At 33.2% G+C, this 72,089-nt stretch overlaps 2 protein-coding genes across 3 annotated transcripts; both read left to right on the forward strand.

The window, feature by feature from the left end:
- Positions 1-7,552: 7,552 nt before the first annotated feature.
- LOC140882112 (phosphatidylinositol 4-kinase gamma 5-like) lies at positions 7,553-10,685 on the forward strand. Its single transcript, XM_073287877.1, has 2 exons — positions 7,553-7,648; positions 8,358-10,685. The coding sequence occupies exon 2, from the start codon at positions 8,561-8,563 to the stop codon at positions 10,484-10,486; it is 1,926 nt and encodes a 641-aa protein (XP_073143978.1). The 5' UTR covers positions 7,553-7,648; positions 8,358-8,560; the 3' UTR covers positions 10,487-10,685.
- A 12,255-nt stretch (positions 10,686-22,940) lies between these two features.
- LOC140881839 (WPP domain-interacting tail-anchored protein 2) lies at positions 22,941-26,864 on the forward strand. Of its 2 annotated transcripts, XM_073287453.1 has the most exons (6): positions 22,941-23,225; positions 23,371-23,406; positions 24,090-24,646; positions 24,725-25,857; positions 25,979-26,167; positions 26,446-26,864. In XM_073287453.1, the coding sequence occupies exons 3-6, from the start codon at positions 24,106-24,108 to the stop codon at positions 26,689-26,691; spliced, it is 2,109 nt and encodes a 702-aa protein (XP_073143554.1). In that variant the 5' UTR covers positions 22,941-23,225; positions 23,371-23,406; positions 24,090-24,105; the 3' UTR covers positions 26,692-26,864. The 2 variants fall into 2 exon arrangements, with proteins under 2 accessions (XP_073143554.1, XP_073143553.1); XM_073287452.1 differs by lacking the exon at positions 23,371-23,406.
- The last annotated feature ends 45,225 nt before the right edge of the window (positions 26,865-72,089 follow it).

The following is a 72,089-nucleotide window of genomic DNA, read 5'->3' on the forward strand; positions in this document are numbered from 1 at the left end:
ATGAACTCGTCACCTCGAAGAAACAAACCACTGTGCGCGGCCACTCACTCCTAACCAGACGTGGACCAGGTTGTCCTCTTAGACGTTAGTGCTGGCTAAACCCATCAGTATGCGGGGCCCTCGACATCAAACGCCCAAATATGGTTGAGCAACCCTACTCGCTGGCTCATCTCAAATGATGTACAAGCTCAATATGATATGAAAATGCCGCATAATATATCCATGCAATAACATTCAAATCATGACACATAAATTCAAAATATAAGCATGCATACCCGCTTGCAATCTCAGTCAGTACTTATGTATCTTACTAAAGCAGTCCTAGAAGCATCCATCTAGGTTTCCAAGCCTATCATCCAATTCTACAAGCCTACAATGCAAATATCCATGCATTACTAAACATTCTCTAAAATCATTGACTAAGCTATTAAATACTCCCTAATATTTTTATGGAACCAAAGTTTTACATGCGTCGTCGTTAGCCCGCTGATGGCGATTGCCTCGCAACTTGAGAACTACTCCGTTGCGACACCGCTATTGCTCCGGACACTGTCCGCCAACTCTTAATATTATGTAAAGAGCCCTTAAAGCCCCTAAAATGATCTAGAATTGTAGAGTAAGAAGTTGGAAAGTGTGCAAGAAATGAGGATTCGGACCTCATATTTATAGGCACCGATCGGAGCGTCTGATCTCCACGCGTCCAGCCCCGCATAAACTCAAACGCATGTAGTGCACCACCTGTCCAAGCAATAGTTTGGAGCGTCCGATCTTACCTTCGGAGCATCCATAGTCTCCTAACTGATGTCAGCAATAACGTCATCTTGCTGACCGATTAATGACTTATGCCCTAGCCCAGATCGGAACGTCCGATCATCAGTTCGGAGCGTCCGATCATCAGTTCGGAGCGTCCGAACTGTCTATATCATCCGAACTGTAAACACCTCCTTCCGAACTCATTTGAAAATTTCTTATTCATATTTTACTTAATCTAAAGATTATCACATGATTAATTATATCTTAATCATTAATTCTAGATACGGGTCACTACAGATTCAAGGACGTGAATGCACATAGAAGGTGGAATTATAAGTTAAAGTAGAGAAAAGAGAATATTGGGAATAGAGAGGATGAATAAATATTATATATTATTTATATGATGAATTGTCCTTGTTTAAAATATATATATATATATATATATATATATATATATATAGAAGGGCAATTTGATATTTTGGTGTTCAATAAGGAATTCAAATACTTGAAAAAAATGAAGTAGGGACTGAACAAGGACAAGTTCTGACGCAGAGATTGAAGATGTATTTTTTTTTGGTATTAAGGATTTATTGTTATTTCCCCTTAGTTTAATTTGGGATTCCAACAACAGAACTAAAATATTACAAGAAATGAAGGCATATGATGTCAAAATGGGCTGGCTGGCTGGCCCATAACCCGTCGCGCAACCCACCATATGACGGGGCGGGGCGGTCGACCCACTTTTTAGATGGGTTGGAAAAACATCAGCCCAACCCAACCCAACCCACATATTGTAGGGCAAGTGCAGAGAAAGGTTGGCTAAGTCCATGGTGACGTGATGAGAGCCTGGAATCCAAAAGCCATTTTGGTGGACTGGGAGTAGGGTATGGGTGGGACGCTGTATGGGTTTATGGAATGGTGTAGGCCGGATGTGCCTGGTGGGTCTGAGGTCGAGGCTGCGGTTTCCAAGGTGGATATTGGTAGGGGGTGTAGCGCTTGGCAGAGTGGTTGGGGGCGCCACATAGTTGGCATCGACCAAGGTATAATTTTGGTGTGTGATTGGGGTTGGAGTGGCGGGGTTGTCAGGGGCCATTATGGTGATTGTATTGACCCCTTGGACCACCAGGCAACCAAGTATTTTTGTTTGGTATTAGGGATTTATTGCTATTTTCCCTTATTTTAATTTGGGATGCCAACAATATCACTACAATATTACAAGAAATGAAATATGTAATTTAAATGAAATAGTTGAAAATTTACTTGGAATTTCCAAAGAGAATTTTGTCATATTACGATAAAAAAGATATTAAAATTATGCTTTAATTTGATGTTGGAGATAGATATCTTTTTCAACACTATTATAAATTAAGAAACTGATGGGCCAGGTACTTCAATTCAAATAAACAATATAATATTATTATTTTTATAATGAAAGAAGTGAATCTGATGTTAATGATATTGTTCGTGTTGCTGCTGGATCATCATCATATTCATATCAAAGCATCGTCATCAATAATATTATTTGGTGGTCATTGCTTTACAAAAAGGTATTACGTCTCCGTGGCTAACAATCTTCCTCCGGGTTCTAAATTGAGGTTGCACTGCGCATCTAAGGACGATGATTTAGGATATCATACTCTTCAAGTGAATGAAGATTTACAATGGAATTTTTGCGACTCATTTCTCTTGAAAACTCTCTTTTTTTGTCATCTGTGGTGGGGATCCAGCGACATTGCATTCGAGTCTTTCTACTCACAACAGGGCAATGACTGTGGCCCGGACGCCTTTTGCTATTGGCAAGCTCGGAGTGATGGCATTTATTTACGTGGTTTTAAACAATATGATTGGAATCAAACTACTATGTAATATAATATATATCTTTGATTAATTATATTAATTATCTTTCATCTAATATTAATTATGATTCATCCAAAGCATATATTAATTAATAAATCAAAAATTTACTATTAAAATATATTTTTCGTATAACTAATACTATGTTAAAATGACTAATGTTTTTCATACTTATTTAATTAAAATTGTATTATTTTATTTAATGAAATATTGAATTAATAGTAAATTTTATAATTATATAACCACTTTTTTAGAAACAAATTAATTAAGAATAATAAATTTAAAATAAAAATAAAAATTAATAAAATAAAAAGTGTTTGATAAATATTTTATAATTGGATCTTACTAAAATTGTGATTATGAGTTGAATAGATTTAAAAATTATACTCTCAAGGTGTCAAATATGTATTTTTAATATTTCACATGGATATTTGATGCAAAATAATCAAAATATTTGCGCAGTCGCATGAATGCGTGCTCAACAATCACTTATATGATGGGGCACATGTGCTAATTTTATAAAATATTAGGATTGAATATGCCTATTAAAAACAGTCACCGACATAGTACATACATGATGATAAACCGACAAATGAGAAGCTAAGAGTTTGATAAAACACTATATTATTCAGTACTATACAACAGCAATTTCATTTAAAGAAGAAGAAAAAGAATAAGTTACAAAAGACAATAACATTAACAAAATAATGAAACTACGCCATATTGAATTTGCATTTGACTCTTATCATTTGATGTTTTAAATACGAAGTAATATAAATTAAAGACATTATATAATTACTTTAATTTGTCACTAATAATTACTTATGGAATAATCTTTGTGTGATAGCTAGCTACCATGATATAAAAGATAGGAAAAATTATTTTTTTAGTCCTGTATGTTTGTCATTTTGCGATTTTGGTTATTTATATTTTTAGATTTCAGTTTTAGTCCGCTATCTTTATTTTTTTGGCAATTTTAGTCCTTTTTTCTGATGTGGAGCTGATATGGCACAAATACAGTGCTGATGTGGAGCTGACATGTATAATGTCACGTAAGCATTTTCGAATAAAAATGACTGAAATTGCCAAAAAATCAAAACATGTAGGACTAAAACTGAAATATAAAAACATAAAGGACCGAAATCGCAAAGTGACAAACATAAAAAACAAAAATTGCAGTTTTTCCTAAAAGATATTTAAGAAGTTAAAAATTAGTTTCCAAGAGAAAATCATTAGTCTATCATGAACTCCATATGTATGACAAAAACACAGGAAAAAGTCCATTTGAAACATCATTAATCCTATGAAAATACCATCAAAAATCGAAAAAAAATGAAAAATGGGATCCTTCTGCGCAAAAGCAAAAAATTAAAATTTTTTACTGCATTCACCACTTGAAAAATCAGATTATAAAAAGAGGCAAGAAAAACAAAGATTCATTCTCGTTAAAATCTAAAGATCCTCGTTCCATACCAACAAATCACAAACATCAAAAACCAAATCTAAATCTCAATAAAGAAAAGGACAAATCAAAAGATGTAAATGGTTTAAAACCAGTTTTGCATTTTGTAAACCAGATGACAATATTACATGATGGATTTTCCCACTTTTTTTTAACTAAATGGTGTGAATCCGATGAACAAGGTTCAAACAGAGTCATATACATTAAATATATTCAAATCTAACCAATATATTGACATGATTATTGACCAACTTTGGAAAATAATCATTCATTAACAAATAGATCTGAAGCCATCCAAATTCACCAAAACACCCATCTAAAACTAGCAAATCTGAAGCTTCGGAGACTAATTTAACAAATAATTATTGAAAGTGACCACGAAGGCTCCATTGTTTTTAACAGAAAATTGAAATTTGAACATAAAATTGTATAATAAAAAAAAGGTTTTAGAGTCAAACCCCAAACCTAAGTCCGGGCAATCGACAGTCGATGGGGATCGATGATTGACATAGCTGAAAGCAGTTGATTTTCGGTCACAAGATCACAAATATAACAAGCTAAAATTTGAAAAATTAAAGAATTTAGAACATATCTTACCTGAGAAACCTTCTGACGCCAAAAAACGAGTGCGAAAGGAAGATCGAAAAGAGAAAACAACTGCGCCAAGTATTTGGGAGTCCGCAGAGTTAATTAAAATATGCACAAGGGTTAATTATTAAAAATGTACAACGACAAAGTCTCATTATCTGTCGTTACGTTGTGACAACTCTAAAAACAAAAAGGGGGGTCATTTTCTTCCAAATTATTAATACGAAAATCAGAATTATATGCAAACTTTGATATAAAGATGAAAAAAAATACACACCTATGAAAAATATGACCACAAAGATGAGAATTAGCCGCGCAACCTTAGAGTTTACCATTTCCATATGCTCTCTTGAGAATTTTTAGATTTTAAAGATGGATTGCATGACTTTGAATTGTCTAGTGGTATAAACTGACAAGTACAATTTTATTTTATTTAAAAATGGATAGTCATGAAATTATATTTTAAAGTTAATGAAAGATTTCATGATTTTACAACTTAATTGGAAATGGATTCTTACCAACTTTCCTTTGCATATTATAATAAATTATATAATGACCAGATTAGATATAAATTATATAAAATAGTGATCGATAATTAAAGTTAATTTAAAATAAGAGGGAGATTGAACATTTAAGAAATCTGGCAGACCACTCTTAAGAATCACAAATCAGCTAGCCTAGGGCTTTATGTAATGTACATCCTTCGAAACGACACTTCGTATTCATTCCTTAACAATCGAAGACATATTGAGTTAGGCTCAGTTTCAGAGTGAATTTTCTCTCACAAAGGAATAAAATTTGAATATTATTGTAGGACCGTGTGACAATATTGTTAGGATCGGGTGATTGATTAGAATGGGGTTGAATAAAAAATAATACTAATTTATTTCATGGATTTAAAATACTATTCCAATTCTAATTTTAAATTCAAATCCAAATCTAATTTAAAATTTTATATTTTAGATATTCAAACACACTATTATGCTCGCACCTTCTCTCCCTTATGCAACATCTATTCATCAATATTCTAGACTTGTTTTGATCTTGAAAAGATTTCTTAAATAGATGCCTACAAGACAAGAAAAATAATTCATTAGGAAACAAACTCTTTTAAACATAAGAGATTAAATCTAGAGTTTAAGAAAATCAATATTCTAGAAAAGAAAAAACTCTTTAATATTGTATAATATTGTATAAAAATAAAAATAATTAAAAGAAATTATGTCATGTAATTTTCGTGCAAGTCACGTTTTCTTTCACATGTTACTCCATGCAAACCACATTAGCAGATAAACCACACCGAGTAAACCAAGTTTGACAAGCTTGCAAGAGAAAATGTAAGAAAGAGGAATCTAAAATTAAACCATTAATTATTAATCAAACACACATCTACTCCATCAACTCAAATACCATATGCATACCTTAACATGCTATCGTTTTAAGACTCTTAACTTAAGCACATCCCACCTAGTCGTTTAATGAAAAAAATGTGGCTTTCGGCTGAATTTTTGTGTACTTTCAACTTTAACAAAAAGCATCGTATGTGTTAAATAAATGAAGATGCATGAAGTAATGTTCCCTAAAGAAGCCTACAAATTATGAACTTTCAACTATAAATGGAATTAATTATGGACCCCATGTGATATTTCTATTAATTAATTAATTAATTTATTTATATTTAGAATTAAGCAGCTAGCGTAAAGTTTTAGTACTAATAGTCGATAATATTTATAAAATGCAAACATTTTTTTTTTGAGTTTGGGGATTAGATTTTTTTCACAATTGAGTCTCAAACTCGAAACTTCATCCCACACTTGAGATCTTAGTGCAGATGAACTATACGTCATCAACAAATGAAAACATTTTCGAGTTTTTTATTTGAGCAGGATTTTGATAGTTCTTAATTTTAAACTTTTTTCTGATTTCTTTTATCAACTGAAATCACACAAAAATATCCTGAAACTGGGTTAATTTTGTTTGACAGATTTCTAATCTGACTCGACCCATGAAAAAATAGTATTTTTTACTATATATGTGGTCTGTGGATCAGATTGAACAATATCATGAATATAGATCGTGAGACTATCTCACAAGAAATCTACTCATCAAATAATTTCCAAATTAAAATTTTAAAAGAGTTCATAGTAATGAATGATATTTCATACTTAGGTTGATGGTAGAGTTATGAATGAGTGGTCCGCCGAATTCATCCCTAAATTTCAATTTGAAAAACGACCTCTTTTCTTTTGTTAACATCATTGCATCTTCGGGACGATGTATTTTTCATATCACAATTTTTATATTTAAACATTGTTATATCTTAATTTGGGATTAAAATCAGAGTGCTTCGATCCTAAAACACATAGACATACACAATTCAATTAATAGTTTCGAAAGTGAGAGAAGAAATTTTCTCCTAGAAAATAACATCGTATATTAGTAGTTGTAGTGATTGTTACCGAAACGAAACATTGCAATTGACTATCAGAAGTAGCAAGTTAGTGTAATTATCATTAAACAACAAGGATCTCAGCTAGGAGATCGATCAAATAAATAGTTTCGATTTGAGTTGCATAATTATTTCTGAACAAAATTTTTTTGTTGAATAATTTAATATATATATGGAAAATTTCAATCTACCTTACGAGTATTACCCATGTGATATGTGTATGTATTTTATTTGTTCAAATCATGTGGACCTCATATTATTTAATGAGATTCATATAATTTAAACCAACCAATGAATGTCATCTACTCATGTGATAGGATCTAACCTATCAAAAAATCTAGAACATATTAAAAACATTTCCCAACGTACACATGGATTTGTCCATATAAAACTACCTGATGTATATATAGAATTATAGATAGAGAGAGAAGAACTAAAGAGTACTGAGTAAGCTGAGCAAGAGAAGGGTTCATCTGGCTTGGGGAGGAAACCACTCGGATTTCATCCATATTCCTACTGGCGATTTCAGATCCGACAGTTCGGTGAGTTGATATTCCTAATTTACATCGATTTGTGATTTTTTTTTCCCTCTTTTTTAATGTTATGAACACATTTATGCGTGTTGAGATTTTTTTTTCTTTGTTTTTTCACCGAAATGGATGGATTTAGTTCGTGTGAGTGTTTTTTTTAACTACATTTTGATAGGAGTTTGCATTTTACAAAGTCGTTTCAACATTTGATAGCGAGTGTAATGAATGATATGATGTGATGGATGAAGTGAAGAATTGATTGATTTTGTCTAGAATCAGTGGGTTTATGTGTGTATTGTGTGTCTTTACATTTATTTTTTAATGAGGTCGGTTGGCATTTATCATGAAATGATGTGGAAGATCAATTCAAGTGTATCTTGCTTACTTTCCTGGAACTTCATGTGATGTTATGTTTATTTTCTCTGTTTTCGGTGGTTTTTCTTCAGTCGTAATCGTAGAAATTTTTTTAATTTCAAGCAAATCAGATGTTTGCACTTGCTTCCCTAACTCTTTATTTGGTAAAGAATTCTTGAATACTTGCTTGATGGTACTGCGGCGGACTGTTTTCAGGGCACTTTTTTCCCCTCAAATCTTTTGAGTTAATTGACATGTTTTGAGTTTTGTAACTAGGCTTGACCTTTTACGTCTAACAGAATCACTAGATTGATAACTCGGTGTGGTTATTCATTGATCTCATTTGTTTTGTCTTCTGATATTTCAGTTACGCTGTTTAACGGCGTGTTCGGAAAGTGAAAGTTGTGGTTTGCTGATTAATGATTGCCGCTGGTCTGGATATATTTGTGGTTGAATCTCACTGAGATTTGGAGCTTGGCGTACAGTTGAGAGTGAAGGGAGAGCTCTCGTACTTCGCCATCTTGGTTCCTGGCTGTGAGAAGAACCATATTTGACTTTGGTCTGACTTTCATGTCTCCTATGTTGGATAGTGCTGTTCAAACTCAAATGGCTGTGGGAGTTTTCAGTAGCCCACTTGGAAGTGAGGAGTACCAAGGAACCAATAGAATGGAAGGGAAACCAACTGGAAGGAGAGGTGTTTTTGTTCAGACAGAGAAGGGTTGCATGTTGGGGATGGAGTTGGACAGGAATGACAATGCTCATACTGTGAAAAGGAGGCTGCAGCTTGCTTTGAATTTTCCTCTTGATGGAAGTTCTTTGACATTTGGTGATATGGTGTTAAAGAAGGACCCTTGCTCCATTCGTAATGATTCCCCGCTGTTGCTGACAAGGAATTTGCTCTATAGAAGCTCATCAACTCCTTGCCTGTCACCCACTTGTAACAACATCCAACAGAGAGATCAAAGCAGTCCAATAGAGATATTGGGACAATCGACTTCCTTTGCAAAGACAAAACAGCTTGTAAAGGAAGTTGTGAGGGCAATGAAAAATGGGGTTGATCCAATCCCTGGTCATGGTGGGCTTGGAGGATCATATTATTTCAGAAACAACAGAGGTGAGAACGTTGCCATCGTGAAGCCTACTGACGAAGAACCATTTGCTCCTAACAATCCCAAAGGCTTTGTTGGCAAAGCTCTTGGGCAATCAGGCTTAAAACGTTCTGTGAGAGTTGGAGAAACAGGGTTTAGAGAAGTGGCTGCATATCTTCTAGACCTCAATAATTTTGCGAATGTGCCACCCACTGCACTTGTTAAGATCACTCACTCGATCTTCAATGTCAATGAAGGAGTGAATGGAAACAAGCACCAGAACCAGAAGCTTGTTAGCAAAATTGCTTCTTTTCAACAGTTCATACCCCATCATTTTGATGCCAGTGACCATGGAACTTCCAGTTTCCCAGTTTCTAATGTGCACCGAATTGGGATTTTAGACATTAGGATCCTCAACACAGATAGGCATGCAGGTAATCTTTTAGTTAGGAAGCTCAATGGCACCGAGAGGTTTGGTAAAATGGAACTGATTCCAATAGATCATGGCCTATGCTTGCCTGAGAGTTTAGAAGATCCTTATTTTGAATGGATTCATTGGCCTCAGGCCTCAATCCCATTCTCAGATGACGAGCTTGAGTACATAGAAAATCTCGATCCTCTTCGTGACTCAGAGATGCTGCGCACTGAGCTTCCCATGATTAGAGAAGCTTGTCTGCGAGTCTTGCGTCTTTGCACTATATTCCTCAAGGAAGCTGCCAGATATGGTCTGTGCCTTGCTGAGATTGGGGAGATGATGACTAGGGAGTTCCACAGTGATGAGGAACAACCTAGCAAGCTTGAGGCAATATGTATTGATGCAAGAATGCTTGTTGCTGAGGAGATGCTAGCTTTCGAATCTGAATCAGATTTCGAAGATTTTCAATTTGACATGGACTATGATGATGGCCGTGTGCAAGATTTCACCTCAAAATTGGTCTCCAAGGACTTTATGATGGTGGGAACTCCCTTCTTCCATATTGGATTCAGTAATGGTAATGGTCTTACTCCCCTTTATAAACTGGAGGAGAGCACCGAGGAAGAAGAAAGTGAAGGAGAAGAGGAGAAAGAGTTAATTGGTGTTCAAGCCCGATCTGAAAACCAAACTCTTGCTAATCTGTCAATGTCGTTGAAGTATACCATCGTGCGCAAGAAGAACCCGAAATTCCAGTTCTTAGGATCAATCTCTGGCCATGGCTATCTTGCGAGCTCGTCATCTGGACACAGGAGTGCAGATGAGCACAACGCTGCTAGTGGCACCTTTGTGAAACTAGCGGACATGAACGAGGAAGAATGGGGTCTGTTTCTGGAGAAGTTCCATGAGCTGCTGCACCCCGCATTTGACGAGCGAAAGTCAGCCACCCTTGGCCAGAAGCAGACACAGAGGCTTGGAACCTCTTGCAAGTTTTGAGAGTATGACCGTCATTGATTTACCGTTACGATGGTGGATGAAAATAAGATGCAAGTTTGTTGAGTTGGAGTCATCAGGGTAGATGTGGTTGATGCTTTCTCACGAGTTTTTGGAGGAGAAAATGATGTAAATATTCTTCAAAGGCATTTGAATGAAAGGGTTAATTTGGTTTTGTTTTCTGGACTATTTTGAAACCCTTTGATACCCGCATATATGTGTTGATTCGCAGTGCTCCCATTGATTAATTGTTACAAAGCATTATTATTTGTCCAAAATTTAATTAAGTCTTCTTTTTTAAACAAAAAAGATAAAAAAGAAGAAGAAGAAGAAGAAAAGGTCGTCGGATTCGAAATTAGTTTATTTCCAACTCTTAACTGAGTCCATAATTTAATACTGGGTGTGACTTATTATTAATTTCCTTTTATATTTTAAATTATAATAATATAACTTCTAATTTTGTTAGAATAATGGGCATAAGTAGAAAAAGCGTTTTTGAGTCCTCTATTTGATTGCTGGCAATTTTCGTCTACTATGAATAAGTTTTTGTACTGTTTATTTATTTAATTTTCAGGCAATTATGGTATTTTATTTATTAATTTATTTTGCAATTTTAGTATTTCTCACATGAAAGTGTTTGTGTGACATTTGATAAATCAACGCTATACTAGTAGCACGTCATCTCAACATCAATGCGATGTATAAACCAGATTAAAATTGTAAAAAAATAAAATAAATAAAAATAACTTACCGAAATTAAAATCCGATACCACAAATAACCAAAATTGCAAGGGACATGGAATACAAATTAGTTAGGTGTTCAAACAACTTTAAAAATGACCACCACAAAAAAGATGGGCCGAACTATCCCATTATTAAAGGGACATGGAATACAACTTAGTTAGATATTCAATCATTATTCATTATTCATTATTCATTATGATGGCGGTAAATAAACATAACTTGTCCACAAATCATGACAGCATTGGAACTGTGGATTAAAATCCGAAAATTCGACTTCAATCGATTTAATTTGATCCGAAAGTTTCTACCCGGTAGAATTCAATTTACATTCAAGTCCGGTAGTAACTTTTAAAAATAAATAAATAATTTTTTTTTTTTTTGCATATTTTTATACTCTTCATAAAACTTTCCTATTTCTAATCAATTTTTTTGTGATTTAGGAAATAATAAAAATAACTATAAAACAATAAAACAACTCCGAGCCTAAGCTTATTTGAACCGATTAAATCAGAACGACCAATTTACACCCCTAAAATAGAAATCTGTGTTCTCTATTTCAAAAATCTTTTCTAAACCATGTTCTCCAAATTTTATCAAATTCTCTATTTTTTTCATTATCAACCATAATATATATGTGATGGGAGGTGATATTTTTCTTATAGTTAATCTAATTATATTAAAATTAATCACAAGAATTATGTATAATATAGTGGGAGAAGGGGTGAGCCCATAAATAATTTAGTGACATTGAGTCCATGACAGAAGTCCATGAGAGAAGTCCATGAACTCTCAAGACCATGATCCATCTTGAAATTCTATAAATAAGAGAACATTTTTCATTTGAAGGTATTCTCTCATTATCTCAATTTATGTTATAAAAGTTTTCTAGTTTTTATTAGTGCATATTTTGAAAGGATCGCTGATTTGGCGTCGGAGGGTTTTCGTCAGGCATCCTTCGATGTCTCTAACATCATTTCGTGATGTAGGTGATAACCCTAATTTTACTGGAGTGGATACGCGAGGAGCGGTTGGTTTCCTAAAGCTGTGGTTTACTTCAATTGACTGAGCAAGCGGAAGACCCTCTTTAGGGTAGCAAGGTTTCGTGCAGCATCAATATGAAATAAACAAATAATTACGTACTCTATTGTAAAATCGAACTCAATTAAATGTGTAACTATTCTATTTTTTTAAAAAAAATCAATTAAAATTGGACCAAAAATACCCGCTAAAAATATAATATAGGGATTGAAAATAACAAACAAAAATTTGAGAAAAAAGATCAAAAATTTTAAAAGTCCGAATAGCTGTTTTAGAGGATGACATTTTCGTAATTAATGTCATCCTTTAAAACCATTCTCTATTGCTCCGATGGTTCTTCATATTTGGATAACCACTGTAGCATCCTCCAAAATAGAGGATGACGATAGAGAATGGTTGGAGTTATTGTCCTCTTTTATTTCTTCATTTTGGAGAATGGTTGGAGATAGTCTAATGATAACAACATTTGAAGGATAACGTGAGTGTCACAAGTTCAAATCTCAGCGAAAGATCCATAAAAATAAACTAGAGTCCACTCCAAATGTGTGTATAAGTCACGACTACATCTGAATTTACACCAAGGAAAACCGTACTCCCAAGATTAATCGGACCAAAAATCAAATGTCCGGTGAATTAATCCCTCTGGAAAAAAGAAGAGAAAGATGATGTGGGGATAAGGAGGACTCGAAATGGAAGCACGATTTTGGAAAGGATCCTAAGTTTAGTTTATGAACATAAGAATAGGCGTGGGGTAAACCTAAAACATGGGGGAGCGGGTTGTGCGCCTTGCTCTTTGCTATTGTTTATTTATCGCTTATTATTATTTATATGCCCCCTCTGATTTTGTACTTGGAATTTGATTGATATATCTATTGACATTTGGCTATTTGGTTGGCGGACCAGTGATCAAATTTGGGTGAAATTTTTATTAGTGAATTTCTTAAATAATTTACAAAATATATATTGAAGTGTAAAGAATATTTTTAGCTCTACAATTTATACATTTATGCCAGGTTCGACCGCGTGCTTTATAGTTGATATACATGTCTGGTCTATATAACACCATAATGTTATTCCAGATAGATTTAACACAAGATGTTATAAACATGAGAATTGAAAACAAAACAACACAGTGCTGATGGACCATCTATTGTTTTTTTGTTATACACGATATTCATATGAACATCTTATATAAAAATGCACGAGAAAAAAAACTTTTGGTATAACATAGAATAACCATCGACATAGAACTATTAATCAGTATAAATGTAGAATCTTCATAAAGTAATGCTTGAAAAATTAAAAAAATTCAAAAATAAATTTTTTTCCATGTTTCAATTTTTTAAATTAATAATTTTGATAAATTAGTAAGATAATAATTTTTCGGAAGATCTTTATATAAATCTATGATCCATCAATATTATAAATTAATAATTCTCTAACATTACACGTATAAGTAGTACAATTTCGTGAAATTGTACTCTCATATTATACAATGAGTTTTACTTGATTAATAAATATAATAAATATTCTTTGATAGTTTTAAACTATGATTAATATAATTTTTTTCTAAATATATATGTACAATGAAATTTATTTTTTTATATTAATTCAAAAAATATGATAAAGGCATTAGTGAAACATCAAGGAAAATATTAATTTATTTTTTGCGTGCATGGATTATTTATATAAATTTTTATTTACTATTTTAATTGGCGCATTACTACTTATCATTATCATATTTTATATTTGTATTTTTCAATTTTAAAATAATGAAAAATATTAATTTATTTTTAGATTCAACATAAACTACTTATGCACGCAAATTTTTCGTACATAAATTATTTATACTTTGATTAGGTACATACACGCAATGCATATACACAATATAATTTATTATTAGAGAAAAATTTTGATTATCAAATATTAATTTTTATGATTTTTGTGGAAGTAATTTTTTAAAAAAATATATATATGGATAATACTATGTGTACATATAATTTTACAAATAGGTTTACACGCCCTAAATTTTTTTTTTGAAGGTAAAACTTGTAGAATTATCATCAAAAAAATTTTCACTAAAATATTATTTTTTATTTATTACTTACTTATAAAATTAATTTTACCGAGTTCAACAAAATTCATTATTTTATAAAATTTTAAAAAATAATTATGAAAATATATAATTTTTTACTGAGTTCAATAAAAATAATAATTTTTTATTTTTTTATATTAAATATATTTTCAAATTTTTAAAATTAAAATTTCAAATTTAAATAATATATAAACGAGATTTTATTATTATGTATTTAAATTAAAATATATTTATTATTATTATTATTATGTGTAATAATTAATATTTTGTTAAAATAAATAAAAAAATCAAATCATGTAGGTTTGGATTGATTGGGTCAGTCGAGTTTGGGTCGGCCGCTATTGATTTATTCTGGTTTGGTTTGAGAAATTTTAAAATTTTTTTTGTACTTATTTATAGAATTAATAAATTTTTACTATATTTTTATATATTTTATGTTTGAAAAAAAAATTATTGTATATTGTAACATAAGTTTTCAATATGTAATAATTATTTTGTAAAACATTGATTTTTTAAAAATAATTTTTATTTTGTGTAGTAAGTATATTTTAAATTTATTACAATTAAACTTTTAAATTTAAATTATATAAACCTATATAAGTGAGATTTTATTATTAATTATTTAAATAAAATATATTGATTATTGTTATCAAAATATTGATTATTATTATGTGTATTTAATTATTTTGTTAAAAATAAAAAAATCAAATATTTCGGGTCCAACTCGAGCCCCAAAACCTCAACCTTAATCCGATAATTTTTTGGTCAACTCAGGTCGGGTTCAATTTTGACATCCAAAAAACTGCATAATAAATAATAAAATAAAAAATAATAATATTTTCGTTAATATTTTTTTTGAGCAAGACAAACAATTGAAAATAAAATATTTTAAAATAATTTTGATATTTTCTTTTCTAATTTATAGGGCGTGTAACCCTATATGTAAGATTCTATGTACACATAACCCAAAATATATAGTTAGTTTTTGGTGGGTGTTAAAACATAAATGGAAGTTAGTTTTAAAAGGGTAAAAAATGAAAAGCTCTAGCATTTTAAAGGATAAAAATGAAAAATCAATTAAAAATACCAAAAGAGTTTTTATATGCTCCTCTTGCTTTATAATAGTAATGTATATATATATATATATATATATATATATATATATTTGGTCTATAAATTAATTTGTCTCATTAATTCATCACTTAATCCATTTCGCATTTTAATGATAGACTTTGGTGAATTAAAACTTAAGAACGTTGCAGGAACTGCAAAGAAATTTGTCAACAACTTCGATGGTCGAGTAACAGTTTGAGAAACTAACTCGAGAAATAAAGTGGAATGAGAAATGAGAAGAAAAGTTAAAGAAGTTACAAGTTAGTGGGGTTGTTAGTAGGGCTGTTAGTGTTGCAGTTAGTGGATTAATGAATGCAATCAGTTATTGTAGGAATTTATTTGGGAAACCAAAGTTTAAAACGACATAGACAATTAATGCATAATGATTATCTCTAACAATCAACAACAACTCATTATCAACAAAACAGAGCAAATCTTTGCAAATTCAGTTTTAGTATTCAAATTTCTATATCTAGTTCAATTATTTTAGTTATATTTTTCGAGCATTTTATCTAGTTCTTTCAGCTTTCAAATTTCACATTTTGACTTTTCTTCATTGTAAAAATGTTATTTTCATTTCTTACTGATATTATAATCTTGTATTCATATCATCCAAAGAATTTATTTTTCATTTTTTTCAATTACATTGGTTAAATTTTTGTTAGTTGCATTCAATTCCAAGGAGGTTATAACGGATGACCGAATTGTGACTCACAACGTCCGACTAGAAGTTAGATTTTCACACTCTTTTCATAACATTTTTGCACGATTTGTGCCTGACACGCCCGTACGCAGAACTCCGAGCCAAACAATATATATATATATATATATATATATATATATATAATCTGTAAACAACTTTATTATTTCTTGTCCAGTGAAAGATGTGTATTCCAACTTTACGCAATGGTTGTACTGAGTAGAGGTATCAAATGAGCTAGGTCCGTTGGGTTGGTCCATCCCATCATACAAAATAGATGGGTTGGGTCGGTAATTTTTTAACCCGCCTAAAAGGTGGTATGCCCCGCCTAATGGTGGGTTGTGAGTTGGTCCGTCAAAACTCGCCAATTTACACGTAAGTCCATCGAATTGGTCCGTCCTGCCACCTAAAATAGGTGGATTTAGTTGATATTTTTTCGATCCGACCCACCTAACAATGGGTTGCGACATGTTATGGATCGGTCTGTCCCGTTACTCCGTTCTCCCTCCTCTAATGCTGAGATTACGCATCTAATAAAATGGACGAGATCGAGCCGGACAATATAATTACCATGAATCATTCCATTGTAATAATATATACTATTTTATCTCAAGTTAAATTAAATATTTCAAAAATTATATTATATAAATCCATCACTATTTGTCTATTTTTTTGTTACCAAATTTTATCAATTCAACAATTATAGTATAATGGATCGTCTCTTAATTTTTTTTTGTTGGAAAAGATTTGTTACAGTTAGATCTTAAACTCAAAATCTTATTCTAAATTCGAAATATTTGCATAAGCTCATTTGTTAAATCGTTACATTAACAAAGTGCAACCTAATTAATCTTCACTTGCATCGATACACATTTCAAAATTTTGGACCAATATTTAGGTACACGAATTAAGAGACCTGCATTATCGATGATTATTTTATTCAAATGAATTCTTTGCTAAAAAATAATTTTTATATAAAAATAATATTTTTTATGAGACGATTTCATTAGAGTTTTTATATTATAGTTTAATTCAAAATTAAAATTTAGAAATTAGTTAAAATATAGGAAGAAACCCGAGGGGAAGAGTTTTAAAAAAATTTATAGGATGATCCACATTCAGTTGACGTGCATGTTTGCGTAGAATATGTATTCAAACATAATGAATTTTATTATTTTTCTTTAAATGTGAGAATTATTATTCACTAGGTTCTCTAATAATTTTGCCTAGTTTTTAATACCGATAAATTTACTTTAAATTATTGGAATTGAATATCCCGATATACAATTACAACCTTCCTATGCTAAAACTTTCTAAACAATTATTTTGTTGTATCAACTTGACCTGACATGAAACCTATTCGCAAGGTTAATTAATAGCATTTTAATTAGGGATAATTGCATTCGGACCCCTTGTGAAAGATCTAATTGTCTTAAAACCCCCTGTGATAAATCAATTGGCTTATTGCTCCTCGTGATTTTAAAACTTTGGCACACTTGCCCCTTTCTCTATTTTAATTAAATTCAATTAGCAAATGTCTGTTATACCCTCATATATAAACAAATAATACGTTGTCGTATTCAACAAAAATCTTGAAGGAACATACAGTGCGAAGAGTGGTGATTCTCGCGAACCCTAATTTTGAACCAGCGGAGGTTTGAAGAGAAATTGAGACATCGATAGGTGCAGGTACTTATGCTCTTCTTTCTAGTATCATGGATTTAGCAATCGATTTTGACGTTTGGTATGGAGGTGTGTTCAAGAAAAAATTCGAAGGTGTTCATCCGAAAATTTCTTATGTTGGGGGAATAAAACACCAGTTTAAGAGAGTGAACTTTGATAGGTTTAATATGAAAGATTTATTTGCTCTTTATAAGCTCTGTGGTGGCAACAAGTTGAATGTTCGATTTTATTATAGGATTCCTGGTTGGGTAATAGAACAGGGTCTGATAGAAATTATGGGGGATAAAGAGGTCAGTGATATGTATGACTGGTATAAGGAATTAGAATTGGTAACTATTTGGATTGAGGAGACAATGCCATTGCCTGAAATGGTTTTGGACCCAGATGGTAATGTTGTTGATGCAGTGGAGTTTATACACTCAAAACCAGTAGGTTATATTGAATATCACAAGGAATCTGTAGCTAGCCCTAATCCTATTGAGAATGCTACCTTAGATGATGAATTCCTTGCTGATAATACGCAAGTCCATGAGACTTTTTATTGCTCTGGTCCTAATTTGTCTGAATTTGAACCAAATCCTACTGAAAATGTTGGAGACAATGCTTCCAATCAACAGCCATGTAACTTTGATGATCACTACAATGACATTCATGAAGGGATTAGTGATGGCAGTGAATTTGATGATTCTTCAGATGAAAACTATTCAGTTGGAGTTGAGAAGTCAAGTTCCGATGATGATTCAACATATGAAATGTTGAAAGGTGTTCTTGGGAGTGATGAAGAGGATATTTTTGCTGAAGAAGGTGTTGTAGGAGAAGGGATGAGAGAGAGTATGATTAGGAAAGACAACAAAGGTAAGAGCAAAGTTTGTGAGAAGAGAAAGAGGAATGAAGATTCAAATAGTGCAGCTAACTGGGCAAGTGATGATGGTGAGGAAGATGACCTCATTAGTCTTGATGGATCTGATAATGATGGCCCTAAGCATCCAACTTATAAAGAGGGGCAGAATATGAAGGATTTCAAACTTGTGGTTGGTATGAAATTCAAGAATGCAACAGAGTTCAGGGAGGTTCTTAGAGATTGCATGGTTAGAATGGGTTATGAGTTGGTGTTGAAAAATAATGAGAAAAGTAGGATAACCGGTGTTTGTAAACACGGTTGTGATTGGAGGATTCATGCTTCACTGGTTCAAGGTGGTCCAACATTCCAAATCAAAACAATCAAAGGAGCTCACACTTGTGCAAGAACTCATACCAACAGATTTGCTAGCTACAAGTACTTGGGCAGAAAAATTGAAAATATTGTAAGAGATAATCCAGATATCATGATCGATCAACTACAGAATATAATATTGAGAAAATGTGCAGTGAAAGTTGGTTATTGGAAAGTTTTAAGGGCAAAGAAGGCTGCTCTTCAGAAGATAAGAGGGATTGATGGTGTCCAGTACCAGCTACTTAGAGATTATTGCGAGACAGTGTTGAAATATAATCCAGGCAGTAAGATTATAATTAGGAAGAAAGAAGACTTTGAGCCACCAACCTTTGATAAGTTGTATTACAGTTTGCAAGCAATGAAAGGATGTTTTTTGTCAGGGTGTAGGCCTATTATTGGACTTGATGGTTGCTTTCTGAAAACAGTACATGGTGGACAGATATTAGCTGCTGTTGGTAGGGATGGTAATGACAACATGGTTCCTATTGCATTGGCTATAGTACAAGTAGAGAACCGAGAAAACTGGACTTGGTTTCTAAGTGAGTTGCTAGAAGACATAGGAGGTTTGGGAGAGGATATATGGACTTTTATCTCAGATAGACAAAAGGGTCTTATTGAGGCTTTGAAGGATTTGGTGCCTAATTCTCATCATAGGTATTGCTTACGACACATGTATCAAAACTTCAAAAAAAAAATACAAGGAAGTAGAATTGAAGAGTCTGTTTTGGAAAGCTGGTACTACCGCAAATAAAAATGAGTTTGATGTTCACATGAAGAAGATTTTTGAAATTGATCCAAAGATAAATTCTAGTTATGAGACAGCTTATGAGTGGCTCCAAAATATTCCACCGATTCATTGGGCTAGAAGTCATTTTCCCACTGTTTGTTTGTCAGATGTAGTAGTGAACAATTTGTGTGAATCATTCAATAGCTCGATCTTGGAGGCTAGGGACAAACCAATAATAACAATGTTGGAGTGCATAAGGAATAAAATGATGAAGAGGATTCAACAGAAGAAAATTGGAATAGAGAGATATATTGGTGAGATTTGTCCCAATATAATGAGAAGGATCAATAAGAATAAAAATTTCTCCAGAAATTTTTTTGCAATATACTGTGGGGAAAATGAATTCCAAATCCAGTGCTTGTCTTCTCAAGGTGTACTTAGTCAATATGTGGTTGATTTGAACAAGAAGACATGTACATGTGGTATGTTCCAGCTTTGTGGGTATCCTTGTGCTCATGCATGCACTGCCATCGGTGACAATAGACAGAAATTGGAGGATTTTGTTGATAAATGTTATAGCAAGAGTGAATATTTGAGGATTTATTCACACATGATTCATGTCGTGCCTGGACAAGCTGATTGGTGCAAAACACAAGGTGAACCATTGAATGCACAAATATATAAGAGAAAGAAAGGAAGACCTCAAAGAATGAGAAGAAGAGAAGCAGATGAGGGTGGCAGTAGCATGTCTACAAGAAAGGGACTCACTCATACTTGTTCAAAGTGCTTGGAGCTTGGACACAACAGAGCAACTTGTAAAAATCCAGTTCATCCAAAATCAAAAATGTGCAAGGTAACAATCGATTCAGATATTCCAATACAATGTTTCTCAAACATTTTGACCAAACTTTCAATTATAGGGAGCTGCTGGACAAAGAACTGAAGGCCCAGAAACACAGTCATCTACAGTACCAAGACAGGCACCAAGGAGGCTAGCAAGCCAAGTTCCAAATACAAATCCTCAGGTATCTATCAATAGAGCTTGTGTTCATGTATTTATGTATATAATTTTTAAAATTTATGGCAGGTAACACAGAAAGCTGAAAGCTTTCCTCAAGCATCTTCAACCAGAGCATCAAATTGTCATTCAAGGGTAAGAAGAGGACCCAATACTCAATACAGTGCAATGGACAATCTACATGGAAGTGTCAGTGCTAGTGCTAGTGTCAATGCCAGTGCTAGTGCAAGTGCAAGTTCAAGAGCTAGAGCAAGAGCCGCTGCAACTGGAGAAGGTATCTCTAAAGCAGCTGCAACTGCCACTATCCATGGTTCAACACAAGGAAGAAGTGCAAGATCTAGTGCAACAGCTCATGTTGGAGGAAAAAATGCAAGCTCAAGTGCAAGTGCTTTAAGATGAAAAATTCAGATGTGGATATGCTCTTGTTTGTCTGGAATAATTGGTAGTAGAGTTTTTGGAATGAAAGAATTCTGGCTAGTTTTTTTATATATGTCTTGGATATGCTACTCTTTTAAGATGAGATGGAACAAACATGATGCAATTTTTTGTATTTTGAGTTTTTGGTGTATGTTTTGGTACTTTATGAATTGCAAACTACCATTTTGATCCATTATCCAGATTGTTATATTTGGTGTCATTTTGTGTTGTTACCATTTTATTATGATCATACAATGTTTATTGCAATCTTATTTCCAAATCCACATTAAGCTAACCTTAACAAAGGAAATACAAAATATTGATTACCACAATCAAACTTTCTTCATTCATAACAACAAAATATGGCAGAAATTAACTACATTACATTACATTCATCTGCCTAATTCAAGTTGACAGAAACTAAAAGAGTACAAACATCATTCAAATACAATACACGCTTCACTTGACCAAGAGAACGATGAGCACCAAGAGGAAGAAAATCGCAGCAACCCAACTAACATGCACATATCCAGTGGAAAGTGAAGCACTTGTAGTGGAAAGTGAATCGTTCTTGGTCTCTTGCACCTTGGACAGAACTTCTGCTTCTTCATCTTGCCTCTCAACACCATCGTAGCTACTATAACTTACACCTATGTCACCAAATGATTCACCTTCACCTCCATTTGGTAGCAAGCTATAGCTTTGGGGTTTACACCAACGAAAAAATTCACAATGATTCTTCGCACAACAGTAATACAACGTTCCTTTTGATTTTTTTTTTCAGAAACCACAACCCTGATATCGGCCAAAATCTTGCAGAAACAAGTTGGTGTGTTCGGATACCTTAAATCCAAGTTGGGCTTCGTGGATTTTCTGCATCGGCTTTGAGATTGAGATTCCATTGATGCTGCCTTCAATTATTATTCCTACTCAGCCAAACAAACCCAACGACTTGTGAAAGAAGGAGAAAACAATAAAAAAAGAGAATAATAAAGGGCAATTAAGTCAGACCATGTACAAAAAGTACCAAAAATTAATAAAAATTCGCATGTACAACGCGTGTACTCACACCACCAGTTGAAGGGGGCCGTGTGCCAAAGTTTTAAAATCACGAGGAGCAATAAGCCAATTGATTTATCATAGGGGGTTTTACGACAATTAGAACTTTAACAGGGGGTCCGAATGCAAAAAAAACCTTTTAATTACATGATTTATTGCAGCAATTCAATATAATCGACGAGTAATTATTTTTTTGAATAAACAATATAATTGTCAGTTGTATGAGACTACGATATTATAATTCGTATTGGTTTCCTTTATTCATCAATTGTTCGAAATGGTTTCTAAAAATAAAACGTACTGAATTTATTTAATTGTGGAGTAAATTTAATTTCAACATGTTACCATTTTGTTTGACATTTGTGTTTTTGTTAGTAAACAAAGACTGCAATTATCTTTTATTAAAAAAAAAAAGACTGAAATTTTCTAACATATAAATTTTCAAAATGATAAATAAACAAATATAATATAAAGTATAAAATATTTAAATTAATATTTCCTAAAAAAATAAAAAAAAATGCAAGATTCAAGGTTTGACCATTTCTCTTGACATGCTTTCGAGGATGGTTCGAGGCAATTAATATTTATCTACCATACGAACTAAGAAGCGTAAATGGTAATAAATCGGACACCATTAAATTAAATGCAATATATTAGTCGAAGACCAAAATGATTGGAAATAATCTCAGGCAAATGATCATCAAACTACCATTTTTAATCATGTGATTGAATCCTAATTAAATTCGATCCAGACAATCCTGTCAAATTGACCGCTCGGTTTTCGTCTCGTCTTTTATCTTGTACCCCCTTTTTGGGTTCCAAGTCGACCCAGCAATTACGCTCTCTAGAATTCGGAAATGGGAGTTCTTGAATAAGACCCGCCAATTGCTCGTTATACAGAGAATTCAAGAAAACCCAGAAATTATTTTCTTCAGGTACGCGATTTTTTTGCCCTTGAGAGTTTGAGTTTCTTCTGGATTTGAATGCAAAACGGGAAGATTTGGGTTTCTTTGAGCATTTTCTTGAGCTAGGAAATTTGTGACTTTGGTTAAGAATGTTACTAACTTGCTGTATTTCTAGGTGGAAACCTTAAAATTGATGTATTCCTTTGATTTGGTAGGTCATTTTCTTGTTGATTATTGGGTTTTCTTGTGAAAAAATGAGCAGCATGATTTATTTTTGACCTCAAAAAATGTGATTCTTGGTTCCTTTTTCTACATATTTCCGATGTGCAAATTGTGCAGCAACCACTCTCATTTCTGTGTATTTATGTGTGACACTCATGATTTGGGAAAAAGGGGTGACTCTGCTCCTTTTGCTAAACAAATATTTTCCTGAACCGTTGCAGTTTTCTAGAGCTTTTTGTCTCTTGAGATTAATTCTGAAAAAGCTCTAGCTAGATTAAATCTTTTATCAAACACTAGAAAAGATTGAGAGTTAAGAATGGCTTTTCAGAGCATATTAATTTATTTTTTCCCACTCAGATTTGTTAATTATGAGTGGAATGGATTCTGGAATTTCGATTTCGAGAGAGTAATCAGAGTTTTAATGTCTATTAACCCCTCCTAGTGCCCAACTGTCTATGTTGAACCTTGTGCTTTCTCAGGAGACTATAAGCCAGTTCGATCTTATTTCACAAAATAAGTATGTCTTTGAATTCTGTGATGTTTTAATTCCTTCTTGTCTTTCAGCTGATCTTTGAAACTCGGGGAACTTTAGCTGAAGCCCGAATTTCTGTGTTTTTTGGGGGTTGGTTAATTCTCTTTTGTTGATTCTTGTTTTTAATTGGCGGTGTCCAGCGTGAACAGTGTGATCATGGCGGCAAATGACTCTGCTGCCAGTGCTTCTGATATTGCAAATCCGGACATGCAAAAGTTTTTGCACGAAGGTCTACCATACAACTCGAAGGATGATGGAGAGCTACAAAATGCCTTGACAGTGTCATCTGAAGTGGATATGACTTTGGCCTACTCTTCTGACAAGTTGGCCAATTTGGAACATCTTTTATTACAAGTCTTGGCAGGGGAGAATGATATTGGCACGATTGATATCGAAGAAGATGATGACATTTCAACAGAATTGATTGAGAAAACTTTTACATTTGATTTACTGACTGCTATATTAAATCTCGAGTTGCGTGAACTGGACAATCTTATGTCTGGTCTTCAAGATCTAATAGTTGACTCCCTCCATAAGATATCTTCTTCAGGACAATCAGTGGAATTAGTTACTGGGATGGTAAGCAAACTGCATGATTCAGAAGAAATAGTAAAACTGTCACAAGAACGAGTTTTGGAGATGAAGATTCAATTGGCCAAGTTGCAGATGTCCTCAATCTCCTTTAAACCAAATGGATGTAAGTAATAATACCATTTGTCGTCTTGAATTACTAATGTATTTTGTAAATTATCTAATAAAATGTGTCTGTAAACAGGGAAATCCGATGTAATTATGGGTGCAAAAGAAGAATTACAACTATCAAGTGCAGAGTGGAAGCCACAGATACAGACAGTTGAACAAAGTCGTATCTTCAAAATGTTGGAAAAATCTCTTATGGGAGAGCAGGAACTTGAGAAAGAGTTAACAAAATCCAAACTAAATGAAGAAGACCTTAATTTGAAGATGCGGTTAATAGAACAAGTAGCAGTTTGCATGGAAGAGGCGGCAGAGGTTGCTTGGGGGAGATTCTTGGAGGCAGATAATACAGCCGAGGTGTTGATGGGAATTTCGAAAGAAATTCTTGGAAAACATAAGATTCTTCAATTGAATCTTAGCAGTTCGATCAAGAGAGAAGAAGAAACAAAATCGAAACTCCAAGATTGCATAAATCAATTAAATTCAAAAGAAGTTTCAATCCAAAGACTTGATAGTGATGTAGCCACTCTCCTTGCTGATAATGCTGAGGTGACACGTCTTAGAAACAGAGTTCAAATTCTTGAAGGAAAACTTAATGAAACTGAGTCCCGGCTTAAGGAGGCGGATTTATCAAATGAAACGAGTCAGCAGAAACTTAAAGAAATGGAGGACGAAATCGAGTCTCTAAAAGAAAGCATATATGATTCAGAAACTCGGGCTGGAACGGCAGAAGAGAAAATAATACATTTAACACAATCGAACCTGGAACTTTCAGAAGAGTTGGACTTTCTCAAAGGTAGTGATGACAGCAACACAAAAAAAGCGACTTTATTTGAGAAGCAAGTATTGGAATTAGATCTCCAGCTGCAGCATGCGAGGTTATCTTCGGAAGCAAGCCAAGAACAGCAGAGCAATTTGTATAATGCAATATGGGATATGGAAATATTAATTGATGAACTGAAACAAAAGGTCTCGAAAGCTGAAAGTAAGTCTGAGAGCACGGAGGGACGATGTATTGAGTTGTCTGAAACAAATTCAAAACTCAACGAAGAACTTGATTTTCTGAGATCCCGCATCGAATTGATGGAGACATCTTCGAACCAAGAAAATGCTGACAAGAAAGCAAGAGCAAAGGACATTAACATCAAAGCCAATTTTATAATGGATACAGTCGTGCAACTAGCTGCGGAGAGGGAACGTATACAGAAACAGGTGCACTACTTCACAGTACTTCCGATTTCTTGTTGCTTAGTTAGTTATAACGTGTTTGCATTTCTTCATAGACATCTAATTCTTTGGGGAAAAAAAAACTAAAGGACTTGAATTAGTGCAGTTGATCTCTTTGACCAAGGAAAACAATATGTTGAGAGCAAATATACGGAAAAATCAGAAACACGAACCTGTAATGATCAAGAGTGGTAATGATAAAGGGTTCCTATCATCCCAGCTCGATTTAGTTGATGAAGAATCTTCAATAGCTTCAACAGTTACAGTCACTGAACTCTCATCCAACAAATTCCAGGTGGGTTGCTCCTTTTTGTGATCCCTTTCGATTTGGAGTCATAGTAACTTTTGATTAAAACAAGATGTTTAGCTTACAAACCCCACTTCTTCGTGCCCCAAGATCGCGGATTTATTTATTTATTTGATATTATATGCTAATTGGAAAAGCCTCTGATATTGGGAATTTATGAAATTATGAACGCTTATAAGTGATCAAGAAGATTGTGCTAGTTCATTCGAATCAAGAATGTGACTTTTGTGTGATTAGAAATTGACGCCATGAAAACTGTGAATCAGGATGATGAATCATTAAAAGACGTCTCGGTCACCACTTCTATACATTGGAATGAAACGAGTTCAACCGATTCCGCAAAGCCCAGAACAGGTTTGATTCTAAACTCGGAAGCCGATAGCACGTCAGCGACTGGAAATTACCGGAGAACTCTTCTGTTCATTGCTGTTCTTGTTGTGTTGCTCTCAGTTTTTGCAGCACAATTGTTTTTTCAAAAGAAACTTGCCACCTTTGTACTGATTGAAAATTAACAGTTTGTATCAGCACCCTATGAAGTACTTCATTTTTTGGTCCTTTTCTGTATATATAGTTCTTGAAGAATTATTGTTTTGTTATTTTCCTGACTTCGGTGGTACGTGGTCACCAAAAGGGCATAGATTTGTATTTTTGGCTGTTCTTTCAATTTTTACTCAATTTTGTGTGGGCTTGTATGGAAATCATATTTGAAATATTTTAGATACAATTTTGCAAATATGTTTTGCTTTGTTTTGTTTTGTGTTTTGAAAAGATCATATTTATTGTTTTCATCACAAAATTTGTCTTCTTTTTAACCTTTTAAGACTAACTTGATCATTTTGATAAATATTTTATATGGCAAGAAGTAGGTCACATGAATATATATATATATATATATATATATATATATATATGAATTAAAAAAATTATCTAAAAAATGTGACGGTGATCTATAAATTTCATAATTGTACTTGTGTTAATCTAATGAAGTTGAAATACACTCGTAAACTAATCGAGTCGAATATGTTTAAGGCTTAATTCGAGCTTACATTCGAAATTTTAAAACTTTATTTTTAATCGAAGTCTAAATTTTCAAAAATATAGAGAAAGATAAAGAAATATTTTATTAAGATTTGATATATATAGATAAGATTGAAAAAAAATTACTAAAATGAGTTTAATAATGTTTTTTATTAAATAAAATAGAATATTTTGTAATTTGTGGGGGAAAAAAAGTATTTTTGATTTATTAAAAATATACAAAACACTAAAATGAGTTATTATGACCTTCCCAACTATAAATCTATAATAACATAATAATAATAATCCAACTATAACAATAATAATAATAATAATAATAATAATAATAATAATAATAATAATAATAATAATAATAATAATAATAATAATAATAATAATATGTATAACTAGAAAAAGGTTATTTGACAAAAATTTTATTTTTTTGAAGCTTTGACAATTTTTATAAACCACGTACGAGTATTTTGACAATACTTATAAACCATAAAGCTGGTTCGGCAATTGTAATTAAACGTAGAATAATCATGAAAGCATTGAAAAAAAAGGGGTGAAAATTACAAACTCCCTTGGATAATTGGATTGCAGAAAGTTTTCAGATACATAATTTGGAGCGAATATTTAGGTAATGTTTGTAACATCTAAACCAAGTGATCATGAATTTTTTCTTCACAAATTTATTAAAAAAAACTTTATTTTTAGAGATTGCAAGCATTACCTTAAACACAAAAACTTAGAGTATTTCGAACACAAATTAATTTATTTAAAGTACTTGTGTAAATTAAAAGACGAGACGTGTGCACACATACATTCATATATAGACTCATGAGTTGGGCGAAGGAAAGGGATTGATCAGGAGGCCACTGAATTTACTCGGCAGAGCCGCGATGACCAAAGGGAGGATCCAAAACCCGAAACAAAGCACAGGAAACCAGATGAGCTCTTTCGCAACAACGGAAGCCAACGACACGTTTAATGGGAAGAAAACTAGAGCAATCCCCGCTTGTTCTGCAAGAGACGCAGCTTGTGGATAGGTGCTTCTCAGCAGGATTCCATTCTAGATGGCTACACACCCTATGTTGTTAGGCATGTGAGATTTAATGGGGTGAGACCCACGTTAAATAAAATCTCCCATCCCACATCGAAAGTTTGAAGAAAGAAGAATGAAGGAAACATTATAAATAGAGTCATATTCCTTCAATTATTGTATCTAATTCCTCTCTTCTGTATTAACATTAGAGAAGAAAATAAAGAGAGAAAAAAAGAGATGTTTTTTTTCGGTGATCTCTTGTGTGAGTTAGAGAAATATTTTCTCGATAATACTCGAGGTTTAGGTGTGGTGAGATATAGTGTTTTGTATACACTTGTAATATTTCTTCGGTTATAAAGATTTTCAGCAGCTCCGTGGAAGTAGCCAATATTGGGTGAACCACGTAAATCTTTGGTGTTTTTGTTGATTATTTTATTTCGTAATTTCTATTATCGTCATGTTCGCTTCGGCATAATCCATAACAATTGGTATCCTTTCTGTTACGTTGTTCGGGAGCCTTCGTGAAAAATTTCTTAAAATTCTGAGTATGCTCTGTGGTTGCAGCCTTGTCTGATCTTCCACATCAAAAAATTTTTTTTTGAAATTTTTATTAAGGCGGTAGAAGCGATGGCCGGAAATAACGGATCGGGACCTGGAATCAATAAGTACTTCGACGGTACAGATTTCACGTTCTGGCGGTTGCAGATTAAAGATTATCTGTATAGCAAGAAGCTACATCAACCTCTATCCGGGGTGAAGCCAGAAAAGATGGAGGATGATGAGTGGAAGCTTCTTGATCGACAGGTATTAGGGGTAATACGATTGACCCTAACAAAGAACGTGGCACACAACGTGGCGGAAGCAAAAACCACGGAGGAGATGATGTCCATGTTGTCGGACATGTACGAGAAGCCATCAACAAATAATAAAGTGTTCCTCATGAAAAAGTTATTCAACTTGAAGATGGAGGAAGGTGCTTCGGTGGCAGCACACATCAATGAATTCAACACGATTATTTCCCAGCTAACATCGGTTGAAATCAAATTTGATGATGAGATTCGTGCACTTATTCTTTTGGCATCTTTACCAAATGTTTGGGAGCCTATGCGGGCAGCGGTTAGTAATTCTGCTGGCAAAGAAAAATTACAATTCAATGATGTCAGAGATCGAATTCTTGGTGAAGAAGTTCGCAGGATGGATTCGGGAGAAGCAACATCATCGAGATCTGCCCTTAATCTCGAGAATAGAGGCAGAGGCATGAGCAGCGAAAAAGGTTCTAACCGATGGCGTGGCAGATCCAAATCAAGAACTGAAAAAGACAAAAATACCTTTGAAAAGAAATTGAAGTGCTGGAGCTGTGGTGAAACTGGTCATATGAAAAAGGACTGCAAATCACCCAAGAATAATGCAAATGTTGTTACTGAGAATGTACATGATGTCTTAGTATTATCCATGGAAAGCCCAGTTGATTCTTGGGTGATGGATTCGGGAGCTTCATTTCATACCACCGAAGATCGTGAGGTATTCAGTAATTACATTGCTGGTAATTACGGAAAAGTTTTCTTGGCAGATGGAAAACATTTGGAAATAGCTGGTATGAGTGATGTCAGTTTGAAAATGCCAAACGGGTCTATCTGAAAGCTCAACAAAGTGAGGCATGTACCAAAGTTGACTCGGAATCTGATCTCAGTGGGACAGCTTGATGACGAAGGCCATAAAGTGACCTTTGGTGATGGCTCTTGGAAAGTGAGCAAATGAGCAATGATTATTGCTCGAGGAACAAAAACTGAAACTCTTTATATGACTTCCAGTTGCAGAAAAATGTTAGCAGCTGTGGATGCTGGAGTTAACTCAAGTCTATGACACTGTAGACTTGGACATATGAGTGAGAAGGAAATGAAGATGCTGATATCAAAAGGGAAGCTATCGGAGTTAAAAACTGTCAAACACAAATTGTGTGAAAGTTGTGTTCTTGGAAAACAGAAAAGAGTGAGCTTTTCAAAAGGCGGAAGAGAACCGAAAGAAGAAAAGTTGGAGCTGGTCATATTGACGTATGGGGGCCATCTCCTGTGACATCCCTTGGCGGCTCACGATATTATGTCACATTTATCGATGATTCGAGCAGGAAGGTTTGTGTTTATTTTTTGAAAAATAAATCTGATGTTTACGAAACCTTTAAGAGGTGGAAAGTCATGGTGGAGAATGAGACCAACTTGAAGGTGAAGTGCTTATGGTCTGACAATGATGGAGAATATGAAGATGTTGAGTTCATGAAATATTGTGCACTGAACGAGATCAAGATGAAGAAAACCATTCCTGGTACACCTCAACAGAATGGTGTGGCTGAAAGAATGAACATAACTCTTAATGAACGTGCCAGGAGCATGAGATTGCACGCTGGACTACCGAAATCATTCTGGGCTGATGCAGTTTACACTGCAGCGTATTTGATCAACAAAGGACCTTCGGTACCACTTGATTGCAGAATACCAGAGGAGGTCTGGAGCGGCAAAGGAGTAAACCTTTCGTTCTTAAAAGTGTTTGGTTGTCTCTCATATGTTCACATCGATTCAGCCAACAGAACAAAACTTGATCCAAAGTCAAAGAAGTGTTTCTTTATTGGTTATGGAGATAACGATTTTGGTTATAGGTTTTGGGATGACCAAAATCAGAAGATCATTCGGAGCAGAGATGTCATTTTCAATGAGCAAGTTTTGTACAAGGACAAGTCAGACATTCCAGTTGGAGATAACTGTCCTGAAGTCAAGAAGACAAATGAAGTGCCATTGACATATATTCCTATGAATGAGTCGGAGGATAGTAACGAGGAAAAAGAATCCGCCCAAGAAGTTTATCCACAAACTCCTGTGATTGAACCTAGGAGATCTTCGAGAACAATCAGACCATCTCATAAGTACTCCCCTGCACTTCATTATATTTTGCTGACAGATAAAGGTGAACCAGAGACTTTTGATGAAGCGATGCAAAATGATGATTCAATCAAGTGGGAGTTAGCCATGAAAGACGAGATGGATTCACTGTCATCCAATCAGACTTGGGAGTTAACAGAACTTCCGAAAGGCAAAAAGACATTACACAACAAGTGGGTGTACCAGATCAAAGAAGAAGTTGACGGTAGCAAGAAGTACAAGGCGAGACTTGTTGTGAAAGGTTTTCAACAGCGGGAAGACATTGATTATACCGAGATTTTCTCTTCAGTGGTAAAGTTAACCACTATCAGAACTGTACTTGGACTAGTGGCGAAGGAAGACTTACATCTGGAGTAGTTAGATGTAAAGACAGCGTTTCTTCACGGTGATCTAGATGAAGAAATTTATATGAAACAGCCACAGGGATTTGAAGTACGTGAGTCAGAGAAAATGGTGTGAAAACTTCAGAAGAGCTTGTACGGTCTCAAACAAGCTCCAAGACAGTGGTACAAGAAGTTTGATGGATTCATGAATAACAACGGTTTCTTGAGGTGCCAGGCGGATCACTGTTGTTATGTGAAGAAGATTGATGGTTCTTATATCATTCTACTACTATATGTGGATGACATGTTGATAGCAGGAGCGTGTCTGGAAGAGATTGATAAACTCAAAAGAGAATTATCAAAAGAATTTGCAATGAAGGATTTGGGAGCTGCAAAAAAAATTCTTGGTATGAGGATCATAAGAGATAGAGTGAATGGAGTCTTGAAGTTATCTCAGGCAGAGTGCGTGAAAAAGGTGCTTAGCATATTCAACATGGATGAAGCTAAACCAGTGAGTACTCCTTTGGCTAGTCATTTCAAACTAATCCAATCACCATCGACGGAGCAGGAACATACTTATATGAATAAGATTCCTTATGCCTCTGCTGTCGGAAGCCTCATGTATGCAATGGTATGCACCAGACCAGACATAGCACATGCAGTGAGAGTTGTGAGCAGGTTTATGAGCAATCCGAGAAAACAATACTGGGAAGCAGTGAAGTGTATTCTCAGATACTTGAAAGGTACTGCTGGTTTATCTCTATGCTTTAGGAGGGCTAATCAGGACTTACAAGGATATGTCGATGCCGAAATGGGTGGTGACCTAGATGGCAGAAAGAGTACTACTGGATATGTGTTCACATTGGGTGGTACGACAGTAAGTTGGGTGTCCAAGTTGCAAAAGATTGTTGCACTTTCGACTACTGAAGCTGAGTACGTTGCAGTCACGGAAGTGAGCAAAGAGATGATTTGGTTGAGATCATTCCTTGAGGAATTTGGTCAGAATCTTGAGGATAGCACATTACACTGTGACAGTCAGAGTGCTATTTATTTGGCAAAAAATTCTGTTTATCATGCTAGGATGAAGCATATACAGGTTCGATACCATTTCATCAGATCAATTTTGGAAGATGGAATCTTGTTGTTTGAAAAGATTTCTGGAAGTAAAAATCCAGTTGATATGTTCACAAAGGCCGTGACCACTGACAAACTGAAGTTATGTTCGACTTTAGTTGGATTGCAAGTATAAGCGAGGAGGCATGAGCTGCTGCATTGACTGTGTGAAGCCATGATTGAAATCAAGTTTTCAAGTGAAAGAATTGTTAGACATGTGAGATTTAATGGGGTGAGACCCACATTAAATAAAATCTCCCATCCGACATCGAAAGTTTAAAGAAAGAAGAATGAATGAAACATTATAAATAGAGTCATATTCCTTCAGTTATTGTATCTCATTCCTCTCTTATGTATTAACATTACAAAAGAAAATAAAGAGAGAAAAAAAGAGTTGTTTTTTTTCGGTGATCTCTTGTATGAGTTAGAGAAATATTTTCTCGGGAATACTCGAGGCTTGAGTGTGGTGAGATATAGTGTTTTGTATACACTTGTAATATTTCTCCGATTATAAAGATTTGCAGCAGCTCCGTGGAAGTAGCCTATATTGGTTGAACCACGTAAATCTTTGGTGTTCTTATTAATTATTTTATTTCGCAATTTTTATTATCGTCATGTTCGCTTCGGCATAATCCATAACATATGTACAACAAAATCTGGATAAGAAGAAGCAAGTGGCGATTTTTGGAAAAAAGTGGCCACAGCAATGAGGATTGCTAGGCTCAGCACAGCTTTCCCGAGTTCTTGCTCATGCATGGTGGCGACTATGGGGTGGTGATCAAGTTATTTCGGAGGAGTTGGGAGAGAATCAGCTGACATGGTGGCGTTCGATGGAAGCGGCTTCAAGATCCCGGTTTTCATCCATTACGACTAGCTAGCTAGCTGAGAATCATGTACGTGTTAGAAATGAACAAAGATTCGAGGCAGGGGGTTTATGCAAAGAATTTTCCGAATTAAGTGTTACTGTTAATTGGGGGACATACTTAGCATTAATTGCCTTCCACGGAGCATAGTCAATTTATTATAACTAAATAATTTTCAATTAGATATGTATCAATGTACAATGATTATATATATATATATATATATATATATATATATATATATATATATATATATATATATATATATATATCTTTTTGACTAAGGGGTGCATGGGGTTAATTAGTGGGCATAGAACTTATTAGCTTCTCCCAAATTTGGGAGCCATATATTTGACCAAGAGGTCATTGGCGTACATTAATGATTATATTAAATAAGGAGTAAAATGTATTTTGGTACACGAATTATTGGTAAAATGTCATATTGGTACACGAACTATTGAAAATGGCTTAATTGGTACATGATCCAATTAAAAGGTCAATACCCTTAATAGGAACTAATATTACATTTATTAATTTTAAAATATCATATTCATTTAAAAATTAATTGAGTAAAATTCATTTTGATACACAAACTATATGTAAAATGTCAATTTGGTAAGAGAATGATTTAATTGGTACATGATTTAACTAAAAAGTTTAATTTATCCTTTAGTAATTGATTTTAAGTTTAAGTATTTTTAATAATAAATTCAACTAAGTGTACATTTTATTTTTTAAATTAATTTTTATTTATTGTAAATTAAAATTTATATTAATTTAAAAATAATAATAAATAAGTATCTTAATATTTTTATAATATATTTATATTTTACTCATTAATAAATTATTTATATTTTTAAAATATTAATACTATAAAATAAAATGGTATTTTTTGCTATCTATGTAAATAATTATCCATTTAAAAAAATTGATATAAATTATATAATAATAAAATCACAAACTCAATAAATAAATCATATGCAAGACTAAAATATATTTAATAACGATAAAATATAATTAAATAAATATTTATTTATTTATATTTAATTTAAGTGCGATTAAAAAAATATAAAATTACAAATTACTAAATCGAGTAAAAAAAATTTGGGTTATTAGAACTACGTAAATTGAGATAATGAGTGAGATTTTTTCTGTGATATTTGTTTTTTCATGGTCTAATCTTTAATGTTAAATTTTTATAATAAATTTTGAAAAACTAAAATGGTGATTATGCTTGTTTCAATCATTTAAACACAAGATCAACAGATTTCGGTGATATATATTTTTATCATATAATATATTATAATATTTGTTGTATAATTTGACTTAACAATTGTTTATCATTATATATATAATTAATTTTTAAATAAATACGATATTTTAACATTAATCAATATAATATTAATTCCTATTAAGAGTAAAATTGAATTTTTAATTGGATCATATAACAATTAAGCCATTTTTAATAGTTCGTGTACCAATATGACATTTTACCAATAGTTCGTGTACCAAAATACATTTTACTCTTTTAAAATTAATAAATATAATATTAATTCCTATTAAAGGTAAAATTGACCTTTTAATTGGATCATGTATCAATTAAGTCATTTTCAATAGTTCGTATACCAATATGACATTTTACCAATAGTTCGTATACCAAAATACATTTTACTCCATTAAATAACCAAACTGTTACTTTTCAAAATAGGGCATGCACGTCAATTATTCCTAAATCCTAACCCGTCACTTTCCAAAACTTGGCATGTCCATTATTTTCCAAGTCGATCTTTTAGGGAGGAATAAATTAAATTGTATAAATAAGTTCATTTGTATTAGTTTTCTAACTAACTGCTTGTGTTAAATTTTTTTAACAACAATGAATTTTAAGTTCAGTGGATTATAATGTTGAAAGTTTTTTCCCCTTTGAAATATGCATGTATTAATCAAACAAGCAACACTTGAAATTTTCTTCCTTTTTTTTGTTTTCGATTTTAAAATTATTTGTTTGTTTGATAGAAATATTTCAATATATATATATATATATATATATATATATTTCTCGAAATCTCAATTACATCTTTTTATTATGCAGAAATGAACATGTGAGAGTATATATGCTTTCCAACCGCAATAAATAGTACCTTATCCTAACAATTACAGTGAAAACGATTTATCCGAACAACATTCGAGTGGTTTATATATAAAATTCACGGAGAGGTTTTAGATACCATTTAGCTATCAACCAGTGGTTGAAGTTGTAGAAGAGATAATTTTGTAATTTCAAATCGGATGTATAATACAATATACATATATAACATTTTTGTTATCTAACAAGTAACGAAAAAAGGAACAGTAATTAATTACGAATTAAGATAAGAACTATTGATTTACTAGTGACGTTTTTTAATATATATATATATATAAATTTTGTGTGGGTATGGCCAGCTAGCCCTTGGATCACTTGAGTCCCACATGTAGTCCACTAATCCAAGGGTTGTCATCTACCACAAGGCAAGGTCAATAATTTTTGTCATCAAACTATCAAACCAGTACTATATTATGAATTTGATACAATTTGTATAGCCACGGAAACTTTTAAGTAGTAGTGAAGAATTTCTATTGAGTTTAATTTCTAATCATCTCAGGATTTTCTTTTTGAAACAAATATTATTATTATTGTTATTTTGAAAGACAAAAGAAATTTATGAAATAACTTGAGTTTTCTTCTCTAAATTCTAATTTTCCTAGAAATTTCCATGGTGTCTCAACTCTCCCCTCACAGATTTGGCGGGAAAGCTTCACAAATTTGGTGGGAAAGCTGTATTATTTTTTAAAAATTGTTTTAATGCTTATAAATAATTGATAAATAACTTAATTTGATAGATAATAGTGGCAGAGCAAAATGTACAAATATATAAGATATCATGTTGTTTACTTGAATATATGATATCATGTTGTTTACTTGAACATCATATATTCAAGTTATTTATTAATTTTAATGATTTATTCGTATTATAAATTCCTATATATAATTTAATTAATATATACAATTAAATTTATAATTAAATTAATTCGTATTAAATTTAATTAACTTAATTTTTAATGATTTATGGGTATTTTTTGCAATCCTCCATTATCTGTATTAAATTTAAATTTTTTTAAATTAAAATTTAAAAAATCCCCTACAATATTTTTAGCACATGCATATCTCTTTTACTCCGTTATCCTATATTCAATCCTTTTTTTTTTTTTTTTTGACATTGGGGGTGGGGGTTGGTATTCTAGATTCAATCTTGGGCAAACTTTAATTTGTTAATGGAAGTTTTCGTTTTCTTTTTATTGATGCGCTATGTCTATCGAATGAACATGGAGAAAAAAAGTGTATAGTTCAATACACATCAGCTCATTGGAATGGCACTTAGAAAAATTATTCTATACTATAAAAAAAGAAAGTTTGAGCTAGTATTGTTTTATGCGTACAAAAATTTTAAAGTGATTTATTAAACAAAATATTTTACTAAGAATAGATTGTAAAAATGCAAAAGAAATTTTACAAAAAGATGTGCAAAACCTTGCATCAAAACAAATTTTTGCAATATGGTAAGCAATATTAAGTATTTTGATTTCGAAAATGAATTTATTAAATGGGATACAAATTCTATACCTGATTTCCTTACCTGAGAATTTTTTCAAACAAACCCAATGACGTCTAAGAGAGACAAAGACAAAAAATCCATTCAGATTCCTATTGACCCATCAAAAATAAGAACTTGGTGTAAAATTGTTACTAAAGAAAGAGAAGAACTAAAAGATACTGCTTAGTCAAGATCACTGAAAGAAATATTTTGTTCCTAAAATTTCTGAAGTCTAAAAAGATTTTATTTAAAGTCTTTTGCCTTTCTTAAACATGAAGTAACTTTGAAGATAATTTGTTTAAAATATTTATTTCCTTATATAAGTAGATTGAGATTTTATTGAGTTTATTATTATCATATCTAATTGATTTATTTCTCAATCTTTGTAGATTTGATATGATCAAATCTAAGGAATCCTACGCATACAAGGAAATATGATGAAGAAGGATTCTACTCTATTTAAGGAGATGAACGTGCACGGTGAGATAGAGAGAGATGGGCAACATAGATAATCTTGTGAGAGCTTTAGTACGTACAACTCAAGAAGAATTCTAGATATTTTCTAAAGCTCATATTGGTCGGGTTTTTGTTTGATGCCGTGAAAGATTTGAGAGCATTGAAGATCGAAGATTGTGTTGCTCTTTTGGATTGTGCTTTGGCATCACGTTTTCAACTCCTTGCTTCTTTTATTGATTCTATCTTGCATAGAATTTTTAGGAGTTGTTTTTATGCTTTATTTTCTCACTTGTTGTTGAGAAAATTGAATTTTACAATGATCACTAGTTTTAGGGTTTGTAAAACTCTTTGATTGTTTTTATAGTAAAAGTTTTTTCCTGAGGCACTGCAAGAGTATTTTATACTCTTGCTTAAATATTTGAGTCTATTTACTGGTTACTAGTTTATTTTATTCACGCTTTAATTATTTTCCGCTGCATATTACTCAAAGTATTTTTGGAGGTGTTGCCAACACTTTGTGACAACACCTAAATCTGTTTATGTGCAACCCCCAATCCCTTACAAGTGGTATCAGAGCCATATTCTTGATACACTAAGAACCGATCCTGGTTTTTTTTATTTTATTATAAAGAATAAGATTGACTCATCTACTACTGCGAACTCATTTTTGAAGCCTCCTGTTCTTGATGGCACAAATTATGCCTTATGGAAGACAAGGATGCGCTTTACTATCAAAGCTATGGATGAACGTGCGTGGCAGAGTGTTCTTACTGGTTGGAGTGCACCTAAGGCGATGGACAAAGAGGGTGAATACATATTAAAGCCGGAAACCCCATGGACAACCGATGAGACACAAATTTCAAGCTTTAATGCTAAAGAAATTAATACCATATTTTTCAGCGTGGACATGAGGATGTTCAACCTTATTGCTGATTGCGTTACTGCTAAGGATGCATGAGATACTCTACAAGAGCACTGTGAAGGATCCGAGAGTGTCAAGAGAACAAGGATGAGGCTACTCAACTCAAAATTTGAAAATCTTCGTATGAGCGAAGATGAAACTATTTCTGAATATGATCAAAGACTTCGAGAGTTGGTCACTGAAACTTTCAATCTTGGAGAGCCTATTGCCAATGAAATACTTGTGAACAAAGTGCTTTGGTCACTATCCGAGAGATTTAATGGAAATATTTGGGCTCTTGAAGAAGTCAAGGATACCTCGAAGATGAAGTTGACAGAATTGATGAGCATCCTTCAAGTATTTGAGATGAATAACACTGCACAGAAGAAGGATAAAGAAAAGTCAATTGCCTTGCCTACTTCTGATGAATCGTATAAGGAGTATGTTCAATTTTGTCAAAATGTTCTTCAATCTGATCTTGAAGAGGATACGATTTCACTGATGACCAAGAAATTCAATGAATATTTGAAAAGAATGAAGGAGGTTAAGAAATCGGATCAAAAGATTAAGGCTCCAATGTTTTCTAATAAGCCTTTGAGGATTACTGGACCAGAAAAATCACCAAGGAAGCCTACTGATACTCCTAAGCCTCGACTGATGTTGGAAGGGAAGAAGAAGTGAGTTTCAAAGAAGTTAGACACGGTACAATATCATGCTTGTCAAGATTTTGGACATTATGTCAATGAGTGTGCTAACACGCTTAGGAAAAGAATGAATACATCCTTGAGTGATGAAGAGTCTGATGAAGATGAAGAACATGAAGAATAAGAAAGCCATACTGCCTTATCTGCCCTAGTGGAAAGCAAAAAAAAGTTTCAAGTCAATCCTTTAGGTGTTGCCACACCTGGCTGCAACATCTTCCAAAGGTCAATTTGTTTTAATTCATCTACTGCTGATAAAGTTTGTACTTTTGATGCAGGTGATGAAACATTGTCTATGGAAGAAGCTCGGATGATGTATGAAGAGTTTTATGCTGACTGGATTGAAAGAAATAAGTTGAACACTATTCTTTCAAAAGAAAATATTGTGCTAAAGGCTGCTGTGTCAAGACTTGAAGTTGTGCTGAGTAAGAAAGATATGGAATTGTGCCAATTGAAGGAAGAACTTGGAAAAGAAAAACCTACTTTGGCCAAGTTTAATTCAAGCACTACCAAGCTTGATTCTCTACTCATGATGGGAAGAGATGGTACAACTGGTTTAGGTTTTGAAAACATCAAATTTGAAGTTGGTGACTGTTCGAAAGACCCTGTGTTTGTTAAGGAAAGCAGCTGCACTGAAACCTCAACCAAAAAAGCCACACAAATTGATCCTCCAAAACCAAAGCCACCGCCTACTATACCTTTAAAGCCTAAAAATAAAGGTAAGTATATTTTTCACTACTGTCATAGACCTGGTCATATCAAACCATACTATTTTTGTAGTGACCCGCGCCGTGATCACCTACTAATCAGAACTTAAGCATACAATTAATCAATAAAATAATATTGATCAGAGAAGCTGCGGAATTAAAGTAAATCAAATACCAGATAAGCAAAAACTAGTGGTCAACTCTGCTATCCAGCCTTGGTCACCACCTAACCTCCTTGTCTTCGGGAGAACTACCTGCAACTGCCCCATGGAATAGGACATTCAGCCAACAAAAAATAATCGGAAGTGAGTCTAACATGCTCAATACGAGAGTATGAGTATACACTATTATATGTGCATGAGTGCAAATTAACTGGGTATCAAGACACGAGGTCAAGAATATCTGATAGAAAATAACTTGGGCCTTGGTATGTACCACGCTGAGCTATCGCTACAGGAGGTGACAGACATACCTAGATGCCCTGATGGTGACCTAACACAAGTCCACGTGTCCAACCAAATATCAGTGACCTGACACGAGCTCATGTGTCCAACTGATATTGGTGACCTGACACGAGCCTATGTGTCCAACCATCTACTGACACGGTAAATATCCCAATACCGGATATCACAAGAATACAGGCTCAATATGCTCATGTATGCAACATACAGTCATGACATGCTGTATATAAAGGCATATGAAACATGCAATCACATAATCCATGCAAACACATAATACATGCATACTCAATCTGGATATCTCGAATAATACTTTCGTACCTTACTAAGGCAGATCCTAGATGCTTCCCCTCTAGGTCCACGCCTACCATGTAGCACTACAACATAAATAACTCATGCATTATCTAGCATGCCAAACATCACCTATTAGGCTCTAAAAGCCTTAATTAAACTATAGTCTACTCCCTATTTACTATAGGGAACCAAAGCCATACCTTCGTCCGTCGTCAGCCCGCTGCTGACGCATGCCCCAGAGCCTGGGCATAGCCTAGCTACGACACCTAGACGCCTTACGAGAGCTCCGCCGCCTGGTTGCTACTTCGGACACTGTCCGCTATAAAAATATATTATTTCCTACTCCAACTCTTAAAGAAAGAGTCCCGAAGCCTTTAAATAGAGCGATTACCGGGAGAGGAGAGGAAAATTTGATTTTCCAAAATGAGAGCCTCGGACCCCTTTTATAGGCTTGGGTTCGGAGGCTCCAAACCGGGCATGATTTCCACGTGTAGAGTACATTTTTAACACCTCAATCTGGCGGGAGGTCGGACGGTCCGAACTGGGTTCGGAGGCTCCGAAGTGCCACTTGTCCGAACCACTTTTGACACATGGACTGTGCTGAGTTCGGACGGCCCAAACTCGGGTTCGGAGGGCCCGAACTGGTTCGTATGCTCCGAACTGTTTTGGTCCTTTCGAAGTCATTTTTGGACCCCCGGGACCTATCCTACCATTTTCGGACGTTTCGGATCTGATTTTCCACTTATTTTAACCAAATAAGGACTCCTTAAACATGTTTTGACACTTTTAAAATTATATGTCATTTTCTAAAATGTTTAAAGTCACTTAATCTTGTAAAATGGAACCGGGCTACTACATTCTCCCCCTACTTAAGATATTTCGTGCTCGAACAATCTTAAGTACTGAATGCAGTAAAATACTGAATAAACATATTTTATTCAAACTGATTCATTTTACAAGTTACAATCTGAAAATACCACAATTCAAAATAGCTCTGGATAATCTATACGCATACGACTCTCAAGTTCCCAAGTGGCCTCCTCAGTGCCTCGGTGCTGCCACTGAACTAGAACAAGAGAAATGGTTTTGTTGCGTAACGTCTTATCCTTATGACCTATGATACGCAAAGGTCCTTCCACGTAGGTCAAATCCGAGTCCAACTGTACTTCAGATGGCTGTAAGATATGAGACTCATCTGCCACATACCGTCGTAACAGTGAAACATGGAACATGTCATGGATACTTGACAAATATGGCGGTAACACCAACCTGTAAGCCAGATCTCCAACACTCTCCAGAATCTCGAATGGGCCAATTTACCTCGGAGATAGCTTACCCTTGAGACCGAATCTCAAAATCCTGCAAAATGGTGAGACTTTCAGGAATACTTTCTCACCCACTTCAAACTGCAATGGTCTGTGCTTTACATTTGCATAGCTAGCCTGTCGATCCTGCGCAACCTTAATTCTCTTCTTAATCTGCCCAACAATATCAGGAGCCTGTTGGACTAACTTTGGTCCCTCAACCTATCGCTCCCCCACTTCCTCCCAGAACAGTGGAGTACGACACCGTCGCCCGTACAATGCCTCAAGCGGATCCATTCCAATACTACGATGGTAACTGTTGTTGTACGCAAATTCAATCAATGACAATTGATCTTGCCATGCTGGACCAAAATCCATAGAACATGCTCACAACATGTCTTCAAGAGTACGGATCGTGTGCTCTGACTGCTCGTCAGTCTCTGGGTGATATGATGTACTCAAGCTAAGAGCTGAATTGAAGATAGAAGACATACCAGTGGTTCGAGAATTTCCAAATGTCTTTCCGAAAGAACTTCTTGGTGAAACCTTGGATCGAGAAATTGAATTCGAGATTAACTTGACACCCGGGACAGTATACATTTCGAGGGCACCTTATCAGATGGCGCCAGCACAACTCAAAGAACTCAAGGACCAACTCCAAGAGTTATTGGATAAGAAACGAATACGACAAGTGTGTCACCTTGGGGAGCACCACTCTTATTTGTTGAAAAGGACGGAAGCATGAGATTGTGTATCGACTACTGAGAGTTTAATAAGATCACAAACAAGTACAAATAACCATTTCCAAGGATCGATGACCTTTTTTATCAGTTGAAAAGAGCTAAGTGTTTTCAAAGATTGACTTAAGGTCAGGATACCACCAGCTCAAGATTAAGGCTGAAGATATCCCAATGACAGGCTGAAGAACAAGATATGGGCAATATGAGTTCACTGTGATGCCTTTTGGTTTAACGAATGCACCAATAACATTCATGGACTTCATGAACCGAGTATTCAATACATTTCTTGACAAATTTGTGGTAGTATTCATTGACGACGTCCTTGTACACTCTCCAAGCAAGGAGGACCACGAAAACAACCTGCGGATGAATCTCCAAACTCTAAGAGAGAAAGAGCTTTTTTCCAAATTCAAGAAGTGTGAATTTTGGCTGGATAGTGTGACATTCTTAGGTCACATTATACATGTTGAAGGAGTATTAGTTGACCCAGTGAAAGTCAAATCTATCATGGAATGTTGAAGGCCGAAGACATTGTCAGAAGTTCAGAGTTTTCTAGGGTTATCCGGATACGATCGGAAGTTTTTCGGAGGATTTTCATCCATGGAAGTGCCTCTAACCAAGCTCACTCAAAAGAATACCAAATTCAGTTGGAGTGAGGAACGTGAGAAGTTTTTGAGACACTGAAGAAGAGGTTATCCACTACTCTGGTGTTGGAACAACCTACAGAAAGAAAAGACTTCATCATTTATAGCGACGCATCGAAGGAAGGACTCGGTTGCGTTCTTATGAAAGGAGGGAGTGTTATTGCCTTTGCATCAAGGAAAATGAAGCATATGAACAGAACTATCCCACACACAATCTGGAGTTAGGTGCATTCATGTTTGCTTTGAAGATTTGGAGGCACTAGTCTCTTTTGGACCAGTGCGAAGTTTTCACGGATCACCAAAGCCTTAAGTATCTATTCACGCAAACTGAATTAAACATGAGACAAAGAAGGTGGATAGAACTTTTGAAGGACTATAATCTAATAATCAACTATCATCCGGGGAAAGCTAACAAAGTGGCTGATTCTTTGAGTCGCAAGAACATGGGGAAATTGTTCCTTGCAGCAGTGAGTGTTGAACCCTGCCTACGAGAAAGAGTAAAGCTAATTCAAGACCAAGATCTTAACTTGGCAAAGATCAAAGCTCAAGTCAAGGAAGGGAAGAGTCTCGAACACTGAGTGGACAACAACAAAGTCCTTTGGATGCAAGATCGACTGTGTGTGCCAGATATTGACAATTTACGCTAAGAATTCATGGCAGAAGCACACAAGTAAAAAATTTCCATTCATCCGGGAAGCACCAAAATGTACAAAGACTTGAAGAAAGGATTTTGATGGAATGGAATGAAGAGAGACGTCACAGACTTTGTCTCCAAGTTCTTGGTGTGTCAACAAGTAAAAGCTGAACACCAAAGGCCCGGAGGACTGTTACAGCCATTGAATATCCCTGAATGGAAATGAGAGCATATTTCCATGGACTTCGTAGTCGGATTACCAAAATCATAAAAAAATCATGATTATATACGGGTAATCGTGGATAGAATCACTAAATATGCACATTCTTTACCCATACGTATGAACTAAAACTTGGATAAGTTGGCGAGACTCTACATGGATCATGTAGTGAGATTACATGGAATTCCAATCAGCATTGTGTCAGATCGAGACCCAAGATTTGACTCAAGGTTTTGTAAAAGCTTTCAAGAGTCAATTGGTACCAAGGTTACAATGAGCACATCATATCATCCGAAGACTGATGGGCAAACTGAGAGGATCATTCAGACCCTTGAAGACATGTTACGGGCATGTGCATTGGACTTCAGCTTACACTGGAGTGACCAATTACCGTTGGTGGAGTTTTCTTATAACAACAGTTATCACAGCAGTCTAGGAATGGCTCCGTATGAAGCTTTGTATGGACAAAAGTGCCGATCACCCTTGTACTGGGATGAGGTAGGAGAGAAAACCATCAATGAAATTGAATTAATTCAAGTAACAGTGAAGATTATTTGAGAACGACTCAAGGAAGCCCAAGACCATCAAAAGAGTTGGGCAGATTTGTAGAGGATACCTTTATCATTCGAAATTGGAGAAAAAGTGTATGGGAAAATCTCTCCAATGAAGGTGGTAATCAGGTTCAACAAAGCTGAGAAGTTGAATCCGAGATATGTGAGACCATTTGAGATTCTGAAGAAAATAGAGCGCTAGCTTATCAATTAGACTTGCCTCTAACTTGTCCAAAATTCACCCAGTCTTTCCTGTATCACAGTTAAGGAGATACATACATGATCCAAGTCATGTATTGGAAATGGGACCTCTGATAGGTCAAGAAAACTTGAAGGAAGACTTGCAGTATGAGGAAGTTCCCGCCCGCATAGTAGATACTATGGATCGAGTATTTAGGCGAAGATCCATCCCATATGTCAAAGTTCAGTGGTCCAACCACACAGAACGAGAAGCTACATGAGAATCAAAAGAAGAGATGCTGAAACGATACCTCACCTTTTCGAATCATTGGAGGAGCCAAGTTTCGAAGAAGAAACTTCTTATAAGGAGGGAGAGATGTGAGAACCCAAAATAATGGCAGAGCATAAACTAAGCGGAGGTAAAATGAAATCAAGGTAAACTGAACTTGAGGTAAACTGCTTGACGAAAGACTGAAATCAAGGTACGTAAACTGAACCGAGGTAAATTGAGTTGACCAGTTGACCAAGATCAGTCCAGTAGCTATACTAAAATCCATCTGCTCCAAAAATTGTAACTGATGCATTAACTGAGAATTATGACAAATAATGACAATTAAGGAGGATCCTAACAGTCATAATCTTCTCTATAAATAGCACTCAGATTTCTAAAGTTTTCTACCAGAAATTATGAGCAAAATATCTATAGAGTGTGTAAGGAAATTCAGTTGAGCACAAGCAGTCAGTTGAGCAGACCAGTTGAGCAGCCAGTTGAGCAAGACAACCGAAATTGTTTACCAAATCTACTGTAAGTGGGCGTTTTGTTTTAAACTATGGCAAATATGTTTTGTTTTGTTTTTCTGATTTCCAACATGTAATATAAGATTTCTTGGCGTGAATATGCACACTGTGATTTCTGATGTAATACCAAGCTTATGAACTAATTGTAGGAATATATATTCTGAACACTTTGCTTCTATTATGTTCTGGTTCCTCACTCATTAGAGGATAAACATATAAGAGGTTAATATCAGTTAGCCAAAAAATTTATAAGTGATTTGGTACATTCTCAAAATTTTCTGATTTCTGGAAAGATATGTCTCTGCTTATGTTCAGTACTCTATTTTGTTAATATATATATGTAAGAAACTCTGTTAAAATAATTTTAAACGATGCTGGGAGTTTTTACACATTTACTAAGTGACATCACTCACCCATCCGAATCACCCATCTCAGATAAGAACGAGGAAGAGCTCGAGGATGATGAGCAAAAAATCAGTTCTCGGGTTGGTGAAAAAGACCAACAAAGTGTTGATACTTAGTCATGTTTAGTTCTACTTTCATTTAGTTGTAATAAGCCGTTGCGTACTAAGTTCTGTTATTTTCAATTAAGGATTGTAAAGATAATTTAAATTCGAGTTTAAGAAAGACTATGTACGTAATTTCAGTTTTATGAATGAGTAGGCTGGTTACTTCGAAATTCTGTATTCCGAGACTTTTCGTTTAATTTGAAAACGTTAAATAATTAAAACCGATGTCAACTAGGCCCAGTTTCGCAACGTGACAAATATAATTTTAAAACTTAAAATCCGAACATTTTAGAAGATAAATAATTAAGGGGACGCTGCTTATGTTGAATCGATGTGAAGACCAAACCCTTTTACCCAACAACTACCAACTCTAATTAATAAATATATAGGAAACTTTCTTCCCCATCTACTACCTGTGTAGTAGGTCCACTATTTCTACATACATGTATATAAATAGCTTAGCCTCACCCTCGTGAAGAAGTAGAGGAGAAAACCTATCATGTGCATGTAAAACCCAATCCCTTTTTCCCTTCTCATATTCTTGTGCTACGTAGTGAAATAATTTCTTTCACCATTAGCCAAGAAGACATCGATTTTGTTCCAAATATATACAAAGAATATATATATAAATGGCGAGTGTTGAGGATCAAAAACTTGAAAATGGATTCTCTGGAACCATTAAGCCTATGGACCCGGAGGAGTTCAGAAGGCAAGGTCACATGGTCATAGACTTTATCGCTGATTATTACAAGAATGTGGAGAAATACCCTGGAAGAGGTTGCCTGAATCTGCTCCGAACGAGCCGGAACCCATCGAAGAGATCCTTCATGACGTGCAGAAAGACATTGTTCCCGGGATCACTCATTGGCAGAGTCCTAATTATTATGCCTACTTCCCATCCAGCGGAAGTATTGCTGGATTTCTCGGAGAAATGCTGATTTTCTGAACGGAGTTGGGGATAAGCTGTCGATAAGCTGGGCCCACTCTGCGAGGTGGCGAAGGAGTTGGGGATATGGGTTCACGTGGATGCAGCGTACGCCGGAGCACCGCCATTTTCTGAACGGAGTAGAAAACGCCAACTCTTTCAGTTTCAACGCGCACAAATGGTTGTTAACCACGTTGGATTGCTGCTGCCTGTGGGTGAAAGACCCCAGCGCCTTGATAAATTTATGAGAAAATTTAAAAATTAAATTAATTAAAATAAATAAATAATAAAATGACAATTGTAACAATTATTTTAAAATTTAAAAATATTTTATTAAAATAAATTTAAACTTTTAATTAATTGTAGTTGTCATCATGGTGTAGCCGTTATAAAATAATGTTGGTAATTATTTTTGATTGAAAAATAAATTAAGAGTAATAAAATAACAGTGGGGTACACAAATATTTGGTTGATATGATATTTGATCGTGGAATGTTAGATATCTGAAAAGTGGAATATTTGATAGATGATGTGGCAAGATGGACCCACAAATGTTCGGGAGAAATATACCCACTATTGTGGGTGCCCTTATGTGGGATAGCTGCGTAGGACCCATCTTGACTTCACATGTTGGTTTTAAAGTTGCATCTTTTATGCGATTAATGAGATTCTATCATATGAGTAATACACAAATCATTCATTCAAAGAATTTTTTCAATATATAGTATACGTAGCTATGTCATTGTGCATTTTTAATGCAATTTGAAAGAAGCTGTCAGAGATGGACGTATGTGTTAGAAAATGCAGGAAAATAAATGGATATTTTAGATAAAGCAAGAAAAAAATTTCGTTATCCACACCAATTATATATACTAGCATCCATGTATACGCTTTGCGTGTGATATAATATATAGTATTATGTATTTACACATATATATATATATATATATATATATATATATTTTATCATGATTTATTTTTTATTATTACAAAATAGGTGGTTAAAAAAATAACATGGAGATGAATGTGAGAAAGTGGGTAGTTATAGGTTGATAAGGGTAATTTGATACAAACATTAAAATGACCAAAAACGGTTACTCTAGCACCTTTATGCATTATAATATAGAATAAATAGAATAGATACGTAGGATCCCTTGTTTATTAATTAATAATAATAAGAACAAGAAAAACAACAATAACAATAGATTGGATTATTTATTGAGTGAGAAAACAATTTTGATCCATTAACTCTTCTAATTTTATATTTTTGTACACAAATGACAATCATTCCAAACTAATTAATTTATCCAACAAAACAGATTTATATTTATTTATTTATTTGTAGTTTTCCTGCAGGAAAATAGAACATGTTCCCCTCTTTTTCTAAAAAGTCAAAACCATGTTACAACTAACCGGTAAAAAACATTTGAAAACCTGAAAATGCAACATACTTTTTACAAAACAGGCATGTAATCCTTGCCTGGAAAGTCGTTCAAGAACATGCAAATGCCTTGTTAAACATGTGATCCTGATCCTTGTATCGACCTAAATTATGTACGATTTTTCATATCTCTTCTTCTTCTTCTTCTTCTTGCATGCATGTAATATTATTGATTGTTTGATTCCTAGAGTATTGGAATTGCAATATTGTGCACGTGTTAAGAAACTATAGTTTCATTATGTGTGGAACTTCTTCTTTTAATCCATCTTTGAACATGTATTAAGAGAATCAAGCTCACGAATAATGTAATATTATTATTGTTTGGTTCCTAGTGTATTGGAATTGCAATATTAATGTGCACGTGATAAGAAACTATATGTGGAATAGCTGCGTAAAGGACCCATGATATTGACTTCACGCATTGGTTTTAAAGTTGCACATGTCTATAAATATACATACACACAAGAGAGTGTTCAATTGCCTTTATTTATGGCTTTCTAAATATGTATAAAAATCTTATTATCTTTCAAACTTTCGCATCGAACAAATGCTATTTATAGTTTAATAATTGGAAAAAAAAAATAGTTTAAAATATGTGTCCAATTTACTCACAAGTGAAATGCAAATAACAAAAAAATAAAGTGTAAATATGAATTTTAATATATATATATATATATATGTTAAAAATATATTATTATTATTATTATTATTATTATTATTATTATTATTATTATTATTATTATTATTATTATTATTATTATTATTATTATTATTATTATTATTATTATTATTATTATAGTTGAATGTTGAAAATTAGAGTTGAATGTTGAATAATAAGTGTGTGATGATGTATATAATGATGTATTTAAATTTTTGGATTTATCTCCAATTGAGATCTATAAATAGGTCTTCATTTGTGATGAAAAATACAATTGAATTGAGAGAAAAAAATTTGTGAAGTGTAGAGTTTGATATATTTTGAGTTTTGGAGTTTTTACTTTTTACCGTAAATTTTTACTTTTTCACAACACGTTATCAGCACGATCGCTCGAAGGTTCTCTATAATTTGTGACGCTCCAAAACACAAGGAGAAGATAAAAATATTCAACAAGTAAGAATATTTATTTTATTGTTTATATATTTTTACTATGTATATATATTAATGTATAATTTCATGTTATTATATAAAAGGTTGTCTATGACACCGACCTTATAATAACATGATATGATATATATTATTGTGTATTTATATACTAACCATACTCATATAATTTCATGTTATTATATAAAAGGTTTTCTATGACATCGACCTTATAATAACGTGATATGATATATATTATTGTGTGTTTATATACTAACCATATTCGTATAATTTCATGTTATTATATAAAAGGTTGTCTACCGACCTTATAATAACGTGATATGATATATATTATTGTGTATTTATATACTAACCATATTCGTATAATTTCATGTTATTATATAAAAGGATGTCTATGACACTGACTTTATAATAATGTGATATGATATACTATAACTGACTCTACATTAATTATATTCGTATAATTTCATGTAATTATATAAAAGGATGTCTATGACACTGATCTTACAATAATGTGATATGACATACATAATTATTGTATATCATTATATGCATCACATGATTATCACGTATTTTTATTCAACACATACTCGTTTTTTTTCTTACCCCCAACGGTCACAAACGGTAACAAAACGGCTAGTTTTTGGCCTATAAATATGTTCACTCAAACTCTTTTCAATCACACCAAATTCACTCTTTCTCTCAAAATATTTTCACCTCGTTTTTTTTTCGAAGAAGAAGATGATGGAATTTCTAAGACTATTTTTCGTAACGATTATGATCATCATGCTCCCGAGTCTTGTACTCACCGGCGATTATCTACCACACAATTTTTATTTATTTTTAAACACACTCGTACTCGTCGTTTATCCATTATTTTGTATTATCATATTAATGGAAATTAACTAATAAAATGCATTGTTATTTTTCTAGTACCATCATGTCAAATTTGGTAAAGATTGAATTCGTTGCGCTCGATATCACTGGAAAGAATTATATGACATGGACTCTCGATGTAGAAATGCATCTTGAGTCATTGGGTCTAAGTAATACCATCAAAGAAAATAATATATCATCCTCACAAGAAAATACAAAGTCTATGATTTTCTTACGTAGACATTTTGATGAGGATTAAAATGTGAGTATCTCACAGAAAAAGACTCAATGATCTTATGGAAAGGGCTGAAAGAAAGATTTGAGCATGTAAGAGAAGTTATACTTTCGACTGCCCACACTACAAGAAAAACGGCTAAAGACAACGGATTTTATCCGTTGTCGTAGGCTGTAGAAAACCGTTGTACTTTTCAGTGTTGTTGAAAGTGCGCCCTACGACAACGGATAAAATCCGTTGTCATAGGTATCAAAGACAACGGATTTTATCCGTTGTCTTTTAACAAACTTTTAACAACATTGAAAAATACAACAGTTTTAAAATGACAAAGACAACGGATAAAATCCGTTGTCATTTCTCAAATAAAAAACAAAAAAAAAATTTAATATACAAATTTTTAATATTATAAATAAATGAAAATTTAAAATTTCCAAAATTAAATTTAATATACATTTTTCAATATTACAAATCAATCAAAACTCTAATTCTAATTCAATCTACACTATAAAATAGAGCAAGGAACTAATTTATATAAATTAACTTGGATCACTCGTTTCAGCAACATCCACTTGTATCTCCTGCAACAATTCAAAACAAAATTACAACATTAAATGCAAATGTTCAAGAAGTATATAGCAAGCCGCAAGTTTCAAATAAATAACATAAATAAAGCGGCAAGCAGTTACAATATACAAATTACTTCGTCAGTTTGATATAGTCAACATAGGCACATCTGAATCCTTCCAAGAATCCTTCCAAGGATGGAGAGCCCATGCTTTGGCCCCGTTTGGATTTGGTAGATATTTTTTTAAAAAAACACTTTTTTAAGCTATAATTTTTGGCTTTTGAAAAAGCTCTAATTTTGACTTAAAAAAGTGCTTATTTAAGCACTTTTCTGATCAGCCAAACACTTTATTAAATAAAAAGCATTTAAAAAAGTGCTTTTTTGGCCTGGCTTTTGAAATCAAATGGGGCCTTTGTTTCTCTTCCCTACTGGCTACTATGGCATTTACTAAGAAAGTTAGTGGCATTTACTAAAATATATTAAAAGAAATGTACGTACCTGGCACGAAGCGTAATGGTGTACTGTGGCTTTCATGTGGACGTCCCTGAAACCATGGCCAGAAGCAGAACAATCGGTTAATATATATCTCTTAATATAGATAGATAAAAATATCAAACTGGATTTATCATTGTTGTTGTTATTTAAAGAGAAACACTGTCAAATTGTTTCTTTTTCAGGCACAAATATATATATTGTTATTCCTTCAATACACAATTGCATCATAGGATAAGGAGGATGTTTTTTTTTTGTTCATGAAAAAATGATTTTTTTCACTCCAGCGATGGATTTGCAGAATGTGTAAACTGTGGATATTTTCCTCAAATATAATACCCCTAATTTTTGTGTGTTAAAAAAAATTTAGGACACAAAAGGTTGCACCTGGGCTGTCGTGCTTTCTAGGCATGTAGTTCAGCTGAAGTCTGCACTTTGTCATGGAGGCATGATCCTCTTCGATGTTCGAGCACTTGAGGTATCTCTGGACTCAGGGTGCTCTAACTTGAACATGGAGAGCCTACAATCCTAGGCTTGCCTGCGACAACAATGACGATGTGACCCATTTTTTGTAGCTATCTTAGTAACCACTAGATGACGGCATGCACATTTAGACTCTAGAGCAGCTACTTTGCATAGAATTAAAGAGATCAACACATGACAATATTCATAATTTTAGAGCAGCTACTTCGCTTAGTAAGCCTGAAAGAGCAGAGGATTTGGCATTATAAAAGTTCATTACGCAAATAGGAGTCGATGGTAATGAATTTTGCAAGCATGGGGCAAGAGCTGCCAGTCTGATCACAACATACAACAGCATATCACAGAGATCACCTACAAAAACATTACACAACAATGCAATTTAAGGAGGGGATACCAGCAAAATTAAAAAAATACAAGGGATTGACTTGAGTCTTTGACCTATTAAACCCGCTCATAGATAACACAATTATCAAGTATAATAATAAAAATCTTACGTCTAATAGCACAATTATTATATAAAATCGTACTTAATAGGACTTGGAATCAAAATTCCAAAATCACGAAGATTTGAGACAATTAATTAACCAATTAAATTTCAAGATGACCCAATAAAAAATCAAAAATACTTTACAAGAAAGAGAGCAAAAGAGAAAGGAGTCTTGCAGATTCCTATCGCAACTGATCCGAACTCGACTCGCATTACCACTCTTCGAGAAAAATATTATTGTTATAGTCTATCTAAAATGTATATCATAAGTTATGAATAAAAGATGATAAATACTCAATTACCACATATATCCGATCCTAACTCGACTCGCATGGTTTCAAAGAAAGTCACAAACGCAGCCTTGCTTGCCAGTACGTAACCAACCAAAGCAATTAATTAAGATGCATGGTGTTATCATCATGACACATATTACTCAATTAGTTAAATGTCCCAAACTCACACTATAATAGCTTAGCCTCGGTGCATTCAACTAGCAATTCAAAGATGCAATCGCTACAATCTAGCCCCTTGTCATCCTCAGGTATGGAGCAGCAAAATATTGTATATTGAATTTCTTACACATTCAAAATTATAAAAAAATCAGATATATTTTTCCATCAACAACGGAGTTAGCTCGAAGGCTAGTACCTGTAGGAATAGGTAGACGTTACATCAAATAGAGGCGGTGGAAATAAATTTACCCACAACGAACTAGTATAGCATCTGTCGTAGACACTAGCGTAGCATTGGATACACTAATGGTTGTAACACGTAAAACACAAAATCCATTTTACCCAACTGAAAGTTTTATCCAGCTCTTGAAAGAAGTGGAATATTACCATTTTTTGAGAATCCACACAGTTTAATTTTATCACTATGCATATATTCACATAGATCTCTACTGGCGTTTTAGCAATAACCCTTTTAAAAATTTAAATCATACTTCATGAATCGATAGCAGGCTTAGATATAAATTAATCACCTCTTTCAGGCATCTTACTTAAGTAAGACAGTAATTTCCAATCACTTCTTTACTGGCTTGCAGCCGCGTCTGAGTGTCTAGAACATTTAACAACTTATTAGCTTTAGGCACATCAGGACAAATTATTGCTGCAGTTTTACACATCAGATATATCTATAACAGGAATTCCACGGTAATTACCAAAGACACATTCAATTCCTTCTTATTGTGAAAAACTCCAATATCCTCCTTGCTTCTCAATATCTAAAACCAAAGTAAAGATAATAATAGGAATCAAACCTTTAGTGCTTGTAAAAATATACAGGTTTAACATTTTTTCCTAAGGCATTAACTTCTTGTTAAGGGTAAGAGCTTTTAAGCCATGGGATGACGGGTGCAAGCCTCTTGCTTCGAAGCATTCATAAGGCTGGGTCCAAAAATAAAGCACTAAATTTAATGTGCAAGAAGGGTTAAAGGTGGCCATGAAACATTTTAAAAACTGAAACAAACATCAAAATCAGTCCAAAAGTAGTGAAAACTTTAGAACATCGAAAGATCTGACAAACATGCATTCCAATGAATAAAATAGCATGCGCTGGTTAATAAAAATAAGATGACAATGTCCATCAATAAAACATAAGAAAAAAAACTAACTACGTAAAATATTAAAGAGTGAAAATACGTTGAAGTGTCAATTCCACCATGACTCCAACTAAAGAAAATATCAATTACTCAACGTCATATCAAGAACTAGGAAAATAAGCCACGACCAAACTTAAAAATCCCATTGTACTACCTAGCAAGTTCTCGGTTTCCACGTTCTGAGATCACCATATATCTATGTGAGGCCTGCGACAACAAGACAGAAATGAACATCGCATAATCTCAACTGAAATTAATGTTTATGCACCATACCAGATTTAGGATAAGCCTACCCCAATCAATACAATGATCTCAAAGAACAAAGTAAGAGAATTTCAAACCTGTTGAAAAATGATTGAACCAATCGTGTTTTTTTAGCACAATGATGACCAGCATTACTTTGATTGAACCAAGTGCCTGTAAGCCAACACCACCACCAAAGAAACTTCGCATGAAGTACTATCAGATGCATGAAGCCAACTGTCAATGGTGGCAGATGCGAAACACATTAGAAATTAGAAAAAAATAAATATATCCTTTCTATTTTTATATTTCAATATATTTTATGCAATTATTATGTTTTTAATAGCAAAATGATGACTTTTTTTATGATTGGTTTCATTTACCGATCCCGCATCTGTCGACGTTCCTTCGATTAGCAGCAAGACGTACCATGTTTCTAATATGAATATCACTGCCGGTTTCAAGAAGTACATTGGAACCTTAATGGAGAATGGTTCCACAGAGAGATACCAAAGGAAACTGGATGATTGTTTGTGTGACTGTGCTTGCGGCTGCCCCCCGAACTTCTTTGATATTCCATGTGTCGCGTTAGCATTAATCTTTTCTTGTGATGTGTTTCTTCTGGTTCGATGGCAATCCTTTATGTGAAAGGAATATCCAAAATCCAACTATATAATGCAATGCAGAGAACAAATAATGTTGTTTCTCATGATCAGTCACTAATTAAAAGAAATTCCAAGTACAGTTCTCCAAAAATGACACTATATAAAAACTCAAATTAAAGGCAGAAGCTGAAGGCTTCTTGCGCAAAACTAGATCATCTTCGGTAGGGAAATAAATATGCATAACATTCAAAAGAGTTAAACACTAACTTTGAACATATTTCATTGATTGAAGGTGCACAACCACGCTGTGTCGACGATTCTGTTCCGAGCTAGAACTCAAGTAGGATTGGGGGCTTGATTAGCCTCATCTGGAGTTTCCAAGTACCATCTTTTGAGTCGCACTGAAGCTTTCAATACCTGTACTTATTCCTATCATACGAGTCTTAGCCCCGACATGAAATAAAATGATACAAATATTCAATCCATCCCGCGAATGGAGATTAATACCTCTATTTCCCAGTTTATTCTCCACATCATCAAACTCAGAGAAATGTATACAGATTCTTGTTTTTTTCTTTTGTGCGGAAAAATGAACGATTCATTCAAGAAAATGGGTGTGGGGGCAGACCCATGCAATCCAAGATGCGAATCGTGTGGCATTCACCCAATTTCTACTGATCAAAAGCTGCTTCATTTCAAAAACTAAAAAAGGTGCCCATATCACAAACTAATTAAAATGTACGTACGTTACGTTTTGTAAAATTAAAAAAGCACTATCATTTTCCACACGAGTTTTTTCGATAAATCCTAAGAAACATACCAGCCATATAGCCTCTTGTGGAGGTTAATGGTATACTCCCGCGACACCACTTCATCCTTTCTTCCCTTCGTTTTCTCAACCATTTTCTCTTAATCTCACAACTATTACACCTGCATTTGAAACAAATAGCGAAGGAAGAACACAAAACCCCAAATTAGAAATCAATCTATATAAATTTCCAACTTTAAAGAACTAAACAAATAGAGAACTTCAATACCTTTGTCCACTACCAGGAACAAGAAATGCCTTTCTTTTTCATGCTCTCCACAAAACCAATAACACTAGGATAAATCAAGATATAGGCGACACACTGAGAAGAAATATGAGGAAAAATGGTAAAAACAACTGGCAAATAACGTTGAACAGTAGGATGCTTTCGATAGGAAAACTTGCGGAGAAGCACCATTAAATCATCGATTTAAGTACTAGGCTTCTAATATAACCTATAACGACCAAGAATAGCTAAAAATCGCAAGAAATCGAAGAAATAAAACTCACATAGTGACGGTCGCGTGACAGGAAAGCTTTTCTTCAAGCTGTAAACTCGAGATTCAAGTCACAATGGAGTTATTAAGGCTTGGGCAAGGTGACAGGAGGTCGAATGACCTATTCCCGACGATCGATCGGGGGCTAGAGCACCGGAACTGAGCTGGCTTGATGGGGCGATGGGTTGGGGCTAGGGTTTGGGATTCCTTTTTCTTTCCTTTTTTCATTCTTCATTGAGCGTGTAGTTGTAGGTGTGTGTAAATATATTTATATATATAAATATAAATATAAATAAATATAATATAATATATTTATATATATATTTTAAAAAAAACAAAGACAACGGTTTACAAAAAACCGTTGTCGTAGATCTCAAAAAACACGCACATAGACAACGGTTAATTAAAATCGTTGTCGTAGGCCATTAAAAACCCGCTCATAGACAACGGTTTTTAAAACCCGTTGTCTTTGACACATATAATACAACGGATTTTTAAAAACCGTTGTTGTTTTTCATTAAAAATACGGCAAACGACAACGGTTTTTGTAAAAACCGTTGTCAAAGGCCAAAAAACAACAGTTTTTGTATAAAACCGTTGTCTTTTTAGTGTGGTTAATTAATATATTTGTTGTAGTGGCCTGTGATGAATGAAATACGTTGAGATTCCAAGACTTTAAAAAAGTCAGTGATTACAATTCTGCGATGTATCGAATAGTCTCGCAATTGAAATTTTGTGGGCATGTTGTTACTGAAATGAAAATACTAGAAAATATATTTTTTACTTTCCACGCATCGAATATAACTCTACAACTACAATATATAGTGCGTGGATATTCGAGATATTCTGAACTAATCGCATGTCTTCTTGTGGCAGAAAAGAACAACAAATTGTTAGTTAGAAATCATCAATCCCGACCCACTGGATCAACGACATTTCAAGAAGCAAATGTCGTGATTAAATATGAAAACCAAAATCAAAGGCATAAACAAGATTTTGATCGTGGACGAGGTCGAGGACGTGGACGAGGACGTAAAAATGATCGCGGTCTTGGTCGCCACCGTGATCGAGATAGTTTCTTCAATAATTCATCTTAAAATAACGTCGCAAACCACCCACCAAAAAGGCAGCATGAAAACATGAGTGAAAATGAAAATCACTCAAAAAGATCTGAGAGTGTTTGTTATAGATGTGACAATCCAGGACATTGGTCACATATTTGTCGAACCCCTGAGCACCTAAGTAAGCTCTATAAAGAATCGATAAAAGGAAAAGGAAAAGAGACCAATTTTGCTGAAACCAGTAACCATTTAAGTGGTTCAACTCATTTCGATGCTGCTGATTTTTAAATGATTTCGAGGACATTGATTAATATATTGGTGGGACTAGAATATATCATACTGTATTTCTCATGTATTAATTCTTGTATTATGAAATATGATATATTTTTCATATAATGTCATTAATTTTCTTTATTGCATATTTTCTTTTGAAGTTCAAAATGGAAAATGGTATGAGCAAAGCTAAACAAGGAAATAATCTCATGGAAGTTTGCATACCCGATAGTGGTACAACACACACTATTCTTCGAGATAAAAGATATTTTTTGGAATTAAAGCCAACAAAAATAATGGTGAATACAATATCAGGTCATGTAGACTTGATTGAAGGTTGCGAAAAAGAACATTTTTTGTTACCTAATGGTACAAAATTTTTAATAAATGATGCTTTATATTTACCACAATCAAAAAGAAATTTGTTGAGTTTTAATGACATGTATTCTAATGGGTATGATACTGAGACGATAACTGATGGAAATCAGAAATATATGTGTCTTATCACATATAAATCAAGAAAGAAATATGTGATTGAAAAATTATCAATGCTCCCTACTGGATTGCATTATATACATATAATGCCAATCAAATCAAATATGATGGTTAATAGTTCTTCAATATTAGCCAATTGACATGATCGATTGGGACATCCTCATTCAATAATGATGAGAAAAATTATTAAAAATACACATGGTAATCTATTGAAAGACCATAAGATCTTTTAGAATAATAAGTTTCAATGTAAAGCATGTTCTCTTGGAAAACTTATTATAAGACCATCACCAGCTAAAATCCAAACAGAATCACCCATATTTCTTGAACGTATTCAGGGTGATATTTGTGGGCCAATTCATCCACCATGTGGGCCATTTCGATATTTTATGGTATTGATCGATGTCTCTAGCAGATGGTTACATGTATGCTTATGTAAACTCGGAATGTGGCATTTGCAAGATTAATGGCTCAAATAATAAAATAACGGAATCAATTTTCTGATTATACAATCAAGAAAATAAGACTTGATAATGCTGGAGAATTTACTTTCCAAACTTTCAATGACTATTGTATGTCAATGGAAATTACTGTTGAACATCATGTTGCTCATGTTCATACATAGAATGGATTAGCTGAATCATTGATTAAAAGTCTACAACTGATTGCTAGACCAATGATTATGAGAACAAAACTCCCTATTTCTATATGGGGACATGCAATTTTACATGCTGCGACATTAATTCGCATCAGACCAAGTGCATATCATAAATTCTCCCCATTGCAGCTTGCATTTGGTAAAGAATCAAATATTTCTCATCTGAGAATTTTTGGATGTATGGTGTATGTGCCTATTGCACCACCTCAACGATAAAAAATGGATTCTCAAAGAAAAATCGGTATTTATATCGGTTATAATAGCGCATCAATCATTCCTTATCTTGAGCCTCAAACAGGCGATGTGTTTACAACACATTTTGTTTATTGTCATTTTAATGAAGAAATCTTCTCAATGTTAAGGGGAGAAAAGAAACACATCTAAAAAAAAATCACATGGTATGTACTATCAATGTTACATTTGGATCCAAGGACCAAACAATGTGATAAAAATGTACAACAAATTGTGCAATTGCAAAGAATTGCAAATCAAATGCCAGATGCATTTGCAGACACAAAAGGAGTACCAAAATCATATATACCTGCTGTAAATGCTCTTGCTCGAATTGAAATGCAAAAGAAACAAATTGAAGACATTCATGATGTCATAAAATGCTTGAAGCGTGGAAGGTCAGTCGGTTCCAAAGATAAAAATCCTCGGAAAATAAAATGCATAGAGAAACACGATGATCACAAAATATAAAATGGTGTTCCAGAATAAACACCTGATTATGAAAATTTTCTGTCAGAACCACAAACTGACGAGAATCGTGAAATCTCTATCAATTATATTAATACTAGAAAAATATGGAACCGAAAAGATATAGAAGAAATTGATGAGATATTTTCTTATAATGTGGCTTGTGACATCATAAATGAGAATGAAGATCATGAACCAAAATCTTTTGGTGAATGTAAAACTCGGCATGATTGGGCAAAATGGAAAGATGTCATCCAAGTTAAATTGGATTCGCTAAATAAATACAATGTTTTTGGACCTATAGTCCTCACACCTGAAGGTGTAAAACCTGTTGAATACAAATGAGTTTTTATTCGAAAGAGAAATGAGAAAAATGAAATAGTCAGATATAAAGCTAGACTTGTTGCACAAGGTTTTTCTCAAAGGCCTGGAATTGATTATGAAGAAACATATTCTTCTGTTATGGATGCAATTACGTTTCGATATTTGATTAGTTTGGCAGTGTCTGAAAATTTGAAAATGTGTCTTATGGATGTTGTTACAGCTTACTTATACGGATCACTTGATAGTGATATATACATGAAAATCCTTGAAGGATTTAAGATGTCTGAAGCACAAAGTTCAAAACCCAGAGAGTTTTATTCTGTGAAATTGCAAAGATCATTATATGGGTTGAAGCAATCCGGCCGAATGTGATATAATCGGTTAAGTGAGCACTTGATGAAAAAGAGATATGTAAATGATCCAATATGCCCTTGTGTTTTCATCAAGAAAAAACATCCGAATGTGTAATTATTGTTGTATATGTTGATGATTTAAACATCATTGGAACAAATAAGGAAATTCAAGAAGTTATGATATACTTGAAGGAAGAATTCGAAATGAAGGATCTTGAAAAAACCAAGTACTGTCTGGGTTTACAAATCGAACAAAAAAAATGTGGAATTTTTGTTCACCAGGCAAATTATACAGAAAATGTCAAACATTTTGATATGGATAAATCAAATCCATTAAGTACTCCAATGGTTGTAAGATCATTAAACATAGAAAAGGATCAATTTCGTCCATGTGAAGATGATGAAATTATTTTTGGTCCAGAAGTACCATATCTAAGTGTCATTGGTGCCCTTATGTATCTTGCAAATTGTACTAGACCTGATATATCTTTTGCTATAAATTTATTAGCAAGATTCAACTCATATCCAACAAAGAGGCACTGGAACGAAATTAAACATATATTCCGTTATCTACGAGGAACGGCAGATTTGAGACTTTTGTACTCAAAAGACACCAATCAAAGTATCATTGGTTATGATGATACTGGATATTTATCTGATCCACATAAGACACGTTCCCAAACCGGATATTTATTTACTCGTGGAGGCACTGCAATTTCTTGACGTTCACAGAAACAAACACTCGTAACGACTTCATCAAATCACGCCGAGATTATTGCGCTACATGAAGCAAGTCGTGAATGTGTTTGGCTAAAATCAATGAAACGTCCAAACTTCTTGTGGATTATCAGTAGACAAGAAGCCTGTGACGCTGTATGAAGATAATGCTGCATGTATTGCTCAAATGAAAGAAGGATACATCTAAAGTGACAGAACCAAACATATCCCCCAAAGTTCTTTGCCTACACTCAAGAATTTGAGAAGATCATAAAAATATCGATATCTGTTACGTTCAAGAACATGCAAATGCCTTGTTAAACATGTCCTGATCCTTGTATCGACCTAATTAAGTACGCTGCTGCTTCTTCTTTAGGCATGCGATATTGTGCACGTGATCATTTGTGAAATTGAATAATTGTAATATTATTGTTTGATTCCACGCAGTATTGTGCACGTGATCATTTGTGAAATTGAGTAATTGTAATATTATTGTTTGATTCCTACTGTATTTAATTGCAATGTTGTGCACGTGATCATTTGAGAAACTATATATAGTTTCATTAGGGCACACACTCAAATCATGTCCTCCCTTGTAGGGACCCGGACATTTCCACTTTATTTATTTTTTAATGATTCAACGGGTGGACAGCAGCTGTCCACCCGTTGAACCATTTTTTTTTAATTTTTTTATTAAATAATATATATTTAATTAAAATAAATAAATGCAATAATAAATATTTTAATTTATGATACAATTTAAAAATTAACTTAATTAAAATAAATAAATAAATGATAAAATGACAATTGTAACATTTAATTTAAAATTTAAAAATATTTTATTAAAATAAATTTAACCTTTTAATTAATTGTAATTGTCATTTGTCATCATGGTGTAGCCGTTATAAAATAAAGTTGGTAATTATTTTTTGATTGAAAAATAAATTAAGAGTAATAAAATAACAGTGGGGTATACAAATGTTCGGTTGATAGGATATTTGATCGTGGAATGTTAGATATTTGAAAAGTGTGATATTTGATAGATGATATGGCAAGATGGACCCACAAATGTCCGGGAGAAATATACCTTATGTGGAATAGCTGCGTAGGACCCATCTTGACTTCACGTGTTGGTTTTAAAGTTGCATCTTCTATGCGGTTAATAAGATCCTATCATATGAGTAATACCCAAACCATTCATTCAAAGGTCCACATCTCAACATATATGCATAATTAATATTATAGGGTTAACATGATAAATCATGAGTTGTTAGATCTCCTATTAGGGTAATACCTTCAAAGTAGGTTGAACTAAACCCTTTCGGGCACAGACATCCATGCCTTTATGTTTGTATATATATATATATATATATATATATATATATATATATTATTTACGTTTATTTATGATTTTCTAAATATGTATAAAATTTTATTTGATCTTTAATTTCAAACTTTTACATCAAAAAAATGTTATTTAGTTAAATAATTCGGAAAAAAATTATTACGTTTAAATCATTCATATTTTTTTTAGATTAGATATAATCAAACAATAAAAAATTTAGCAATTTTGAAGTGCTAAAATATTTATGTACTTTATGTTTTATCTTGAATTTTACAAAATATTATAAAAAATTGGTTAAATCAGATTAAATTTTAACTATTACCTAAATTTGTGTATAATTTGTTTTGGTTATATCATGATTATCTCGATTATTAGTTTGATGGACACATATTCTTATTTCAATTCATTAAATATTTGAAAATTTGAACAAGAAAATAAATTGAAGTTCCGGGAATATTCTTATTTTTAATTTTATTATCATTTTTTTAAAAATTATTTAGTTGTCTTTGTTTATTAAAAATATTTACTTAGGTTAACTACTTAGAAATAAATTATTCCAAAGAACAAAATATTTGTATATATATAACATTACACATACAATGCATGTGCAGTGCGATTAGTATTACTTATACAAGGAAGTTAGTTTATATCATGCATGTGTTTAAATTTTAGAATAATTTGAAACCTTACCAAAGTATGAAATAAATATATTGTCAATATGTAAAATAAAAAAGTAAATTGGAGTAATTTACGTAATCAACATTTTTTTGGAGTATCTATAAAAGAAATATATATATATATATATATATATGACCCAAAAAAAAAAAAAAAAAAAATTCCTCTTATTATTTTTATCTCGAAATTTTAGGCCTAAATTTTTACACTTAATTACTATGTAGGTAATACAGCATTGGACCCAAATATATATATATATATATACATATAATTTTTATGCCCAAAATTTTAATTATAATTTGTTATTATTACATATTTAGTTGTCTATCTTCGACCAAAAAATACAAAAAAAAAAATAAAATAAAATTTCTCTTATAATTTTTACCCCGAAATTTTATGCTTAAATTTTTACATGTAATTACCATATAAGTATACATTTTATAATTTTTTGTATAGTATTTTTCTCCTCACGAGTCACGCACGTCATAGAATTTGATTGAAAATTATTTTAATTCATATTACTTATGTCATGTTTCACATTAATTTTTAATTCATGTTACTTACTTTTTCATGCTCCACATTCTCTACAAAATCCAGAATTTTACCAAAGTTTAAGTTTTTTTTTCTTTCAATGTTATCGATTATTCAGTTGTTTCAAAACTTTGTGTCTTTTTTGCAATCGAAAATGATATCATTCTTATTTTTCGAACGTAGAGCTTATATTTTCTTTCAGATTTTGTTTTGATTTTGGATTTTGTAGGTGTTATTTTTCGTCATTGTTCCGATGTTTTTCCATTAATTAACATGTGTTACTGCCTATGCGTAGCTTATGTTCGAACCTTAAGACACATTATTTCTAGCTGTTGATTAACCAGTATCTTTTTTTATGTTTTATTAGTATAGCTCCACCACTGGGAAAATAGATAGAGCTTTTACAAATTTCGTTAATTCATGAACATGATGACCTATTTCTAATTTAGTTGAATACACAAAAGTTTACATTAATTTTGTTAAAAAAAAAAACAAAAAATTGCTTCCTAAAAATAGTCTCAAATACCACCTAAGTACCGTTTGCATCGTAGCATTCCTAAGAAGTGCATATCCCGTGATTAAAGGAAAGCCCATATTTTTCATTAACAATTGCCGTGCATGCACGAAATAAGGACCTCCATTCAAGACTCGGGCGGGCCAGATGCGGCATCCCCGAACCCGCGAAAGGATCGGACCCACAGGCAAGTTCCACCCTAGACAGTAGACACATCTTCAGTACTAGCCCAAAAACCAACCAAACCAAATCCACGGGCAAGTTCTTTGATGGTCAAATAATATTTAATTTATTAAGATCTAGTATATTCTGCATTTAGCACTATATTAGGCGGTCTACAAGCCATGAATTTTATATCATCAAAAATTAAATAGTAAATGAAAAAAAATAAAGCAACAACTTTTAAGTCTTCCGTTGTGCATACCAAATTAAATAAATATGGTTCTAGAAGAATTATATATTAAAATAAAATTCTTTGATGTACGGTGTTTGAAAAAAAATATGCTAGGATTGATTTATTTGATGTATGGTTTTCTAAAAATATATATTAACTAGATTATTTGTCTATGTAATATTGATGATGAAGAAATATTAAGATAAGAATTAAGAATGATATATAATAAAAAATTTGATACTTATTCCAAAAATAAATAATATATGATAATAATTTTCTTACTACTTTCATAAAAGAATAAAAATTAAAATAAATAATAATATATTTAATACTGATATCATTATTAAATTTTTGTTCCATACAATAATAATATAGTAATATTAATTAATAATAATAAAGAAGAAAATAATAAATAATAATAAATTTTATAGTATTTCATAAAATAATAATATTATTTATAATACTAATGATAGGATCGGGTATGGGAAAAAATACACAAATTGAAATATATTTTGAACTATAATAGCTCGTTTTTTGAAATATTAAGCACCGATGAATTAAATCGAGTTTGGTTTCAAAACCAATCAGAAAATACTCGAAATAATCTTTCGTAGAAACTGATTTAACATTTTGTAAATCATTTTAAAAGGATGCAAGTTAATAGATGAAAACAGTTTAGTTGAAACATTTTATCAAACATTTTGAATACAACATTTAGGTATTTTATCAAACAAATAAAATGCTTCAACAATGCAATCCAAAGCAGTAGCATTAAATAAATGCAAGAAATAAAGAGACACGGATATGTTTATGGATGTTCGGAGATTTCAACAACTCTTACGTCACCCTTTTTTCTCTTGGAAGGATAGTATTAGAAGACTTTGATTTATACAATTGTACAAACCCAGTACTGCAAGACTAGGACTTACCCACTGTCTATCTTAGAAATCCTAGTCAGACTCGATTGTAGGCTGCAACCTCACAATCCGCATAATGTTTAACATCTTTATGTCAAGACTACAAACACAGTCTTTAACGTCTTTGTTTTAAAATTCTATCTCACTCAACTAATCTTTCAAAGTACATCTCTTGTATGTGTGTGAGTGAGCTATCTTCAACTAATATACAAAGATTTTTGACAAGAAAGAATGTTCTATAAACTTGGTTTGGTGTGAAAAAGTTGGCAGTGAGCTCTCATCTTTCTTTTTGTTCTTCACACATTGGTCTTTGCTCTCATTCTAGCTAATTAATTTTTTCAAGTAGGCTGCTCATGCTTTGAATCTCCTTCAAAAGCTTGTGTTTGACCTTCAAGATCTTGTATTTATAGGCTCCAAGAGTGATATAGCTGTTAGATACAGAAATAGAGCCATTAGAAGATTTTGTACTACTTTTGTAGTGCTAAACTGAATTCTACTAAATTGATCTTGCCAAACTTAGAGCTCAACTAATCGAATCTCAACTTGGAGCTCAACCAAATTACTGTAGTAGTTGAGCAAACTCAGTTTTGTTGGTAGACTGATATTGGCATGATCCGTTGATATCTGAGCAAAGTAATGAACACGAAAGTTGTAGATCTTTGCCTTCATTTTCAACGCATCAAGAATCACTCAATTTGAATTTTATATAAGAGAGTTAAGCTTGAAAAACCAGACTGCATGTGCCAAAAATTATGCTCTGTAGAATTTCAATTCTGCACCAGAAACTTCAATGTAGTTTAGCAGCTCCTTATGCTCCGATTCAAACTTTGACTTGTGAATATGATTTGTAGATCATTGTATTAGAATTCTAACACATACTGAATAGTTCTATTTGGATAACCGATCTGCAAGATATGAACAAAATACCAGAACTGCTCGAGGTCAACTGCTTTTGTTTTCTTGCTCAACTGATCAGATTCCATTTGGTTTTGCAACGTCAGGTTGATCTAGATAAAATTTGTTTTTGCTAAACTGACGTGAAATATGATATGTTCCAAATTTAGTTTTCTACGCAGTTGTTTTTAGGAACTAATCATTTTCGTCAATGACCTATGAGATACCATCGAAACACTGGAACTCGCCAGAAAATCAGTTTGACTAATTTTGAGTTTTGCCTTCCATCTCGAGTTAAACAACTTCACACTAGAGTAAATATGTCAGAAACACAATAAAAAAATTTTGATCATCAAAATCAATCAAGATTATTTGTGTTTCACAACTCAACAACTAATCTCTTCAATTGCAATTGGATTATTTATTTCATGTCGTAATAGTAATGTAGAAAATTGTGGTGATGATGGTGGTGGTGGTGGTGAAATCAACTTTAGAATTACTAAATTAATTCCAAATAATTTTTTAATATATATTTTTATAAGTTCTACACAAACACATTAAAATTACAAAAATATTATTATCATAATACACAAATAAATTGCAATAACATAGTTAACAATTACAATCATAAATTCAATATTTAACATAATAAGCATGAATAATAATATTAGAGTATTTAATTATACTCTCAAACTTGATTTTTTTAAAACAAACTAGTATTTCGTTGCACGCGCTGCGTGCATACATTTCGTTTTTTTTTTTAAAAAAACAATAAATATTAAATTATAAAATTAAAAAATAATAAAAATATAACGTTTTTATACAAATATTCTATAAAGTGAGTGTCATATTTGTAAATAAAATAATATCAAATGTCACAAAGTGAGCTTTTAATGGCTAGAAAAGAAGAAACCTTATAAAATGACTATTTTGCCAAATACTTTTGTTTTTATTGAAAATTAAATTAGGAGATAATGATAATTTCAAATCAAGCTTCACCAATTAATTGAAAGTTTGTTAATTAAAGGGTCTTTACTTTAATAATATAGTAAGATACGTGTGTATCTCGATTTGAAGTTAGGAACTAAAATTTACCTGCAAAAAACACAATAAAAAATAACCATATTTATAGCGAGTGAAAACTTTGTAAAACTTTACGGGCTCATGTGAAATTTACTTTGTGATGCACGTTGCTATCGCGGGCAATATAATTTACAAATTGAGAGCATAACCCTGAAATCGGAAATTTGAAAATTATATTGTTCCACTCGCACGGTGGCGACTGGAGAGACAATTAAATATTGTCTACAATTATTTTTTTTTTAAAAAAATCACGCCGTCCAATAAGACGTGATTTAAATTTAATCACATTATCCATTTTTGGTTGGGTTGCATTTCTTGATAGCTAGCTCTTTCTGTTGGATCTTAAATTTTGTAGATAAAAGTGTTGTGATAAGTTACATGCTAGGATTTCCAATTCTCAAAATAAATTATCGGTTCGGTTTGATTCTCTACGCCCTGTTTAGTAGAATATAACAATAATTTATTTTGAGAATTGGAAATCCTAGCATGTACTGGATTTAGAGTTGGAATAATTAATAGTCATTTTCATAATACATGATTTGTCATATTAATTATATGAAAATTTCGTGTGTGTATTTATACTATACTATACTATAATATACTACTGGATTTAGTAGGAACTTCATAATATATTTGTCATATTATATAAAAACTTCGTGATCGATATATATACTATACTATAAATGCTATTGGATTTTGTAGCAATAATAGACATAATCACAATACATTTGTCATATTATATGAAAACTTCATGTGTGTGTATACTATACTATACTATGCTATACTATACTATACTACTGGATTTAGTAGGAACTTCATAATACATTTGTCATATTATATGAAAACTTCGTGTGTACGTGTATATATACTATACTATAAATGCTACTGGGTTTTAATTTGTAGCAATAATAGGCATAATTATAATACATTTGACATATTTTATGAAAACTTCGTGTGTATATACTATATTATACTATACTATACTATACTACTGTATTTAGTAGGATCTATTAATAGGCATTTTCAAAATACATTTGTCATATTATATGAAAACTTCATGTGTATATATATTATACTATAAATGCTACTGGATTTTGTAGCAATAATAGGCATAATCATAATACATTTGTCATAGTATATGAAAACTTCGTGTGTGTGTATACTATACTATACTATACTATACTACTGGATTTAGTAGGAACTTAATAATACATTTGTCATATTATATGAAAACTTCGTGTGTGTATATATACTATACTATAAATGCTACTGGATTTTGTAGCAATAATAATAGGCATAATCATAATACATTTGTCATATTATATGAAAACTTCTTGTGTATATACTATACTATACTACTGGATTTAGTAGGATCTAATAATAGGAATTTTCATAATACATTTGTCATATTATATGAAAACTTCGTGTGTGTATATATACTATACTATAAATGCTACTGGATTTTGTAGCAATAATAGGCATAATCATAATATATTTGTCATATTATATGAAAATTTCGTGTGTGTATATACTATACTATACTATACTATACTATACTATACTATACTACTGGACTGGATTTAGTAGGAACTTCATAATACATTTGCCATATTATATGAAAACTTCGTGTGTATATATACTATACTATATATAAATGCTACTAGATTTTGTAGCTAGCAATAATATATAGGCATAATCATAATACATTTGTCATATTATATGAGAACTTCGTGTGTATATACTATACTATACTATACTACCGGATTTAGTAGGATCTAAAAATAGGCATTTTCATAATACATATTTGTCATATATATTATATGAAAACTTCGTGTGTGTGTGTGTGTGTACTATAATATAAATGCTACTGGATTTTGTAGCAATGATAGGCGTTATCATATGTAATACATTTGTAATATTATATGATAATATATATTAAGTGATATTATAATTTAATAATATTAAGAAAGAAATGAATCACTTACCAAACCACAAAATTCAAAGTCCTATAAATTTTACACATTATCTCCTCCCCAAACCACAAAAGTTTCAACTTTCTCTGAAACCCTAGCTAATAAATTTTGACACTGAAAATGAAGAAATCTCCTGCTAATAATGTTGCTTTCTGGTGCCTACTGGTGGCTCTGCTCTGCGGAGCAAAGGAAACAACTGCCCTCGACTACTGCTCCTGGGTGGAGCTCGGCTTGAAGTGTTTTCCGGTATTATTAGGCTACAATCCCGGACCACCATCGGCCGGCTGTTGTGCCAAGTTAAAAGAGCAGGCGCCGTGCATCTGCGGATTCTTCAAGATACCAATCATCGGACCAGTTTACAAGAAGCTTCGCTACGCTAAAGTTGCATCCGAATGCGGCTTCACGAATATTATCCCAACTTGTACTTGAATTTATCTTCCTATATATGAAATAAAATAGCCAAACTGTTTGTTCTCCCATCACTGTCTTGATCTTAATGTTTTTGAACTTGTTTTTGTTTCGTGATTTATGTTTATCAGAACTAAGAATGAAATAAATACATGTGTAGCTTAAATGAAGGGACAAATCAAGGCTCGAAGAGAGTGTTCACAACCATTAAAAAAATGATTTGTTAAAAAAAATTCGTAGCACTTTTTTTTAAGGTTGCAAGAAATCGAAAGTATTTTACACAAGTATGATTTTCTTGCATATACTATTTAATCTACTTAATTTAATACTCTATTAATAAATAAAAATAAAATAAATGAGTTAATTTGATGCGGGTTACAAAATTGAGTACCCAAATCAGTAGAGTTCCGGTGATCTTTGAAAACAAAAGATAGGAAGTCGCGTGGTCTTCTGCTTTTCGGGTCACCTGATGAAGTTGGATGAGCTTCTGATCTCCTGCTTCTTGGGTCACCTGATAAATTAAAGTTGGATGATCTCCTGATTCTTGGGTCACCTGATGAAGTCGAGATCCAAAGCTTAATCTCCTCTGTGCAGTCACCTGCTTCACAAACAAACGTTAGAGGCGCCGGGTGATCACCCAGCAATAACCCTCCGATGCTCAAGTTTCATCCTACTCTTCCATGGATTTTGCATTTAAGTTTATGACTTTACTTTTAGATCAGGGTGTGATGAATGATGATACACAACTAGATAGATATGGATGGAAATTTGGTGACTGTAAAATAGATATCTTGGTTGGATACAGTATTATTAGTGGTATAAACCGTATGTACTCGTACAAGTATTATTTAGTTGTCTTTCTAACTATTCGTGCTACCTAGAATGAATTGTCACGCAATTAATCTCTTGCTCTTTCTGTTTATGTTCATTTAGTTGATTAATTGTAGATGATGCTATATATATGTCGAAGTCTTCTTTCGAGCTAGTTGTATATACATATGCATATCTTTATAATTTTCAGTTTGTATTGGCAAGTCGAATGGTGACGAGTTAAGGCTTCGATCGATCCATTACTTGGGATTTGGGAAAATGGTTTAGGAAATATGAAAGATTTCATGAAGTGTATCCCTTGTCCTAAGGCATCATCAGGTTTGTGAACTGCTGATTTTAAATCCCTTGTGGACCTGTGGTAGTGCAGCCTAATGGACAGGAATATATTTTTATTTGCCTATACATGCAGTAGTCAATATGCAATTAGGTCTTCTAAATCTATAAACCCACAATGAATTAGCAGGAATGCAGTTCATGGAAGTGACAGTTCCGAGAACGGAACTCGATCGAGCCTCGAGATGTTCTCAGACAAATTGGCTGGTATACGTATGGCATGAAATCTTACTTCTAATGTTGCCACATTGGCAATTTGGTCGGGGAGCGAGTTTTGCATGACAAATATAGAATGTGTAACGCCCCAAAATATATTTACCGAATTAATTAGCAATTGAAACAATTATTGAGTTGACGAAATAATTATTATTGATAATGAGATTATAGAGTGTATTTACAAATGCACGTGTCATTTAATCAATGAGTTTGATTATTTTTTAGAGATCTCCAATATTTGGTATTTTGGGATTAATTATTGAGATATTGAAATAAAAATAATTATTTATACCAGATAACTTAATTTGGAAGAATATTTGACCGAGTGGACTGGTTAGAGTCTAAATTGGATTTAGTATTTAATTGGGAAAATTTTGAGTCCAATTGACTGGTCAAAGTCAATAATTTCAGAAATGGTATTAATTGATGTTGGGTGTGTGTATCAGAAAAATATCATATTGGAGATTAATTTTACCATTTGAGTATCTAATAAATTGGTCCGGATCAGGAAATTATCGGGTTACTATAAATAGAAAACAACGCGCGATGGGCATCATAAAAGCAATCACAGAGTTTTGAATTTTTTCCCAATTTTCGTATTCACTGTAGCAGTCCCACGCTTTCCATCGCCGGCTGTTCACCGGAGCTCCGATCGAAGATCCGATCGGTCACTTTGTAGCCAACATCAAGACGAAGCTATTGGTGTAAATAAATTGATGATCCGACGGTTGGATTGTTGGGCAATCTAGTTAGAACAGACGGGTTCTGCACAGAATTCGGTTTCGCTGTAGCAATCCATGTTTTTGATTTTTTCGGCCATTCACTGGAGCT

This window comes from Henckelia pumila, chromosome 2 (genome assembly GCF_033568475.1).
Source record: "Henckelia pumila isolate YLH828 chromosome 2, ASM3356847v2, whole genome shotgun sequence".
Classification (NCBI taxonomy): Eukaryota; Viridiplantae; Streptophyta; class Magnoliopsida; order Lamiales; family Gesneriaceae; genus Henckelia; species Henckelia pumila.

Bases quoted from the DNA above. Each gene is read 5' to 3' on its own strand.
- LOC140882112 (XM_073287877.1), top strand. From the start codon at position 8,561: ATGTCTCCTATGTTGGATAGTGCTGTTCAAACTCAAATGGCTGTGGGA.
- LOC140881839 (XM_073287453.1), top strand. From the start codon at position 24,106: ATGGCGGCAAATGACTCTGCTGCCAGTGCTTCTGATATTGCAAATCCG. The intron at 24,647-24,724 runs GTAAGTAATAAT...GTCTGTAAACAG, and splicing joins CTCCTTTAAACCAAATGGAT to GGAAATCCGATGTAATTATG. The intron at 25,858-25,978 runs GTGCACTACTTC...GAATTAGTGCAG, and splicing joins GGGAACGTATACAGAAACAG to TTGATCTCTTTGACCAAGGA.